The sequence below is a fragment of the Meriones unguiculatus genome, assembly GCF_030254825.1.
Source record: "Meriones unguiculatus strain TT.TT164.6M chromosome 13 unlocalized genomic scaffold, Bangor_MerUng_6.1 Chr13_unordered_Scaffold_51, whole genome shotgun sequence".
In the NCBI taxonomy this organism is placed as follows: Eukaryota; Metazoa; Chordata; class Mammalia; order Rodentia; family Muridae; genus Meriones; species Meriones unguiculatus.
Window position 1 is genome coordinate 358,124 of NW_026843657.1, and position 72,089 is coordinate 430,212.

The 72,089-nt window shown below is 39.2% G+C and overlaps 1 protein-coding gene across 1 annotated transcript; it reads right to left on the reverse strand.

Moving 5' to 3' along the window:
• Positions 1–18,833: 18,833 nt before the first annotated feature.
• On the reverse strand, positions 18,834–42,198 carry LOC132651365 (vomeronasal type-2 receptor 116-like; the record flags this gene model as incomplete). Its single annotated transcript, XM_060376587.1, has 6 exons — positions 42,041–42,198; positions 35,896–36,187; positions 34,316–35,128; positions 32,083–32,310; positions 27,406–27,529; positions 18,834–19,720 (listed from the first exon to the last, which is right to left on the reverse strand). Coding segments are annotated over exons 1-6 (2,502 nt in total), but the record flags the coding sequence as incomplete, so codon positions are not given.
• Between the last annotated feature and the right edge of the window lie 29,891 nt (positions 42,199–72,089).

Sequence of the window (72,089 nt, forward strand, 5' to 3'; positions counted from 1 at the left end):
GAAAAACTGCAGTTACTTATATGATGACAGAATACCTGCACATTTACCTATGTATGTTGGTTCAAATTCAGCAAATCAACAGCAAATAGTACCCAAGTTTCAATTAGCTGCCTGTTTTTCTGCACAACCACACAGAACTTTCTTTCTTCCTTCCTCTCTTCCTTCCTTCCTTGCTCCCTCCCTCCCTCCCTCTCTCTCTCTTTTTCCTTCCTCCTCCATCTCTTTTTCTCTTTGCCCATATGTATATGCCTTTAAACCAGCTGAGGTGGCCAGATCCTTCTGTACTGAGTCCCCAGCACCCTAACATTTAAGCCCAGTGCACCTTACCTACTCAACCCCCAGCCCCCCCTTGCTCGTGCACAGGCGGGCCAGCAGAGGGCGCCAGAAAAACATATATAAGGTCCTGCACAGCCTTTTCCCTGGGTGTGGTGCACCCATCTCCCCCAGAAAGCATGCATGACTGGTGGGAGCAGAGGACTGTGCTCTCTTTCCGCCATCTCTCTGCCTGCGGTTCCACCCCATGCACGAGCCGCTCGGGGACTCCAGGAGGATGGATGGAAAGCGAAGAGTGGACAGAGGTGGGAGGCGGGGAACCCCAAAATCCCTCCTACTCCCCTTCCTCCCCTCCCCCACTCCACGTGTGAGCAGGACTATGAGTCCATAACTGCTTGGGATAAGAAGATTGCTGACCTGGGAAAACCCTTCCGGGTAGCAATGCGTCTCTAGCGGAAGTCCCGCCCCTTCGGGCTTCGCTTCCGGTATCTGCCCCGCATAGAGTGGAGACTTCCAGGCTCGGAGGCTACGAGGCCGCCCCGCCATCTCCCTGGCCCCCGCCATGAGGATGTAAACACAAACCCTCTAGTCACAGATGGACCTTCATCCCTTCGTTTCTCGCTGGTCACGGAAGTCCCAACGGTCCCAAGATGCATTGCGGCAGACACCCACCTGCCTAAGAACTACAAACATGGCTTCTGAGCAAGGACTTCTGGGATTCTGAGAACTACAAAAATGGCATCCAGGCGGCGCGATGCATCCGGGGATTGCTTGTAGTCACGAGTCTGTGTCTCTCCCTGTAGGCTGCCTGAACTGTGGCCCAGGAGTTGCCTACAGATCCCAGAATCCCCTGCGTGCTGTTCCCACCATCATAAGCCTTTGTTCCTAAGCTTCTCACCTGGTGGCTTGGCTAGGAGCCTGGAAATAGCCTCTGGAAGCATCTTCTAGGTGCTGCAGGACGCAGTGGCACATCTTTGTCCTCAGACCTTACACAGCCTTTCCCCTGGTTCTGGTGTCTGTAAATCTCTCTCTCACACCATACTGTTCCTGGCATCACAATTGGGCAGGAGCTTTGTGACGTCTACTCCTCGCCCCCTGTCCCATAAGCTAACACGCTTGGCTGCTGTTTTTATTGCTCCTGTTACTACATTAAAATGCCCAGTCCCTGGTAGCTGAAGAAGGGGTCCTTGGGTCTCCTTTAATTATGTCAGGAGCTAATCTCAGAACAAAGGGCCCCCTTTTTATAACCTTCTGCACTTTTGGCTAGATGCTGCTTTTTCTTTAGTAAGGGAAAAAGAAGTGGTCATTTTTAGTTTTCCTCCTTAGCAGCCGTGTAGCCAGTCTCTAATTATAGAGAAGAAATACTGGGCTTCCTCCCCTATTTCTTTTCCTTTCAATCATCCTTCTTGGTCAGTTTCCTGGAATGGCTTGCAAACCTTAACAATGTATTATAGTGAAAACATTAGAACACAAAATCTTAAAAACTGTTATTAAAAGTTGCATTGACAAAGATCAAGTAACTTACACATGCTGCAAGCCTATTAAATAATACCAAAGTGTTTGACATAAACTTTAACATAAGAAGGAAATCAAAAGATATACTCTAACTCCCAAAACATGATAATTGTTAGTTTTCAAGCAAACGGACCCAAGAAACAAGCAGGAGTAGCAATTCTAATATCTAATTAAGGAGACATTTAACCAAAATTAATTGAAAGGGATGAGGAAGGATACTTCAAACTCATAAAAGGAAAATTCCACCAAGATGGTGTCTCAATTCTGGGCAACTATGCCCTAAATTCAAGGGCACCGACATTTGTAAAAGAAACATTGATAAAGTTTAAAGAACATTTCAATCACCACACATTAATAGTGAGAGACCACACAGCTCACTATCATCAAAAGACAGAGCAGTGAAACAGAACCTAAAATGAGATATAATGATACTAATGGATGTCATGAATTAAATAGACCTACCCAATATCTAGAGAAATGTTCACCCAAACAGAAAAGAATATATCTTCTTTCCAGCACCTCACGGACCCTTCTCTAAAAATGACCATACAGTAGGTCACAAACCAGGCCTCAAAAGATACAAGATTGAAGTAATATCTTGTATCCTATCAGACCATGATGGACTAAAGATGGATCTTGACAATAACAGAGATAGCAAAAAGCCTACACATACATGGAAACTGAACAACTCCCTACTCAATGAAATCTCGGTCAGGGAAGAAACAAAGAACTTTCTACAGTTCAATGAAAATGAAGGCACACCATGCCAAAACTTATGAGATGCAATGAAAGCAGTCTTAAGAAGACATTTAATAGCACTAATTGCCTTCATAAGCTATTGGAGACTTTCCATACAAGGAACTGAATGGCACACCTGAATATTCTAGGAAAAAAGAAGCAGACACACCCAACAGGAGTAGACCACTAGATAACCAAACTCAGGGCTGAAATCAATACATTAGGAACAAAAAGAACAATTCAAACAATCAAGAAAACCAGGAGCTAGTTCTTTGAGAAAATAAAAAAAAAAAACAAATTCTTAGTCAAACTAAGAAAATGGCTGAGAGACACTATTCAAATCAACCAAGTCTGATAAAAAGAGAGATATAACAGACACTGAGAAAATCCAAAGAACCATTAGCTCTTATATCAAAAGCCCATATGCCACAAAATTTGAAAATCAAAATGAAATATACAGTTTTTTAATTGTTTCCACTTACCAAAGTTGAATCAAGATCAGGTAAAGAAATTTAAAAGTCTTACATCCCCTCAGCGAATAGAAGCAAACATCAGAAGACTCCCAACCAAGGGACAAATGATTTCAGAGCTGAATTCTACCAGAGTTTCAAAGAAGAGAGAATACTGATATTCTTCAAACTATTTGATAACATATAAATGGAATCAACATGACCAAACTCCTTTTGTAAGACTGCAGTCACCTTGATAAATCCTCAAAGACCCAAAAAAGAAAGAGAATTTCAGACCAATAACTCTTATGAACAATAATGCAAAAATACTCAATAAAATACTCACAAACCAAATCCAAGAACATATCAAAGATATCATCCACCATAACCAAGTAGACTCCATCCCACGCATGCAGCGGTGGTTAAATACATGGAATCAATCAATGTAATCCATCATATAAATAAATTGAAAAAAAACAACCACATGATCATTTCCTTAGATGCTACAAAAGCATTTGACAATATCCAACACTTATTCTTGTTTAAAGTCTAGAAGAGACCGAGGGTACAAGGCACATACCTAAAAACAGTGAAGGCAATACACAGCAACCCTATAGCTAACAACAAACTAAATGGAAAGAAAGTTAAATCAATTCCACTGAACTAAGGAACAAGGCAAGGCTACCCACTCTCTCCAAATCTCTTCAATACAGTATCTGAAGTCCTATCTAGAGCAATAAGACAACAAAGGAGTTTAAGGGGGTAAAAATTGAAAAGGAAGAAGTCAAAGTATCACTATTCACAAATGAAATGACAGTATACATAAGTGTCCCCAAAAGTTCTTCCAGGGAATGCCTACAATTAAAAAACTCTTCAGCGAAGTGGCTGGATACAAAGTTAACAAAAAATGAGTAGGACTCCTGTATACAAAAGACAAACTGCCTGAGAAAGAATTAGGGAAAGAACACCCCTCACAATAGCCAGAAAAAAAACCCAAAAAGTATCTTGGTGTTACCCTAACCAAGCAAGTTTAAAACCTATATGAAAATTAAAAAAAACTTAAAGCCTCTGAAAAAAGAAATTGAAGAAGATAACAAAAGATAGAAAGATCTCTCATGCTCATGGGTCAGTAGGATCAACATAGTAAAAATTGCCATATTACCAAAAACATTCTACAGATTCAATGATATTCCCATCAAAATATCAACACAACTCCTTACAAACCTTGAAAGAACAATTCTCAGATTCATGAGAAAAAGAAAAAAGAAAAAAAAAACACAATTGTTAAAAAAAAATCCTGTAAAATAACAGATTTTCAGGAAGTTTCTCCATCCCTTATCTCAAAGTATACTATAAATACTATAAAGCAACAGTAATAAAAACAGCATGGTACTATTACAGAATCAGACTGGTAAATCAATGGAATTGAAGCGAAGGCTCATAAATAAACCCACAAACCTATGGACACTTGATATTTCACAAAGAAGCCAAACCAATGCAATGCAAAAATGGCAACATCTTCAACAAATAGTGCTGGTCTAAATGGAAGTCTACATGTGGAAAAATGAAAATAGATCCATATTTATCATCCTGCACTAAACTAAAATCCAAGTTGATCAAAGACTTCCAGCATAAAACCAGACAAACTAAATCACTTAGAAGAAAAAGTGGGAAAAAGCCTTGATCACATTGGCATAGAAGATAACTTACTTAAAAGAACACCAAGAGCACTGGTTCTGAGATCAACAATTAATAAATAGAATCTCATGAAACTAAAACCTTCTATGAATCAAAGAACTCTGTCAATAGAACAAATCAACAGCCTACGACCTGAGAAAAGTTCTTCACCAACCCTACATACAGCAGAGAGGGCTAATAAACAAAATATATAAAGAGCTCAAGAAATTAAACTCCAACAAACCAAATAATCCACTTTAAAACCGGAGTACAGAACTAAACAGAGAATTCTCCACAGAGGTATAGCAAATGGTGGAAAAACATTTAAAGAAATGCTAAATATCAATAGTCATCATGGAAATGCAAGTCAAAATGACTTTGATATTCCATCAGAATGGCTAAGATCAAAACCTGAAGAGACAGCACATGCTAGTGAGGATGTGGAGAATGGAAAACATTCCTCCATTGCTGGTGAGAGATTCAAACTTATACGACCACAATAGAAATCATTCTGATGCTTTCTCAGACAATTGGTAATAGTGCTACTTCAAGTCTCAGATATATTATTCCTGGGCATATTTCCACAAGATGCTCCACCATTCAATAAATACATTTGCTCAATTATGTTCACAGCATCTATATTCATAATAGCCAGGATCTGAAAACAACCTGCATGTCTCTCAATGGAACAACGGTTACAGAAATTGTGGTACATTTACACAGTGGAATGCTACTCACATATTTAAAGCAGGGAAATCCTGAAATTCTCAGGGAAATGGATGGAACTAGAAAAGGTTATTCTGAGTGAGGTATCTCAGAACCAGAAAGATATGCATGGTATATACTCATTTATAAGTGGATAATAGCCATAATACAGGACAAACATACTATAATCCACAGACCTAAAGAAGCTAAATAAAAAGGAGGACCCTATGGAGGATGCTCAATTCTCGTTCAAAAGTGCAAATAGAATCGATATCAGACATGAATGAAAAGAGGGAACAGGATGAGAGCCTAACATACATGTCCTCTGAAAGACTCGACCCAGTAGGGGATTGAAGCAGATGCTAAGACTCAACCAAACTTTGGGCAGAAAACAAGGAGTCATAGGAAAGAGTGGGGGGGGGATAGAAAGACTCAGAGCTGACTGGAGCTCCATAAGAAGACCAACAAGGCCAACAAATCTGGGACTGTGGGGACATGCAGAGACTGATGCATGCACCAAAGACCGTTCATGAAGAGGACCCATACACCTGCTCAGATGTAGCTGATAGGCAGCTCAGTCTCCATGTGGGATCCATAGTAAGGGGAGCAGGGGCTGGCTCTGACATGGACTCTGTTGCCTGCTCTTTGATCACTTCCCCATGGTGGAGGAGGCATTGGTACATCACAAAGGAAGAGGGTGTAGACAGTCCTAGTGAGATTTGATAAGTTTGGGTCAACTGGTAGGAGAGGAGGGCTCCCCCTATCTGATAAAATGGGACAAGGGGGGAAGAGGAATGGAGGATGAGATGAGGAAGAGACAAGGGAGGAGGCTACAATTGAGATGTTAAATTATTTTTAAATTTTATTTATTACAATTTATTCACTTTGTATGCCCACTGTAGCCCCCTCTGTCATCTATTCCCAGTCCCACCCACCCCCTTTCTCTTCTCCTATGCCCTTTCTCTAATCTGATAGGGAACTAACTCCTCCCCTTCTATCTGACTCTAGCTTATCAGGTCTCATCAAGGAAGGCTGCATGATCATTCTCTGTGGCCTTGCAAGGCTTCACCCCCAAGAGGAGTGATTAAAGAGCCAAGTTCATGTCAGAGAATAAATTACAAAAAAACATTTAAATAAAAAATAAATTAAATGGGAATAAAATGAATGAATAAAGTTTAAAAAAAACCACAACAGGTTGGAAGAATGTCACACCCCTGCAATTCAATGACTCAGAAAGCTCAGAGTTAATCTCATGAATACATGCCCCTAAAAATTAAATATACTCTCTGCCAAATTTCAAATGCAAGATGTAGATGAAGATCACCACAAAAAAACTATGCTTACATAGACAAAACAAAACAAAACTAAATAAAAACCCAACACCCTACATTCCAGACTCAGCAGCCAATGATGATGATGTTGATGCCAGGCATGTTGGCCTAAATTTTACCCCAACCCTCAACTGGAGTTAGACCTGTAAGTGCAAAACCTGCCTGGTGTACATACTTACATGACTTTCAGGACAGTCTGGGATACACAGAAACTTTTTCATTCAATGTCAAAACCAGAAACGTCATCTTCTCTGGGAGCTTTTTTATTGAATCAAATAATTTCTGACCAAATTCACTATTGGCTTGTGAATCCCATGATGAAAATGTAGCCTAACTTCAGTGATTCTAAAATTTGGCAGTAACTCATACACTGTTTAAATGTCCAAAGTCTTTTCTGACATATAAGAATATCTCTTGACTGCCACATCAGAAGCAAGTTACATCATTCAAACATAGATGAACAGAATACCCCTTCCCATTCCAGTACAGAGGAATGTATACATAGCGAGGGAAGATTGTACCAAGGAAAGAAGACCAGCAAGGAAAACAGCAAATCCTGTTGCTGTTTCAAAAGGTTTAGAGGGTCCTATCTATGCAACGTCTCATACATCTCTCAGATTGGTCACTTCCACTCCCTATAGGCAGCACTCTATGGCAGGTGTCTCATAACTTAGGTATCTCAACATCTTGTAGTGTCAAGATGCAACTCAGGCTTCACCTTCATGGCTTCATGCAATGAACATTTACAGTATCTTCACTGGTGATCTGACTCTGCCAAACACAGATGGCTGGCACCGTGCTGAACAGAAACCACAAAGAATCTATTATGTTAAATTTTGCATCTTTCTTGTTTTCAGAAAAAGCACAACATGGGTGAGCCTGTCAATTTGGATACAAAATTGGGATGAACTGTGCCACACTTAAACCAATTGGAGCAGGCTTTATATGAAGTTCATTCCTGGCACTAGGAATCACTTTGAGTCCTCCTTCCATTAACAGAAGAATTAGCAGGAAGGCATTTACTCTATGAATATCATTTTAAGCTTCAAATGCAGAGGTAGGACCTTTTCTTTGATGGTGATAATCTCCTTGAAAAATTCTACCTCTCTTTCATCACATGACTGCCATTTGAAACTACCTAGTAATGTTTTTCTCTACAAATCAAAGTACAGTTATTTCTGCTCCACTTGTCTCTTTCTTTCCCTGTGGTCCTGAATGTCTCTGTAATAATAACCATTCAATAGATTCAATATTCCATCTAAGAAATCCTGTCCATCATTTTTTAATTCTGCCTTACTCAATTTCAAGGCACGGGCAGAATAAGTATGATTTGCAGCTAAAATATCACACAAATGACCTCTAGCTTAATTTTCCATAGAGTCTATTGTGCACCGAAATCCTATGACATGGACTTCCTCTGTCTGCAATACTCTCAATACCCGGATCTTCTAGGTCCTACCAGAACAGCCAATGAAGCTCTGTTTACACCTTTGTAATGCTTTTGCCATCTTAAGTCCTGATGTTTTCCACAGTCCTTTAAAAGAAAATATTCCAAGATTCTGTCCAGCAGTAAAATCACTCTTTGCATATAACTTTTTGTTCTAATTTGCTACTTTGATGTTGTGACTAAATCCCCTAACTAAAAGGATCTCAGGTCATGAATGGATTTACATGCTTAATTTGGTACTGTCAGATCACAGTCCATCATTTTGGGAGTTTAGCATAGAAAGTCAATCTTGAAGAAAATTAAGGCAAAAGCCATGGGCAAATGTTTCCTGGGTCATTTTCTTGCTTCATCACGGTCCCACGGAGACAAGCCATTAGAGTCTGGCAGTAGACTTTCAGGTGCTCCCTATCTCTAGGTGTATTGTAATCCCAGTTGAGGCAGGTGAGGGGAAAGCCATTCTTAATCTCATTAGGGAGGATGGAAGACCTCCCGTCCGTTCCCAGCACATTCTTTCTCGCTTCAAGGAGAACCCATCCCGTTCCTCGGTAGTCAGGAGGGCCTGCAAGAGTTGCTGGCAATCATACCAAGTGGGCTGGTGTGAGAATAGAACAGATTCAAAAAAATCAGTTAGAGCTTGAGGATTTTCAGAAAAGGCGGTTGTGGGCCTTCCACTTATTGATTTCCATCATCATCAGGGGGCCCATAGGCCTGCAAAGGAAGGGCCATGGAGTCTGGCTGAGTTGCTCGGCGACTCCACATTCCCACCCATGGATCACTTTCACTTTCAGAATCTGGTGGCGACTACATCAGTGCAGAGTGACTGCTGGCAGCACTCTCGCTTTCAGAATCTGGTGTTGCTGAGGGACCGGTGGCACCCTGCTGCAGATCTGCTGGGGGATTAGTGGGGAAAAGCTGGTGGATCAAGAAGGTCAAAGAAACAACAATGATAGAGACAAAGAGAGCATGACCGGAAATTCAGATAAGGATGCCCTTATGGGTGGTATTACGGAATTCTGATTGAGAACAGATGGGAGGAGGACCATCACGGACCTGGCCTCCCCATATAGAAAGGCTGCCTCCTGGCAGCCGACTCCTACAGGTGGGAGGAGGACCATCACAGACCTAGCCTCCCCAGATGGAATCTGGAGCGTCCTCCAGTTCCCAGATACAGAGTGGTATACCAGAAATCAGACTAGCCTGTTCTGAGCTCGTCTTTCAAACCCAGTCTGATGAGGGATGGGAAGGGGCACGCTGTTTTCCGGCCAATGCACCAAAAATGTAAGACCTGGTGTCTCACTGCTCAGGATCGTGCCCTTCCCAGGACTCTCAAAGATGCAAAAGCAAGAGGTTTTATTGCTATTGCAATAGGGTCACCCCTCCAAAGATAGGAGCCAACCATGAACATTGCAAAGCACAGGGTTTTTATACCTTAAAATCAGGTCACTTTTGCTCTATAGTTTACAGCTGGTTGTAGATAGTTTACAGCTGGTTGTTTCTCAGAACAGTTCACCCCGCCTTCAAGAGCTCTCTGCACCTGGTTTCAATTCAAAGAATCACAGTTGTTTCTCATTCCCAGGTGGTCCCTCAGTTCTTCCAGAGTTCATGAGTTCAATTCCCAGCAAACACATGGTGGCACACAACCATCTATAATGAGATCTGGTGTCCTCTTCTGGTGTGCAGGTGTACGTGAAGACAACATTGTAATAAAATAAATGAATATTAAAAAATTCAGAGACATGCCTGCCACTGCTTGCAGGAATGCTGGGATGACAGGCATGTGCCACCACACCGGCTGTTTTTTAATATTTGAAAAAGATTTATTATCTGTGTCTGACTCCCAATGCTGTAATCAAAGATGCAGAGACCCAAGAATACTTTCTCCAAATGCAAGGGACTGGACATGATTTAATGAAGCAGCACCTGTAGCTCCTGATGTGGTGACTTCTGGAAAAGGTGGCTGGGCAATGACCTCACACAGCTCCTGGCCAATTGTGGGACACTATGGCATGGCAGGGAGACCAGAGGAAATGCTGTGTGGGCTCTGAGGATGGTGATGGTCTACAGCTGCCTGCAGCAGCATGAAGAGGCTTTCTGAGCCTCCTACTTCCAGGCTCCTTGCCAAGCAACCAGTGAGTGAAGCTGAGGAACTCAGGCACTTTATATTGGGAACAGCACGTGGTAGATACTGGGATTTGTAGATGACACTCAGGCCATCCATGTAGGATACTGGGAAGCAATCCCAGTATGCATCACAATGCCAGAATGGCATTTATATAGTTCTCAGCTACAATCCCAGAAGTCCATGCTCCAAAGCCATATTTGTAGTTATCAGGCAGGTGGACCTCTGCTGCAATGAATCTTGGGATGATTGGCACTTCCATGATCAGGGAGCACTCCGAAGGGAGTGCTGAAGGAATATAAGTCTGTCTGTGACTAGAAACTTTGTGTTTACATCCCCGGAGAAGCGGCCAGGCCGGGGAGATGGTGGGTCGGCCTAAGAGCCTTTGAGCCAGGAAGTCTCTGGCTCCCCGCATGGTGGATACGGAAGCAAAGCCTGAAGGGGTGGGACTTCCAATAACCTGTGCCACTGTCAGGACTGGTTTCCCCTTGTCAGCATCCTTCTTATCCCAAGCTGTTTGCTTAAACTTTGAGTCCCACTCACATGGGGAGGCTGTCCACCTTTCTGTCTCCCTGAAGTCCCTGAGCGGCTTGTGCATGAGGTTCCCACCATGTCTGCATGCATCCTGGAGGAGGTGGGTGCATGCTGCCAGGGGTTCAGGGTGTGCATGAGCTTGTATAGGTTGTATAGGTGCCCTCTGCTGGCCTGCAGGTAAGCGAGCAGGCAGGACACTATAAATAATTTTCGGGTACTGGAGACTGATTAGGTAAGGTGCTCTATTCTTAGTGGTTAGGGTGCTTGGTCTCAGTACATAAGGATCTGGCCATATCTGTGGACCTGAAAGCATACACACATGCTGAACAGTGTATAAATAGTGTTTAGGGTGCAGGGGGCTGAGTAGCTATGGGCTTAGCAGTTAGGATTTTTGCTCTGGGCTTAGCAGTTAGGATTTTTGGAACTCAGTACATAAGGATCCTGCCACCTCTGCTGGCCTGAAGGCATACACACATGGGCAAAGACAAAAAGGAGGAGGATAAAGAAGAGAAAAGGAAGGAAGAAAAGTAAGAAAGACATCTGTGTGGTTTTACAGAAAAACTCCCAGCTAATTGAAACATGGATACTATTTGGTGTTGTTTTGATTTATCTGAACCAACATACACAGTTAAATGTGCAGGTATTCTATGATGATATGAATAATTGATGTTTTTCTACATGTTAAATAAAATATTTTCAGCCAGAAGGAAAGTGTGGAACATGGCAAAACAACACATTATATTTAGAGTCTGTATCAAATAAGAATGGTTTGGTAAACTTTTTCAAAGGAAGCATCTCCTCTTCAAAGCCAAGAACTATCACTGGCTTAAGGCATTTTCTCAAGGCACCTACAACCCTCCCAGTACCCAAGGGAGTCTTAATTCCATAAATTCTGGATTGACAATTTTAATTCCTCACTTCCTGTTTTGCTATCTGAAAATAATACACCATACCCAGCAAATATTTCTATAAAGATTAAACAAAAAAAAAATGGTGTAATGACCATTTGTGAGTCCATCTACAACATATGGAATGTAGTGTATGCAGTGGCCTATGCCCTCCATAAAATATTGTTGAACAAAACAGAAATGGGTCTAAAGAAGACTAAAACAAGCAGGGGCTTCTACAATGGCAGGGAAGCCTTACTCACAAGCACGGGAACCATTAGGATCTAAAATCATTGGTAAGTAATTTACTGTGGTCAAGCCAATACAATATTTATTTTCCTTATAATTAAATATATAAGTTTAAATGGAAAAAGGTTCTATCACAGGCTATTTGTCTATATTGGTAATTATCTTACATGGTTTGGGGACTGAAAGCACTGATTTGAAGACATTAAATTTAAATATATTTCAGCAAATATTTTCCTAGGGTGAGATGAACTTCTGTCTCTAACATGAACTCAGTGGCTGGCTCTTTGAATACCTACCCTGAGCAGCCTGGCCAAGCCACAGAGGAAGGCAATATAGCCAGTCTTGATGAGACCTGATAGGCTAGGGGCAGAAGGAAAGGGAGGAGGTCCTCCCTTATCAGTGGACTTAGAGAGGGGCTTGGGAGGAGGCTACAGATAGGATAAAAGTGAATAAAATGTAATAATATAAAAAATAAAAATTTAGGAGCTGGAGAGATGGCTCAGAGGTTAAGAGCACTGGCTGTCCTTCCAAAGGTCCTGAGTTCAATTCCCAGCAGCACACTGTAGTGTCTTTTAGATCAGGATTGATGCAGTTGACATGGAATTAAAAAAGAAAAGACAGGCATTTCCAGGTCGAGGATTTTTCTCTCAAACAGAACACTGATGCACTAGTCTTTTGAGGGGGGGAGTGGAGATTCTGTGCTGTAGTATCATGGGCTGCAGGTTTTAAGTGGCTTGATGGGGAGAACATATGGTGGTTCAGTGTATAAATTTCTGGCCTTAGTCCTGCCTCTGAGGTTTCATTATGAATTATGGGTACTGGCAGTTATTGAGCATGGGGTACTTTTGGGGGAAGCATTTTCCATTCTGAGATTTTTTTTCTTTGTTAATGTTTTTATTGTGTTGTGTGTGTGTGTGTGTAATATCAATGAAAAAAAGACACCACAATTTTACAAAAGAGCCATGAGGAATGTATGGGAGTTTTTGGAAGGAGGAATGAGAAGAGGTAATGGTGAAGTTATATTATGCTTGAAGTTATATCAGAATTGAAAAATAATAGAAATAAAAATAAATCAAATCACTATCATTGATATATTAAACTTTCTTGAAGGCAGCAAAAATTCTAATCAATTTTTTTCTGTTTAACAATCTTTGCCACTTTGTTGTAAAATTGAGTCTGTTACTGCTGAAGTTTTACTGGAACATGTTTATAAATTCCCATTATTTTTTTTATTTTGGTGTTATCCTTAGATTTAAAAAAAATTATTATTATTGGTTGTGTTCATTCTTATATTTAACTATAACTTAACTACAATCACTTAGAACATTCAGTTTCCTTATAAAAAGAAATATGTTGTTTATCCCTGAAAACATATATACAGATAGCTTCATAAAAATCAGCAGTTTATATTTCAAAATACATGTATATATAACACATGAAATAACAATGAAGAAAGAAGCTGTGAATTTGAAGGTGAGCAGATGGGAACATGTGGGAAGGCCTGGAGGGAGAAAAGAGAAGGAAGAAATTTTGTAATCAAAATATATCCTTAAAATTATTTGTAAGTGTTAATATCCAGAAGTCAATACCCAGGGTGGAAAAACTGAGGCAGGTGAATTCAGGGTCAGGGACTGATATTTGTATCTTTCTGTATACCTAAACTTAATTTATTTGGACATCTTGATGAGGAAGTAAATAGTTTTATGTAGGTGCGAACCCCCAAACTCCAGACTTGGAGCCAGCCACTTTACCAGCTGAACCATTTAAGTCTTTCTGCTCTCTCTGGCACCAAAATCACTCTTTCCCTAATGTCTTTATTGTTTAACAACAGGTGGTCTTAGTTAAAATGACAAACAGGTCCAGGCTTGTTGAATCAGAGACTCTCTTCAGGCCTCTATGGGCTCAGTGGCAATCCTCTGTCCTCTTTCTGAGGTAGGCTGAGAGGGATGGTAGAGGTTTAGGGGCCCATTAACCCTCTGCAATTGAAAGATAAATGGAGATAAAAGAGAGAAGTCTCAGCCACATAAACTCACTGAAAAAAAGTGGATGGAACAAGAAATTTAAGAAATTCCCACAAGCTTACATATGATGATGTTGATTTCAGCTAGCATCTCCCCTGCTGAAACTGTAGCATATTAAGGCTGCCCTTGGGGAAAACATCTTCTTTGACCACCTGTTTTGGCTGATTCCCTCATGCTTACACATAGACAAATGATCAGACATATAAACCTGTATGTACTTATGCACATATTGCATGGTTTATAAAAAGGAGCTCCTTGCAGGCAGTGAATTGACATACATTCATGTCACATGTACAAAAAAAAAACAGTTGGACATATTTCATGCAAACATCAATATACATATTTAAAATGCATAGATGAAGCAAATCCCAGTCTGCTTCAATCTTGCTATTGTATGTTCATAGGTTTTATATTTCTGAGACAAAGGAATTACTTCATAGTCAAAAATGATTACAGATAAAGATGAATTTGAAAATGCAACAGATTACATGTATTTTCATTAAAACTAAACATTTCATATTTGGGTATCCATTATAGAAGTTCATAGTGACAAAAGTTGACAAGTGTTAAAGGTTAACAGGGTCCAAGAGGTTACAAAAAGATATATGTCCTCATTATATTTTGGTTTTGGGGACCAGAAAAACTCCCTATATTTATGGTGTGTACAAGAATTAATGAAGCCATCCCTAGAGTGAGAAATTCTCTGAAGCCACAAATCTATCTCAATCCTAGTGAGGCGTTGGGAGGCATCCAGAAAGGTATTTATTGCTGCCATAAAATTATAAACTTGTTTTAGAACAAGTTAACTTCTAAGATTGTTTTAGTCAAATCAGGAATTCCATAATCAGGAATTAATTCACCTGAATAACAATGCATCTTCATAAAGATCCCATAGGAAGTTTATGCAATCAGAGATGGTAAAAATCCAAAAAGTGAGTGTTGGTGCTAAGCCAGAATTTGTTAAGAGACACAGTAGCACAGAATAAAGGAGTGTCAGGGTTTGGAAACAATTCTGTGTGCATTGGGGAACAGACCTTACAAATCACCAGCTCTCTCTTCCAGAAAGCTCACATGCATATTAAGCTTCCCCAAATGAATGGCTCTTAGTATATAGTCTCAAGAAATTTTTATTTACTTTTTAAAAATTTTTTGAAATAAAAATTTCAAAAAAGTAACCATGGTCTAAGAAAGATTACAAATGGAGAACACTCTAAATTATTCTTCTAGTTCCTCATTTTTAGAAAGAGGGACTATATCTTGTCCTTTATTTTCCTTGAATTTTTATTCAATCCCATCAATTAAAAATATGAGCAAAGAAACATTAGTGATTTTATTTATCTTTTTATTTTGACTTCTGTTTACCAGTTGATATAATTTCAGCATTACACCGACTCTTTCTTCCCTCCAGATACTCCCATACACACACATATTTTTTCAGTGTAACTATAGCTATTGTGAGGAAATAAAATCTTATGTCAAAATACCTGATCCTTCGTCTCTTATACATTCGTACTCCCTCCATCTCAATTACATAAAAAAATCCTAAATTTTCAGGATGAAGATCATGCTTATCTGTGATAATAAGGATATATACTAAGGATGAGGTTAAGAATTTTGTAGGTTGGTTTCTGCCAAGGTATGTGTGCCACTACTTCATGCTTAAAGTTATCATGTGATGCTGATCATTGTGGTTGATAGGCATCATAGCAAGGTAGGACTATTATTGCTTCATTTCCTCTTTTGAAACCATGCATTGCAACTTCTGATACATGAATGCTAGTCCTCAGGGAGGGTGTGTTCAAGTCAGTTTCAGCTCAGATGTCTCTGGGCTAGCGTGTGAAGTATTTGGTGTCATCAGCAAAAGGGAAATGGCTTCCAAGTTTGGGACAAAAAGGGAAATAGCAGCAGCATATAATGTCTGAGGAGTCTCTGAGACAACCCCCACCAGTAACACAAAAGTGGACTTCTCATGCCTGGTGTTAGAGTTTTTGTGAGATGGAGGGACAGTTGTTATCAAAGATGGCAAATTTTCATTTAAACTAAATTTTAGTTTTATACAACTTACATGGATTATAAATGTTTTAGGTAGCTAGATACTAGTATGACTCCATACTACTTTTTTCAGACATCTTTATTGTTATTTTACCGTCCTCCCTTTAGTATTTCTCTCAGTCTCACCTCCATAATTATTATAACACCTCTTGTGTTCCCATTTTCACTTTGAAATCACTTGTAACCTTCTATATCATACTGCCCCCAAAATAACTCCATTTTCACCTTGGAAATAATCCTTTTTCTATTCCAGGTTTTTGCAATTACTGCCAGATATGGACTCACATTTCAGTTCATAAATACTCAGTTTTGAGCTAGGAAGCATAGAAGAGAGAAAATTTGAAGTTTGTTTTTCTATGCTTGGATTACCTCAGATAACATGATTTTTTTCTAGTTCCACCCATTTACCTGAAAATTTTATTTTTTAAACTACTGAATAGTAATTCATTTTAAAATCAGGAATGAATGAACCAATATTTAGTTCATTTTTCAAGTTATAATACAATAACATAATTTTCTGTTTTCTCTTTCTTCCCTCTAAATCTTCCCAAACACCTCTCCTGTCTCTCTTTTTCATTAATTCATATTATGTGCATATATATAATGTAGACTTCTATATATAAGTTGCAAAGCCTAATAGTGTGATTTCTATGCATGTTTTCAGGGCTGATTGTTTGGGGTTAGATGACTAACTGATTTTATGTTCTTTCCTGGGAAGAATATTTAACCCACTCTCAGCCTTTATTAATTCCCTGAAAATTTTTGCATAGGATTGAGGCCAATGATTTGTTTCTGGAGGAAATTTGCATGTCTATTAGCATTTTCCAACTTGCAGTTCAAGGTTATGCAAGTATATTGGTAAGCTTTTTTTATTTTTTATCTTGTTAAATGTTAGGGCTGTAGCTTCTGGTATTATTAGGGGACACACTACCAGAACATACTCTGATGCTATTCCTTTATATATTTTCTTTTTCCACCTGTTCTGCATGACCTCTGAGCCTTAGATCTGAGAATTGTTTTGTAGATGTATCAGGTGTGACTGTTCAGAATTTTGCCTTATGACTGGTTGTGGATTTCAGTCACGATTGTTGTTGCCAAGAAAAGCTTCTTTGGTCAGTGGTGAAGTATACTTAATGGTGTGCATTATTAAAAATATTTAGGTTGCATCATGTTTATATCCATGCATAGACTTACATGTATTGTAAAAATTTTATACAGATGATTCACAGTATGATTGCTTAAAACTCTTATAAATATTTACTGTTATTTCATTCCCTTCCTTAATTTATATTTATCCAACTTCATATTTAGAATAACTCCCGCACATTATTCCAATCAGATGACCTTTTCCCTGCCATTGTATTGCTTGCCCACCAAGTTTTCTTGTTTTTACAGTTATTCCATCGTGAATACACACATATGAACATTTGGAGTTAGATGCCCCAGTGTAGAGAATGAGAGATATTTATCTTCTCGATATGGGTTACCTAAATTATAATTTTTCTACTTACATCTATTATGTGTATGATAATTTTATTATCCATTTATTATGTTAAAGATATTTATGAGTTTCCATTTCCTACCTATTTTGAATAGAATAGCAATAAAGGTGACTGAGAGCATATTTCTAGAGTGGGATGTCGAGTCATTTTTACATATGTCTAGGAAAAGAGAGCAGAATCAGGTAGTAAATTTATTTTTTTTACTTTTAGAAAATTCTCTACACTGATTTCTAGAATGTCTCAAACTGTTTAAAAGCCCTCCCCTTTCTAGAGAATGATTCTCTTGCCTGTTCTATAAAAGAATCCCAAATACCACACAAAACCCTGCTATGCTTCCCAAAATAACAGAGAACTAGTTCATGTACTATTTATCTCAATTACTATCATGTAATTACATTTTGAATATGTATATTTCCACAAGTTAATAATTAATTTGCATAACTTACTAAAATGTGTTTTTAGCAGTAGCTTCTTTTCTGAAATAGAATGTCTGTGATTGTGAGACAAAGTGAGGGACTCTTATTTTTGTTTAAATATACATTTCAATAAAAGTTACTTAAAAGTGGGTAATTTAATTTCAGTTTACTAATAGATTTTATTAGAAAACTAATGTATCAATTTTATTCACTATTTTTTTTCAATGCAGTTTATTCAGGAACCTTGAACAATCATTGGACCCTGGGGAAAGCCAGCCCACAGCTTAAATAGCCTCTGGGTAGCCAACCCCAGCGTGCCATGTGGGCAATGCAGATAGGTCCACATACATGGAAGCAAGCCAGATCCTCAGCCTTAGCCAAATGTGGAGTTGTTTGTGACAGAGAGCACTCACCATCGGGAAGGTGGAAGGCGGAAACCAGCTCCATCTTTAAGGCACAGCATTACACAGCTCTCTACAGTTCCCCCTTTTTGTTTTAGACGCATCAGGCAAGAGTAGAGGTCTGATCTCTGATATTAGAAATAAATTGGGACTTTGTACTGACTTTTCAACAGAGACTATGAAAGCCAGAAGGGCCTGGACTGATATCATGCAGACCCTAAGAGAACACAGATGTCAGCCCAGGCTACTATACCCTGCAAAACTCTCAGTCCTCATAGACTGAGAAAACAAGATATTCAATGACAAAAACAAATTTTAACAATACCTACAAACAAATCCAGCATTACAGAAGACACTGGAAGGGAAAATACAATCCAAGAAAGTTAGCTACATTCAAGAAAACACAGAAAATAAATAACCCCACTACAGTAAAACAAAAAGCAACCAAGCACACAACCGTATGACCACAGCCAACATCAAATTCAAAGGATCTAACAGCTTATTCACTATTTTTGTTTTTAATATATCTCAAAGAGTTTTTTTCAGGTCTTAAGAGAATAATGTAGCACTTTGGCAAAAAGATGCACCCCAGCAGCCCTGCACTAGAGGCCAAGATAGAGAAAACCTCCACAGCTACCATGGCTTTGCCCTTGGTGCTCTGGTAGACAGGGATGAAGGTGACCCAGACACTGCAAAACACCAGCATGCTGAATGTCAGGAACTTGGCCTCATTGAATGTGTCAGGCAGGTTTCTCACCAGAAATGCCATAGTGAAGCTCCCTAGAGCTAGGGTTCCCAAGTAAGCCAACACACAGTAGAAAGCAGTAACTGAGCCCTTGTTGCATAAAATGATGACATGATAATGTTCAGAATGTACATCTGTGTCAATATAGGGAGGGGAAGTTCCCAGCCAGACTCCAGAAAGAATAAGTTGGATCAGGACACAAATGGGGAGAACCGCGTTATAGACACCTGATACAAACAACCTTCTCATTGTTCTCCCAGGTTTCATGACTCTAAAGGCCAGAATTACAGTTAGAGTTTTTGCCAAAACAGTGGAAAGAGCCAAAGTGAACACAAGTGCAAATGTCATTTGTTGCAGTATGCAAGAGGCTGTGTTTGGGCGGCCAATGAAGAAAAAGGAGCAGAGGAAGCAGAGGAGGATGGAGATGAGCAGAATGTAGCTGAGAGTTCTGTTATTGGCCTTAACAATGGGTGATTCTCGGTGTTTGAGAAAGATCCCCAAAACTGCAGTTGTGCTAACAGAGCAGAACAGAGCTGTGCAGGCCAGAGCCATGCCCAGAGGATCCTCAAAGGACAGGAAGGTCACTATCTTGGGCAGGCACTGGATTCTCTCAGAATTTGGGTACTGTTGAATTGGGCAAAATAAGCACTCCTGCTGATCTGTTGGGAAGAAGTGAATCAATATTTCAGCTAATGCAATTATTTAGTCATTGCACATTTAATTCATGAGAGTGCTTTCCAATGAAGCCTTGCATATTCTGCTTCCTGATACTGCCAAGGTCATGAACTGTATAATTTCCATTTCTACTTTTTATCTTATTTACTTAATAATAATCTTTCTGCTTAACAATTTATCACTGTTTCTCTAGGGCATTGTTATCTTTATTACTCATATTCAGATGAAGTAAAATTGTTAAGTAATCCTTCAAATGCTTTTTTTAATACATTGAGTTACTAAGTACATATATATATATATATATATATTATTATATTTTGAACAGAAATACACTTCCTTGTTTCCACCATCACCATCATGGGCTCTTCTCATTTTTCTTGTTTCTCACAGTTTCAGTGGATATTTTTTATCCTGCTTCTATATAATTTTTCTCAGGGAACATGGAATAAGTTAGATACCACCTCCATGACCTATGGAACAACTCTGATTTGGTAGTAAATACACAACAGTTGCATCAACAATTGCAGCTATAGGGTCAGATCAACTGCTTTGGAAGTTGCCCATAAATATCTATAGTTTTGACATCCTTTGACTCAGGACAGGTTCCATTGTCTTTCATTATTAAGTTCCAGATTAATACTGGGAATTGTTCTAATTTTCATTCTTGTTCTTCTACCCATGTTTTGAAGACTAAAACAATGCCCTACATGACATACAGTAAGTCTATACGTATCAATCATTAAATCAGAAATGAGGAAATTCAGAACCATATTCACTGGAATGGTGAGACTCATGAAGCCAGCACAGCTAATTGACAAAATTCCAGCAAAGCTGAGCTGAATGTCCAATCCATATTCTTCTGTCTCTAACTCTTTTTTTTGTTTGTTTGTTTTCTGTGTGTTGCATTACTAGGGGCTTTCTGCATGATTCAATTTCTGTTTGTTTGTTTGTTTCTACCAAAAATAGTTTTGAGTCTTTTTATGATAATCCTATACTTGATTTTACTTATCCATTATTTGGAAATCTTCTTTATGCCCTGGAGATCATTAAGCACAGATAAGCAGATAGAAAGATGAGGCCATTATTACAGGAATGTTTTTGGGGTATCTGCCTGTAAACAGTATATTGGTTCAGGGTAAACAGAGAAAATATAAAACCTTGGCAGGACAGGATATTCTGTTACAGATTTAAGACATTCTTTTATTATAGGCTTAGAGCTTCCTGAAAATGTAGTTTAAAGACAGGAGGACATAGAAGATACACTCCTGATGGAATAAAACACAATAAATATGATAGACTGACTAAAATAAAAATTTCCTACTTCATAGCATAGATGATGATATATATAATAAAGGGAGTTATTTATTAGTATTTGCTATTCATAGAAAGACCAGATTAGGTATTATCTGTTTATCAGGACTGTGGTCATACTGCAAAAACTACCAGCCTAAAAGCAGACTGTCATATATTAAATGTGTTTTCTTGAAGGAGACATTATTTAGATTCCTTAAATTAAAGTTATACAGCTAATAATAATAATAATTAAATCTTTTTTGTTTGTACTTTTTAAGTATGTGATGAATAAACTAAACAGCCACTCTGTACCACTTATATAATCATTAGTGTCTGTTTGTACTGTGAAACTTGAATAAACACGTGCCTTGTTGATAGTAAGTTAGAGCCACAGAAAATCCTGAATTTTAGAAGACGGCAGCAAGATTCCCCTAACCACTGTACCTAACTCACTCCCTTCCCTCACAGTCCCCTCATCTGCTCTGTGGAGCAACCTGTATGCAAAGACTCTCCAACTCTCATTTCCCTGCTGAGGATGGCCCCACAGAAAGGCTCCTGATACAATCTCACAGTAATGAACTGCCAACAAGAGAACATGCATGAGACAGATCTGGGCTCTCTGCACATATGTAACAGTCATTCTACTTGGTCTTCATGGGGGCCACCTATTACCAAGATGAAGGCAGTCTCTGTTTCTTTTGCCTACCATTGGATCATTTTCCCACAATCATACTGCCGTGTGTAACCTCAATAGCAGAAATTGTACATAATCTTTTTGCAACTTTATATGAAAAGGCTGGTTGCTATCCATTGGAGGCTTTCTTTTTTTTCTGATAAAGAAATGGAGGAGTGACACATGGCTTGGGAGGTGAGGTTAGGAGAGACTGGGAGGAGAGGTGTGAACAGATGCTGCAATATTACATAGACAAAATAAAGAATATATTTAAAAAGAAATAAAAAGACTGTAATAAAAATCAATGAAATAGAAACAGAAAACAATACATAGAATAAACAAAGGAAGAGCTAGCTCTTTCTGAAGACAAACAAAATTAACAGATACTTGTCTCAAGTAAATCAAAGGAAGAAACAGAGGACTCAAATTAACAAAATCAGAAACAACAGAAAAACATTACTACAGAAACCAAAGAAATTTAGAATATTCAAAGGAAACATAAAAAAATACCCTATTCCAGTAAGCTCTAAAATGCACATATATGTGCACTTTATGTGTATAAGTTTTAGATTTGTGAAGCAATAATGATTTAAACATGAATTCAACAATAATTCAACTAAGTACCCATGAAGAAATTCAATTTTTCACAAAGCCTCCCCTCAAAAAAGAAAGGAAGGATGAAAGATTTTTTAAAAAAGGAGAATTCAAGATGGTGGAGACCACTGTGCACCATATCTGAGAGATAGAGGTTCAGAGACTATGAGTTCAGTAAGTGGACAGGTGGCTAGATACAGAGCATCAACTTTGGTGGTTCCCATTCTGGAAAGGACATCCCAGAATTGGAGTCAATATGATCCAGGCCATCTCATGGCTCCAGGAGTAGCAAAGTTTAGACAACATGCCCTTCCACATACTCCAGTGTGTTTGGACCCCCAGATCCAGGAACTCTGCATTCTAGCAGCCAGACTTCGGATCCCTCTTACTACCCTGAGGGCAGCACCAGGATTCCTGGGACAGCATCCTAGCCACAAAATGACAGTTCTTCTGGTCACCCTGTGGGCACCAAGTGAACAATAGAATCACACAGCTCCTGGATCCAAGATGGCAGAGCTCTGAGGAATCTGAGAACAAGGAACACAGTTTTGGGCAAGCCTGCAAGCTGTAGCCCAGCTTTCTTCAGAGGAACTCCAAGGATGCCAATTGTGCCTAGAGCCCTTTGGGGCACCTTCTCCTGTACCATGCTCATGACCACACTAGCACCTGCACCCAGAACTCCTGGCCTCCAGTGCATGCACACCCAATGATCTTCAATTCTCCAGCCCACACCTCTTTGTGTGCCCACACACTGCCCTTCAAGACACTGGTATCTGAATTGCCAGCACCCATTCTTGAGCCACTACACATTTCTCATCTCCTGAACACTACTCTAGACTCAAAACACAGGAATATTCAGTCTTTGGTGCGAGTCTCAGGAAGAAACAGCTAAGGCTATAGACAATCAGATGGCTAAAGACCAGCATAAGAACATAGTCAACCAAAATCATGACATCATTGCTCCACCATAACCCCTCCTCCCAAAAAAATAATGGATATTCTAATGCAACTCAAACACAGGACCTTTAGTTTCTATTTATGCAGTTTTCAGAGGCATATAAAGAGGAAAAGAACAAATCTCTCAAAGAAGTACAGGTAAATAAAACCTAATAAAGAGAGGTCATCATAGAGAGAAAACCACAACCAAACAGGTGAAGAAAATTAATAAAGTTATTCAAGACTTGAAAATGGAATTATAATCAATAAAGAAATCACAAACCAAAAAAATCTGTGGAGATGGAATACTTAGAGAAGAGATCAAGCACCGCAGAGATAAGCATCACCAACAGAATACAAGAAGTGAAAGAGAGAATTTCATGCTTTGAAGATACAATTAAGGAAACTGATACATCCCTCAAAGCAAACATAACAATGGAAAATTCCTGATGCAAAATGTCCAAGTATTCAAGGACAGCATGAAATGATGAAACCTAAGAATGATAGGAATATACTAAAAAATGATTCCAGGCTCCAAGGTTCAGAATATATTTTCAATAATGTCACAAAAGAAAATTTTCCAAATCTGAAGAGATGCCCATAAACATGCATGTGGTTTACAGAACACCAAATAGACTAGATAAGAAAATTCTTGTACCACATAATAATCAAAACACTAAGTCTACACAATGAAGAAAAAAATATTAAAAGCAGCAAGGAAAAAAGATCAAGTATAATATAAAGGCAGACCAATCAGAATTACAACAGACTTTTCAACAGAGCGTATGAAATCCAAAAGGGTGTGGGAGGTTGTCCTGAAGACATTAAGAGACTACAGGTACCAACCCAGACTCCTATTCCCTGTAAAACTTACAGTCAATGTAGATATTCCATGACAAAATTAAGGTTAAACAGTATCTGTGAAGTACTATGTACATAATGAAGCTCCTAGAAGGAAAACTCCAACCCAATGAGGTCAACTAAACCCAAGAAATATAGGCTATATATAAAGTCACACCAAAAGAAAAAAAAAGAAAGAAAGAAAGAAAGAAAGAAAGAAAGAAAGAAAGAAAGAAAGAAAGAAAGAAAAGGAGCACAGAAACACACTATCCAAACCAACTCCACAAATAAAAGGAATTAACATTCATTGGTCACTAATATGTATCAACGTCAATGGACTCAACAATCCACTAAAAAGACACATGCTAACAGAATAGTTACAAAAACAGGATCCAGCATTCAGCTGCATACAAGAAACAACATTTCAGTCACAAAGATAAGACAATTCCTTGTGGTAAAGTGCTGAAAAAATGTTTGCCAATCAAATGTACCCAAGGAGAAAGTGGCAGTACCATCCTAATATCTATAAAATAGACTTCCAACCAAAATTAATCAAAAGAGATGTGGAAGGATTCTTCATCCTCATCAAAGAAAAATCCATCATGACAACCTCAATATGTTGAACAACTATACCCAAATACAAGGGCACCTGAATTCCTAAAAGAAACATTATTAAAGCCGAAATAACACATCAGTGCCAACATAGTAATAGTGGGAGACTTTAACAACCCACTCTCTCTCAACAAGTGACAGATCATTGAAATAGAAGCTAGTGAAATAATGAAGCTTACAGAGGTTATGAACCAAATGGACATAAGATATGTCTACAGAGTCTACAGAACTTTTTATCCAGACACAAAAGAATATACATTCTTTTCAGCACCCCACGGAACCTTCTCCAAAGTTAACCATGTGTTCCGGCACAAATCAAGAGCCAATGGATTCAAGTAGACTAAAATAATCCATTGAATCCAATTACACCACCATGTTCTAAAACTGGATCTCAGTAATGACGGAAATAGCAAAAGGGCTCATACGCACATGGAACCTGAACAACTCTCTATTCAATGACAGGTGTCTGGGAAGAAATAAAGTAGTTTAATGTTTCCTAGAATTGAATGGAAATTAAGGTACAACATACCCAAACTTATGGGACACATTGCAAGTAGTGCTAAGAGGAAATTTCTTAGCACTCAGTGCCTTTATAAGGAAATTTGAGACATCTCATACAAGCAATCTAACAACACACCTGAAAGACCTAGAAAAAAAATCCCAATAAGATGTAGACAAATTCAAGAGGAGTATACAGCTGAAAATAATAAAACTCATTTCTAAAATCAATATACTAAAAATAAAATAATTCAAAGACTCAACAAAACCAAGAGCTGGTTCTTTGACAAAATCAACAACATAGACAAACCCTTAGCCAAAGTAACTAAAAGGTAGAAAGACACTATCCAAATGAACAAAATAAAGAATGAAAAGGGGGACATAGGTAGACACCAAGGAAATCAAAAGAATCATTAAATCTTACTTCAAAAGCCTATGCATCTTAACATTTAAAAACCTATTTGGATTGGAAAGTTTTCATGATAGATTTCATTTACCAATGTGAAATGAAGATCAGGTAAATAAATAGTCCTATTTTCCCTAAGGAAATAGAAGCAGCCATCAAAATTCCCATCCAAAAAAATAAAATAAAATAAAGCCCAGGGCTAGCTGGTTTCAGTGAAGAATTCTTCCAAACTTTCAAAGAAGAGCTAACACCACTACCCTTCAAACTGTTCCACAAAATATAAACAGAAGGAACATTACCAACCTCATTCTATGAGGCCACATTCACCTTGATACCTAAACCACACAAAGACCGAACAGAGAAAGAGAACTTCAGACCAATTACCCTTATGAAAATTGATGAAAAAATACTCAATATAATACTTGCAAATCAAATCCATGAACACATTAAAGATATAATCCAACATGACCAAGTAGGCTCCATTCCAGGCGTGTAATGGTGTTCAGTCTATGGAAATCCATCAATGTAATCTACCATATAATCAAACTGAAAGAAAAAGAACCACTTGATCATCTCCTTACATGTCAAAAAAAGCATTTGACAATATCCAACACCAGTTCATATTTAAAGGCTTGGACAGATCAGAAATACAGGAGTGTATTTCTACACTCTACAGGGAGTGTAGAATGGAGATTTGAAGTTAGCACACTTCTCAATACTAAATATGTTTAGGCACATACCTAAACATAGTAGAGGCAATTCACAGCAAGCTTATAGATAACATCAAATTAAATGGGGGGAACCTCAAATCAATCACACTGAAATCACAGACAAGACAAGGCTGCCTGCTCTCTCCATATCTCTTCAACAAAGTAATTGAAGTCATATAGCACACTGCCAAGAATTTATTCTATGATAGCCTTAGATCTTAGAAAATAATGAATATTTAATTAATCTTTCAACATTTTATTGTTGTCAATAAAACATAAAAGTACTGTTGGTTATCCATTTTTCTAAAAGTTGTCTTTTTTGAATATAATAAATAGTAATTATCATCATTATAATGTATATTCCTTCTGACTTTTTATTCCTTTTATAAAAATTTTCATTTTAAAAATAACACAATTACCTCACTATATCTCTTCTTGTTCTTCTCTCTAGCCCTTCTGGATCCACCTTATATTTATTCTCTCTCATATTCATGGATTCTTATTTTTATTAAATATTGTATTTTTGCTTATGTGTGTATATTCAAAAATACAACCTGCTTTTCCAATATGATGCTACTTGTATATGCTACCACATAGTTGAGTATAATCCTAAACAGGCAGCCATATTTATATTTACAAAAACTGGCTTTTTCTACTATTGTTGATACTGAAAATGACAACTATAATTGTTGCAAATGCAGTTTCATTTCTTGTGCATTGAAGAAACAATCACATATGTATTTTTCATGGAGTTACTTTAGGCAGGAATCATTAGGTTTTCTTTGTTACAGAAATAAAATTTTATCTTGGACAACTGGAGCTCTCACATTCACTGGGGAGCCTATAGCATGGGTCACTGCAAGAGTTGAGATGGCCATTACATGCACCAAAAGGGAGGGTTTTAAAGTAGGTTGAATATGACACATTAGCATGAGAACTGCCACTCAAACATTCATACATTGTGTGACAACATCAGTAATTACTAATGGATTAAGGGATAAGTGAAAGAGACATAGGGAAAAGCACAGCAATCCAACACCATAGTCACTTCTTAGCTTTCTCCTTCTACATTCCCAAACAGTTTGAGGAAAGGTATTAGTTTTCTACCTGTCTGGTTGGAAATTTGACGCTCTGGACAAAATACACAAGAAAAACAGCAGACGGGTCTTTCTTCTTGTGGAACTTTCCAGAACCCTGGACCACAGCTCTGTGCACATACAGATTGTGGAGTCTGAGGGCAACACAGAAAAACTGGTCATAATATTGTACATTAATTTAAAATACTTTAGGCTAAATAACTTATATGTACATATTCTATGTAAATTCTATGTATGCACGAGGAACTCAGAGATTTTAATAAGGGAGTGTAGAATGGAGATTTGAAGTTAGCACACTTCCCAATACTAAATGCTCAACATCCCTGTATGGTGACTAAACTGTGACTCACTTCTTCCTAGCCTTTTTGAAATGTGTATGACATCCATTTATTATCTCCTGTGATGCAGCAAGCCAGAACTCATTTATCATATGAGTTATGGAAGGTTTGGACTGTGAGAGAGAAACCCAGTCACTCTTGACTCATCTATTTCTACCTTTACATTTCCAGTCCTGTAGTGTTTCAGCTGCAAAAGAAAGTTCAATTTTCTCATGGAAGATGGTTTGTCCATTGGTGAATTTTGATCTATTACTGTGACTTTTACCCTCAAATCCCAATGCTAGGAATAATTCTATGCCTTTCTTCTTAAACATTAATGACTTCATCACATAGGATTTTAATTAGTTGCACCTTAGTTAATCACATTAACTACTAAACTTCTAACACAACCTTAGTTTGTTATATGTTAAAAATTGTGTAGAACATGAACTATTTATATCTTTTCTTAGATCTCGTTTATGCCTTGATTTGGATTTACTGTCTCATAAATATGTATATATTAACAGTAATTTGCTTCTGGATAACTATCTCAGGAGTTAAGGGTGCATACTGCTCTTGCAGAGAAATATGAGTTCAGTTCCTGATACACATATCTGGCAGCACATATACATTGGTTACAGAAATGTCTTGTATCAAAATCCAAAATTTGTTTCCTGTTCATGCTAGTTCACAACCTTGTAAATCTATTGGTATGCTTGAATATGAGTTGTATGAATGGAAGGATGCTTGAGCATGAGCATGCATGCATAATAAAAATATGTGAATTTATACATATGTTTGTATGCATGTGTGTGTACACATATAAACACAAACACACACCAATATAACCATGAAAATTCATATATTCACTGCAGCATGAATGAACACACATTGAAATTTAATTTATTTAATTTTAGCTAGAGGAAGTAGTTTCTTTTTATGTATTTTTATGTGTATATATACATAATTTTGAAATATAGAATTTTATTTCTGAATTAAAGTAATAAAATACTACTGAAGAGATGATTTAGTGTTTAGCATGCTTGTCACATGAGCATGAGAACCTGAATTTGATCATGCTGAAGGGATGGAAAAAAAAGTTGGGTGTAGAAAATATTCCTATAATACAAATTTTGTGATCCTGAAGACAGTGAGAAAGTCAAGGAAATGGTGTCGATTGAATACATCAAAATCATGAAGGTTTCAGAGCTATGTCCATTTTGAAAATAAAAGGCAGAGCAACTGAGTAAGATAACCAGTGTTGATTATTGCCTTAACAGGTACATGTGCTCACATCATGAGCACTCACACACAAGCTCACAATCACAATACAACTAAGAACAGCATATAACAATTATTTTAAAATTTCAAAGAGACATCACACAATCAGGGAAATAAGGCACATACCTAAACAAAATAAGGGCAACATACAGCAAGGCAATAGCTAACATCAAGTTAAATGGACAAAAACTTCAAGCATTTCCACTAAAATCTGGGACAAAACAAGGCTGCCTATTACACCATAACCCATCAATATAGTACTTGATTTTCTACCTAGAGCAATAGAAAGGAGATTAAAAGGCTACAGATTGAAAGAGAAGAAGTCAATGTATCACTGTTTGTAGATTATTTGATATAAGTGACCCCCAAGATTTTATCAGAGAATTCCTACAGGTACTAGACACTGTCATAGAATTGTCTGTATACCAAATTAACTCAAAAAAAAACATCAGTAGCCCTCCCATATGCAAGTGACAATAGGGCTGAGAGAGAAATCAGGGAAGCAACACACTTCACAATAGCTAAAAATACTCCAACCAAGCAACTGAAAGGCCTGTATGACCAGAACTTCAAGTCTTTGAGAAAAGAAACTGCAGATTTTAGAAGACTGACAGTTCTCCCATGATCCTGAATCAGTAAGATTAACATACAAAAAATGACCAACCTGCCAAAAGCCATCACTATATTCAATACAATTCCCATTAATTTCCAACACGATTGTTTGGATACTTGGAAAGAGCAACCATTAAATTCATATGAAAATATAAAACACAAAGGATAGCCAAGACAGTTATGTACAATAAAAGAACTTCAGGTAGTGTCAACATCCATGAGTTCTACCTATACTACAGAGAAATAGTAATAAAAATTGCATGATATTGGCACAGAAACATTTTGGTCAATAGAACCAAATTGAACTTCTAACTGGATGTCTGCATGCAGAAAATGCAAATAGACCCATATGTATCTCCCTACACAAACTCAAGTCCAAGTAGCTCAAAAAACTTGACGTAAAGCCAGACTCAAAAATCTATTAGAAGACAATGTGGGGGAAAGCCTGGAACTCATTAGAATAGCAGACAAAAGAACCACAATATCACAGGCTCTAAGATCAACAATTAATAAATGGGAGCTAATGAAACTGAAAAGCTTCTATAAATCAAAGGGCACGTCAATAGAACAGTCTGACAACCTGCAAACTGGGAAAAGATCTTCATCAACCCTACATCACAGAGAGGGCTAATATCCAAAATACACAAAGAACTTAAGAAATCAAACATCAACAAATCAAATGATCCAATTAAGACATGGGGTACAGAAGTAAACTGAAAATTCACAACAGGAATCTCAAATGTCTGAGAAGCACCCAAAAAATTCCCAATGGCTTTAGCCATCAGAGAAATGCAAATCAAAACGACTTTAAGATTCCATTTTCCTCCAGTAAGGATGACTAAGATAAAAACTCACATGACAACACATGCTGGCAAGGATGTGAAGAAAAGGGAACACTCCTCCATGCTGACGGAAGTAGAAACTTGTACATCATCTCTAGAAATCAAGCTGGCACTTTCTCAAAAAACTGGGAATAGTTCTACCTCAAGACCCTGATATACTATACTACTCTTGGGCATATACCCAAAAGATGCTCTACCATACAACATGGACATTTGCTCAGCTATATTCATAGTGACTATATTTTTAAAAAACAGAAACTGGAAAAAAAATTGGATGTCCCTCAACCAAAAAATGGGTAAAGAAATTGTGTTACATTTACAAAATGGAACAGTACTCAGATGTTAAAAATAAGGAAATCAAGAAATTTACAAGCAAATGGATAGAAAGAAAAAATATCATCCCTAGTGAGGTAAACCAGAAGAGAAATACATACATGGCATACACCCACTTATAAGCAGATATTAGACCTATAGTACAGGATAACCTTACTACAATCCACAGACCCAAAGAAGCTAAGTAAGGAGGACCCAAGTGAGGATGCCAGAATGATACTCAGAAGAGGAAATAGATTAGACATCAGAACTGGATGAAGGGGAAACTGGACAGGAGATGGAATTGGGAGCGAAACAAAGATGGGGATCAGATGTGTGGACAATTGCAGTGGGAGGTTCTAGGGCTGGGAAAAAGAGGGAACTAAAATGGAGTCATCTCTTTCTCAAGATGGAGTCCAGTGGTAGGGTAGGCTCCAAGGAGGATGAGTGGGTCTCTAGCTGGGATCCCTAACAGGGAGGGAAACATGAAGCCTTAAGTGACCACCTCCTACCCAGGCAGGATTAGTGAAGTGAAGGGAAAACACACATCAAAAAAATTGATCCAAAATTACCCTGCCTACAAGAAGTTCGGCAATGGAGAGGGAACAAAGATTGAGGGAAAGTACAACCAGTAATTGGCTCAACCTTTAACGCACCACACAGTAGAGAGCCTTACAGAACAGTTGTCTTGGAGGCTCCACCAAGCAGCTGGGTGGAGATGCTGGGACTTGTGGCCAAGCATGGGGCACAGCTCCAGGAGTTTTGTGGAAGTGTAGGAAGGACCTGAAGGAGACAGGATCTCTTCAAGAACGCTAACAGGGACAGCTAACTCAGACCCATGGGAGCTTGCAGAGACTGAGTCATCAACTAAGCAGCATGCACGGTCTGGACCTAGGCCCTCTTCACATATGTGGACAATGAATAGTTTGCTTTTCATGTGGGTCACCTGGCAAGTTAGTTGGGATTGGGGCCTGTTTCTAACATAGGCTCTACTGCCTAGTATTGGAGCAATTTCCCCTGGCAGGGCTGCCTTGCTGGGCCTCAGTGGATGATGATATGCTCAGTCCAGATGTGACATGATGTGCTGGAGAGAGTTGATATGGTGGGAGGGGAGATCCCCTTTTCTGGGGCAAAGGGAGAAAGAAAGCAGAAGAGAGGGGGAAAAGGGAAGGTGGGAGGTGAGGATGGAGGGACCATCCTTGGGATATAAAGAAAGTAAACTGAAATTAAAAAAATATTTTTAAAATTTCAAAGAAACATCACATAATTTTAATAACTCTTTACAAATATTTTCTACATATTAAATATTGAAAAATTCCAGACCTGATTGAAGTTGCTTGGCCATTTAATCAGAACTTCATTGATGAAAAAGCCTTGATCTTCTGGACTCTTGAAAAGAAACTTTCCCACTTTAACTAATAATGACTTATGCTTAGTATGTTCAACAAAATTTTGTATATCATACATTTCCATAATATTCTTGTTTTCATCAAAGCTTATTTCATCTCCAGCAGCATTTGTCACTTTAATTTTCCTCAGAAACGGATGCAACTGAAGAGAGACATCATTTGATGAGTGGCCCATACAAATTACTGGTTGATGATCTTTAAGAGAAATCCATTCTCTCTCTCTCTCTCTAACATGGCTTTGTTTTTGAAAAGGCTTAGTTTATTTAAATGTCCACTCCACTTGTTTTAGTGAGATGAACAGTTCTTCCCATGAAAGTAAGGCAAAAATTACTGAACACAAGTAGAAATGTCTAAGATATGGAAAATGTGGATCATGTTCTTTGAGGGAACAAGGCCCTGTGTCTTTCCCCAGCACCAGCAAAATATTTATAATTAGAAAATGTAAAATTTTGTAGTGAAAATTTTGGGTAAAATGTAAACAACATTATTTCAGGGGGTTCATATGTATTAAGATATGTCCATTTTTAGTGTCAAACAAAGAATATGAGTGTGTTTCAATTAGGTAAACAGATATACATGTACATACAGATTTCATTAATGAGATTGTATTAGTAGGAGTTTATACAGAGCCCCAGATACATTTAAAATGTATATTAAATAACACAAAATGTATGTCAGTTATAACTCAGGAAATGGAAAAAGGACACGCTGCCTGCCTTCATTCCTCTTTGGGTCAAAACATTTGACTTTCAGCTTTGATATGAACACTATGTGGGGTAATATGCACTACAAATATATCTGGTGCCTCTGAAGGCCAAAAAGAAGGAAGTGGAGTTACAGACAGTTGTAAGCTTTTATCCAGATAACAAGAAGAAAATGGGTATTTTCAAGAGCAAGAAGTACTTCTAAACACTGAGCCACCTCAGGCCCCTAGATATGTGTTATTTTTATTTTTGTTCACTGCCCACAAGTATGTATATGTGTACACAAAGTGCATGCCTGATGCCTGCAGAGAGAAAAAGTGTGTGTCAGAGTTTTTGGAGTTACAGTTAAAGACAGTTGTGAGTCACTGTATCTGTGCTGACAACCAAAATCGGGTACCCCGTATGAGCAGCATGTGATTATAATTGCTAAGTCATCCATCTACCATGATTTAATTATATATCTAGCAAATACAATGGGTTAATACTTCAACTTAAGATATTCATTGTTGTGTTACCTAATAACAACTTGTGTTATAAAGAACTGTGGCTTAGGTATTCTGTTATCTATACAAGGGATATACTAACTTACCTAATATTACAACTCTGGAAAGCCAGGTTCACAAACTGTGTCACTGTCTGTCAAATATTGTTTTCCATGATACTCAAGATTACATAGTACACTATGCATTCATAATTATTTTTTTATTTATCTATCTTTGATAAAATAAAATTCAATTGACATGTTCAATAATCTTCTTGATGATAAGCTATTTGAAGGTGATCATCGAGGCTCCTATGTGTGAATGAGTCTTGGTTTTATCTTGGTTTAAAACCCCAAAACATCCATTTATACTAAAACATGGAGATATGGCCTCAGCTTATTAACACTGTTTGTGCTTGAACATTTAAGAATGGAAGCACAGTTCGGTTTTACCTTCATTTTACACAATTAAGGATAATTTGTAAAAGCAATTTCTTTTCAGTACTTATGACTTTAGTATAGGTGTTTTATTTTACACAAAAAGTTCTTTCTATGGTCTTGTGTTATGAAAATAAATTGCATTTTAAGTGAAATTGCAGCTTTGGATATATGATCACTATGTCTGTATCTTATGGCACTCACATTCCATGAAAGCATATAAATTTTGATTATTGAACATACTTTGTTTTTACACTGATTACATCTATATCTTACAGAATTTCATCTCACACTAGGAAAAGATTTGTTAAATGACATTCAAATTTACTGTCTTTAAATCAGTGCTTTCAGTCCCAAAATCATGTAAGATAATCACAGACATATACACATACAGTGCAATTGGACCGTTTCCATTTTAACTTATACTTTTAATTATAAGATGAAAATGTTTTATTGGCTTGACCACAGTAAATTACTAATAATGTAAGATCCCAGTGCTTCCCCTGTTTATGAGTGAGGGTTACCTGCCATGGTAGAATCCAGTCCGTGTTTCTGTCTTCTTTAGATCTCATTTCAGTTTTGCTCAATAGCATTTTATGGAGGGCTTGGGCAACTGCATACACTGAATTCCATATGGAATAGCTGGGCTCAGAAATGGTCATCATATCAATTTTTTCGTGCTTAATCCTAAGGGAAATATTTGCTGGGCAGGGTTTTGGATATTTACATGGCAAAGCAGGAGGTGAACACAAAAAATTGTCAATCCAGAATTTAGAGTAGTAAAAATCTCCTGGGTACTGGGAAGGTGTAAGATTCTCAAGAAAGCACTTGAAGCCAGGGATAGTTCTTGTCTTTGAAAATGAGATGCTTCCTCTGAAAAATTTTATCACAGAATCTTCCTCTGCTGCAGACTGTAAATATATTAAGTGTTGCTTTGCCATGATCCACACCTTCCCTCTGGCTAAAACAACTTGATTATCATTACAGAATAACAGCAAGTCATCTATATCACCATAGAATATCTGTATATTTACTTGTGTATGTTGGTTCAAGTCCACCAAACCAACAGCATATTTTAACCCTAGCTTCCAGTAGCCAGGGAATGTTTGCGTAAAAGCCACACAGATATCTTCTGATGCCATTTGTGCTTTCAGGTGAGAGAGGAACTCCTTTCCTTTCAGATCATCAACCACAAAAAGCCCCACCCAATTCCAGCCAAAGTACTTCAATAAAGAGATAACCCCCTGGGTTAGACCTCTGTCTTTTGGAGACATCTGATAAAGGGATGGGAATGTTTCTTTGTCACTAAGCTCAGTATCAAAAGGCCCGTATATGACCTGAAGAAGCAAAGAATAAAAAAAGCTATTCTGATTTTCTAGGTATTTGGGATCATCATCCTATGAAAGGAAATGGGTTCACTGTAGACATATGAATAGTTAAACTGAGTGATAACAATCAGAGTTACTCTGTGAATTTTGTAATCTTGATTATTCCTGACACTTACACTCACCCAGTGGTTTCTCTGTTTGTAGGACTGCCTTGTAGTAATGATAGATGCTTTGCTTCAGTATAGACTGGCAAGTCAGTAGTGGGAATATATCTAAGTAGGTATTCTCTACAACTACTCTTCTGAGATCTACTATCCTGAATGAGTTCACGAAAATTCCTTGGAATATTTTCATTGGTGATGGTCTTGAGGATTATTCCAAAGTTAATTACATGTCCTGTAATTTCAATTTTCTTATGTCAGATATTGAGCACTCTATGAATTGTGAAACATTTATATGCTAGATTATGAGGTATCTGTGTTTTACACTTTGACTCATGAGCAAATAAAGCCTGAGTATCCACAGTGCACCTTGCCAGCATTTGGAGATAGAATCATGAATACTAACTACTAAGTGATCCGCTTCAAAAGTCTCAGAATGTGCTGCTCATGCTTTTCACCAAACTCTTTCTAATGTTAATCATTGAAATATCAAGGTAATTCATTCACTGCTATTTGAAATATGCATACAGTAAACATAAACTACTTTTTCTTTTTGTTTTTCTTTTGTTAATATTTTCCTATGTGATTGTGCATTCAAATACTTTTCTGACTTACTTGTGGGACTTTGTAGAGCTCCAAAAGTGTTCCAATAGCAGCAGAAAATCCCGGCCTGGTGCCTGAAATGATTCCTAGAGCTTTATGTTGTGTTTTGCATTTGTAGTTAGGGATATAATCACTCCTTCCAGACAATGACATCAGAGGACCCTCCAAGGTTCTTTTGTTAGAATTAAAGGCATTGTAGACATGGAAACCCAAGGTCATATTGGAAAGCAGTTGTGAGTCCTTATTGATCTCCTCAATGGCAAAGTATAAGGTCAGCAAAATTTGATAGTTTTTCCATCTCCAGCTAAAAACGGAGAGGTAGAACAAAAAGTATAGTCAGTTCATTTATCACAGGGAGTCTTTATCAAATTCAGGAACATAGAGGTCTTAGGCCTCGACTTTGCCTGTGACATGTAAAGCTGTTGTGAATAAGACCCTGACAACTCAGGAACATCATGGAATGGTTCCTAAACTCTCAGAAATTAAACTGTATCTAGTAATTATTTTGTTGCTGTGCATTGTGTGGATAAAGTGTCACTTGTCTGTGTCTTATAAATGCTGATTAAATGGTGCTTATGATGTTTCTGTTCATGGAATCATTGGGATATATCATTGGGATATGGAAGAGTAACTATGGTGTCCACCAGGAGTGTGAATAAGAGCTCAATGTCCTTTTATTTTGTAATGATTCAACTTCAAACTCACGTAAACATTGTAAGAAGTTTGTTTATCTGTACTTGTAGTTTTAAAGTGACTCTTTGGGGTATAGACAGATGTCCAGAAGGTATCGGACGGGTCTGATGCTCTTTGGGTGGATGACACCTAAATGAACATTGGTACAAAGTCCCAATTTATTTCTAATATCAGAGATCAGACCTCTACTCTTGCCTGATGCGTCTAAAACAAAAAGGGGGAACTGTAGAGAGCTGCGGAATGCTATGCCTTAAAGATGGAGCTGGTTTCTGCCTTCCACCTTCCCGATGGTGAGTGCTCTCTGTCACGAACAATTCCACATTTGGCTAAGGCTGAGGATCTGGCTTGCTTCCATGTATGTGGACCTATCTGCATTGCCCACGTGGCACGCCTGGGTTGGCTACCCAGAGGCTATTTAAGCTGTGGGCTGGCTTTCCCCAGGGTCCAATGATTGTTCAAGGTTCCTGAATAAACTGCATTGAAAAAAAAATTCCATTAATAAAACTAATAACATATATTTAAGGGTGTTGTTCAGTATGTTTTAACACACTTCATGGAAAATAATAAAATTAATGTATTTATCACATTTATTACCTCATATATTTATAATTCATTGTGATGTGATCATAAAAATACTTTTAATGGAAAAGATCATGCTGAGTGAGGTATCCCAGAAGCAGAAAGACATACAGGGTATATCCTCACTTATTTTTTTTTCAATGGAATCATTAAATGATGAATAAATTAACTGTAAACCAGTATTAAAAAAAAGAAGTTTGTTTATCTGTACTTGTAGTTTTAAAGTGACTCTTTCGGGCATAGACAGATGTCCAGACATCGAGGCACACTGTCCCTTTGAATAAAAGCTAGCATTAATTCTCAGTGCCCACAGGATGGCCTTGGAACCATGTGTAGCTCCAGATTATAAGATCTCTTCTGGCATCTTTAGGCACCATGCACATATACAAGAAATTAAACACTCAAATACATGAAATAAAAATAATTTAACTTGTGTAAAAAAGTGTTCTTGGGGCATGAGAAATGACTGAGTTATTATGACTACTCAATACTCTTGAAGAGGACACTGATTCATGTCATAGTAGCCACTTTTAGGTTCCAATAATATGTATCACCAGTTCTAGGGCATCCATGTTCTCTACTGGCCTCTAAAGGTAACATGCACACAAGTGGCACGCACACAAACATGTAGGCAAAACACTTGTAAACATAATGTAAAAATTAATAAATATTTATAAAAAATTCAAAAAGTAGTGAAAAATAATAAAGGAAAGGTATTACTCTAAGCTTGCAGATTAAATGAATGAGCAGAGTTTCCTGGGTAAGGTGGGCGGGAGTAAGTTAAAGAAGCATAGAAAAGAAAGGAAAACTCCAAGTACATTAAGACAGTACAAAAAGTGCTCACAATGGGAGAAAAGTGGAACTTTGTTGCAGGTAGGTTGGTTGAACTGTGTCACACACAGCCTTCAGTGCTTGGGGATGGGTCATCAGAGCTTGTTTCAAAACCTTTGATCGATAAGAGTCTGGGTGACCCTAATAGAGGGAGCTTAACAGAAATCATGAGCCTGAAGTCCACTGGGTTCTACTGAATTAACAATTCTGCCTTCTGACCTGCCATCACCAGGAAGATATTCCATTTGGTTGTACTACATTAATCTGAGATTTGTGGCTAGATGTTAGGTTAAGAGACAATCTATTCGGCAAAAGCAGGCAACTAGCAACAACTGAAAGAGAATTACTCTTCCCTAAGAATTTTCCCACACTAAATATTGAACTGTATAATGTATACATGTATCAATGAAAAGTCCTGAAAAGAGCTGTGTTTGCAAAGACTGGCTATAAAAACTTCATTGTTGTGGAGATATTGCACGGGTGTAGTTTGAGAGGCTCATTACCATAGCCCAGGCTACCTGTAGCACCCTGAGTAGACATTTCTTGACATCTCGGCAGTTAAGATGATATCCTATATCTGATGTATAAAATCATTTTAGAATGTAGTAACCCAGCATACTACTGGGTTTTGCCAATCTAAAAGACAAGAATGACATCACATGGCCATCTTGGGCCTGTATGATACCTTGCCCCATTTTGCTGTCAACGTCCTCTCTGAGGTTTCCAGTGATGTATTGGATTTATAGTTTTCATTATTTATTCTGTTACTATGAAAAATGCATGGAGCTGTTTCCACATTGTATCATGAAATCTGGGATAACCTAAATTATATTCACAGACTCTCAAATGTATTCAAGAAATATTCTCTTTTTTACCCTTTGAGCTGAGGGCTTATGTTTTTTCCAATCACATAAAAGCAATAATAAAGACTAAAATCTATTCAATTGGTTATATCTGTATACTTGTTCATTTATATTTGTGGGGCAGGAACTCCAAAAGAAGATTATTAAGGCCAATCAACAAGGGCCCAGAGGGACCTACAGATTCTGAAGCACCCACCAAGGATAATGCATGGCCTCAATCTAGGTCCTGTATATATAAGTAGCTGATGTGCTGATTAGGCTTCATGTGGTCCCACTAGTTAGTGGAGTGGACATGGACTATGTTTTCTGTTTTTGTTCACTTTTCCTGGATGGAACTGCCCTAACAGACCACAGGGGAGGAACAAAAACTCAGTCATCATAAGGCTACAGGGGCTGGGGTGTGTAGGTAGTGGGCAGAATAGTGGAGGAGGATGTGGGAGACAGAGTAGGATTGGGAGGATTTGGTGGGGCCTATGACAAATATGTAAATTGAATTAATTAATGAAAATATTCAAGTGAAAAATATGGTAATAAATTAGATGCTCTACCCCAAAGCCCTCAGAGAGTTTTGCTGAGTATAGATCTAAGGAATTTAATAAAAAAGGAATTTTCTAACAGATATCTGGAGTCAGTTGTCATGCCTATCCAAAAATAGGATAGGCAGAAATGGCCTTTACTTTTATCATATTTCAACTGTGGTAAGGTCAACTGAACCATGAATTGCCACATGCTTCACCCAACAATAAATCCCTGCCCAACCTATAGACATTGTTGAATTAAATGCTCTACTCTGCCTGGCCAAGGATGGTTATTTTTCCCAAGTTCCTGCTCCATAAAAAATCTCTCAGGCTGCACAAGTCTGATATTTGAAGGCTCATGATGCCTTGTGTGGCAGCTGAAGACAATTTTGTTTTGTGTGGCATCCAAAGACTGTTGACCTCTGCTCACTATATAGTCTTGAAAATGCATGGAGGATCCCAGACTGGGTGCCCAGGTATCTATTAAATCTCTGTCTTTTTGACTGGTATAGAGGCCATTTGGATTATACTTCCTGCTCAAATCTACCCATCTCAGATCTCTTCTCATTTTCATAGCAGGTAGTCACTATAAAAGTTTAACAGAAGTTATGAAACTTTAGACAGCTCCTCTGAACAATGCTGCAGCTGCATGGTCAGTCCATATCATACATGAAATTCAGGCCTTGTTCTTTTCTACAGATACAAGATTCCTCTTTGAAGAAGATATTATCTTGCTGGCTTCACACTGAAAAATCTAATCTCACAAAATTAGATTTAAATGAAATTCAAACTGAAGCTACTAATACCTAACAGTTCACATTTTATGGTTCTTTCCTTTAAAAGAACTTGCTTGTCAATCATTTCTCTCAGTCTTCAAACAAATCTGTCTCTGGTTAAATGCCATGCCTGGATGTTGGAAACAAACACTTTAAAGTTGATGTAAATTTTGAATGTCTAAGAAATGGATTTAAGGCATGTAAATGCAAGGTATAAAAATCTGAGTGGTTGAAAGTATGTGAAAATGACACTTAAAGAGTTTAAACTTTGAGTTTTCAAATATGAATCAGTGGAGTTCTGATATGCTATGAAAACCACCAGGTGAAAGCCCTGGCTAGTCTTCTCAAAGTTACAGAATCAGACTTTTTAATGTCCTTTCATTCCTGCTGAAGGTATACTTCAATGCTTCTCATTGTGCTGAAATCTTACCTGCAATTACACATTCAGAGACAGGAAAGGCTGCTCATTTTTTAGTCCAGAATCATCCTTTTTGTTGCCCAAGCTTATCTGTAAAGTTTCAGTCTACTCTAATTGTTTACAGACATTTGTTCACTGCTTTTGGTCAAATAGAATCTAGATCAAGACTTTTGTCAACTAATAATGCAGTCTTTCTATCTATTGTCTATATCTGAAGATGGGCACTTTCCTTCCTCCTATGTTGGCATTCCTTCTCTTTCTAGCTGCAGTGGGCTCCTGAACAATGATTTCTCTATCTTGTGAAAACATTCTTATGAGTTCTTTACTTCCAACATAAATTAGGAATCCTGATTTTTTTTTTCTATTCAAGTACTCCACAACAATACAACTACCAGGATCTTACGCTAGTATGTTTGCTTCCTGCTCAGAGTGGAAATATGTATTGAGGTTTCAAAAAGATACTTTTCATCAAAGGACCATCCTAATCCCAAAACTGATGTTCAAATGAACACATGTACCAATTATAGCATCAACAAAAAACAGGAATATGAAAAAGCCTACTGACTCCTCCACAATATCATAAATAATCAACAACCTAACTCACAGTTTATCAGAGAGATAAAGTGGCAGATAAATACTTCAGAAAGTAAAGAGATAAACAACAGAAAAGAAGACAGAACCAAGAAATGGATTCAACTGGGCATTGAGACAAGAATAAATATTCTCTATGAGAACTTGGATGAGGGATAGAATAAACAGCAATACACAGGAAAGACTGAGTACCCTAAAAGACAAATCATAAGACAAAATTGAGATTGTGGGGAGGAGAAAGACAGATAGAAAAGTTGGAAATGAAAATCATAAAACCTCTAATCATATCACAGAACACTGGGTTTCCAGCACAGCTAACTAAGCAGAGGACAGAATATGGGCATGAATGTCATGAATTTCAGAACACTACATTACAATATCAATGAAAAATAAATAATTTCTAAGTATGACCAGTGTCTAAACCCTGAGATCCTTTAAATATACTAAAACCAGAACACATGAAACTGGAGATTCTAAGTTTTGTACCGAGGACATAGGGATATTCAAGTTCACTTTAGCAGAAACTCTCCAATTTTTGAAATAAACAGATATTAAAACATAACACAGTTAGATGGCCAAATAGACAAGAGAAGAATGGAAACTTATCTTGACATATTAGCATCAATATGTTAAAAAAATGTTTGTCCATGGAATCACACCATGGAGCAGACACAAAAGTTGGTGGTTTCTCTTCCTGATTTCTTTCTTACTGGAAACATAACAAAGAGAAGTGGAAACGTCTGTAGATGCACAATGAAGCTGGAAAATGTCAAACTGTCACATTGTTCTGTAACTAGTTCATAATTCTCAATGGAATTACATGTGTTTAGCAGGTGATGTACTATCTTGTAGACAGAACAAACATAGCACATTCAAAAAAGTACTCACTGAAAGGTGTTCCATAGAGGACTTGGTTCACTGTCAAAAAGGTTCTGGACATTTTGGGTTAGATCAAGTGGGATGTGAATGGGGATAAATGTGCCGAGGATTATGTCTGCCTCCATGTAGTTGCTGGGTTCCCTGTAATGAAAACATGAGATCCCCATAGTTGTATATGCAGGTTGCTGGAGTAGGATGAGACAAAGCAAAAGAAGGAACATTTAGGCTCTTCACTACACAGAGAGAGTCTTCTGCATCTGGATTGATCCAAGGAGATTATTGGCTTAGGTCCTGGAACAGGCTCAGACCTCAACAGTTTCAGAGAAGACTTTGTATGCTCTATCTGCTTCCTACTGTTGCTTCAGTCTCTCAGTCTGTGCATACCCAATGGTTCTCATAAGAGGTCAGTGCAAACACTGTAGCAAAGTCCAGACAACTGAGGGTGACATTACTGAGATATTTCTGTCACTGTAGCCAGACTTGCTCTGAATTTGCTGTCTTTTTATTGTTGTATTTCCCTGTCATCCATGTACTCTTGTAATCCCATAGCCCTGGAGCTCTGCACCTGGTTCCTCTATGTGGGTTAAAAACATGTTTGGTTCTTTCTTTCTTCCTTCAACAACCTGTATGATTTCATTATGGTCCACAGTGACTTTGGAGAGCACCATAGTCTGAGGCAAAACTGTAGGTCATCAGGAAAACAGCTTGCATGTTTTGGATTGCTGTTGTGAAAGGAAATTTGAGCATTTGATTTCTCTTAGTAAGAGATGCAGGGGCAGTCACTCTTTGATCACTTTTCTAGCTCTTTGATCACTTCCACCAGTCAAGGTGGATAAACTAGGCAACAGGGAAAGTGGTTCTGGAATATTTTGATGAGACCTGATAGGGTACATTAAGATAGTAGAGGAGGAAGACATCCCTTATCAGTGGGTTAGAGGAGGGATGTGGGGTGGCTGGAGAGCTAGAGATTCCAATTATACTTTTGACCAAGAAAGTAAATATTGGTGACTCAGCCTTATGCAGGACACCTGGGTCCAAGGTACTCAACTCAGCTTTTGCATTCAGATCTTATCCTGGACATCTGGCACCAAATTCATAATTACACAGGACCAAAAGTGGGGGCAAGCTGCTTATAGTCAATTTAAGTCATAACAGGCAACACATTTATGGCTTGTGGGCTTAGTTTAGATTAACAGCCACTTTCCTATTTACATTCTTTCCTGATTAAAAGTCAAACATGAATCACCTTAAGAATCATGATAGGAGTAAGTTTTGGAGCCTGTGAATATGAACTCAGTTTTGAACCTGGCAGCAGAAGACTTGAGATGGCTAGATTTAGTCAACTGTCTCATAACAACCAAAAAGAAAAATACTACATCTCTATACTTTTTCTAGTTTACTGTAATACTCTTTATCATAATTACTACTGATATAATTTCATGGTATTATTATATGTATTGTTATAATAAGATACATATAATATAATGCAAATCAAAATTTGATATCTAACTTATGTAAAATCCATTCATGAAAATGCAGATATTAAATTTCAAGAGGCTTTGAAAGTAGGAAAGTGAAAAAATGATGTAATGTTAATTCTTATATATAAACAAACAAAATAATTAATTGATGCCTCCTATGTATAATTTTACAAAGTTTTGGTTACTGGAATTTAAAAATATATATACAGATTACATACACAAACAATATCTATCTGTCTATGTATCTATCTCTCTAACTACCCATCTAGATATAGATAAATATACCAATATAATGCAATTTCTATATAGGCACCAGCTTAATTTCTCTATGTTCAGTGAGTTGTGTGAGCGATAGCAACTTGCAGTGAATTTATGGAGAGCAAATTATAATATTGACAAATGTGTGCATTGTTTGGGCATTCCAATAAGACTCCTTTATCCACCTCCTCAAGTACATATAACCCGGTCTTCATTTGATGATGAGTGACATCCTGTTGGGACTCTCGTATTATTTCATTTGGATCACCTCATGATATGTATATATGTTAGGAAGTTTCTGCTGTATTAAGTTACTACAGTAACATTAACAAAACACTTATTTTTAGCTGTCTCTCTTCATATTATTTTCCTTAATGTCTTCTTCCCTTCCCACATCTAACTGATTCTCCTTTCTGAGACCATCTTCCATCTATAAATCACTATTTTATTGCCCTATCTTTGGGAGATCTATTTACTTCTTCTCAAACACTAGTCCCTCATTCTGTGTGTATCCTACATGGTTATACATACTGTAGGTTGCTTATCATTCACTTTACAAGTAATATTAACATGTAAGTAGATACATGCCATATTTGCATTTTTGAACTTGTGTTACTATACTCAGACTGATTTTTTTCTAGTTTACCTGTAGATATGCATTTACTTTGAAATTTCATGATTTATTTTGTAAAAGGACTGAGTAATATTTTGTTGTATAAATGTCCACGTTTTCTTTATCTATTCTTCCCTTGATGGACATCTGGGCTATACCCAATTTCTGGAAGTGTTGATTAGAGCAGTCATAAACATGTTGGCACAAATGTTTACATAGAAGGATGAAACATTCTTTGGATATATGCCCAAGACTGGTATAGCTGGATCTTGAGGCATAACAACTCCTATCTTGCTGAGGAAGAGCCATAAATATGTCCTTAGCGGCTAAAAATGTTTGTACTCCTACTAGCGATGTCTGAATATTCTTAACCATTGTGACTCTCTTTAGACCATATCTCAAACCACTTTTGGTTTCCATTTCCCTGATGACTATGGATCTTACACAGATTTTTAAATGTTTCTCAGCCATTTGAATTATTTCTTTCAAGAATTCTCTTCTGGTATCTTCTTCTATTTCTTTCTTCAGAGACTGAAAGTTTTTTTCATACACATCTTTGACTTGCTTGATGAGAGTTACATCAAGGTACTTTATGTCCTTTGTGGCTATTAAAAAGCCACATTCAGTGCAATTCTCTTAAAAATTCCAGACTATTCTTGACAGATTTTTAAAGGACAATTTTCTGCTTCAATAGAAGCACAAACAAACGATGACAGCTAAAACAATCCTAAATAAGAACTGCTAGAGGTATCAGCCATTCAAATATTAAATTGAACTACAAAACTATAGCAGAAAGTAACAGCATGTTATTGGAAAAGTAACAAACACTTTGGTCAATGATGTTATTGAAGACTCAGGCAGAAATTCGCATACCTGTGGACACTTGATAGTTTTAAAATAAGAAATATTGGAATAAACACTGGAAAAAAGGCAGCATTTTCAACACATTGTTGTTTTCAAACTGGAAGTATGCATATAAAATAATTCAAATAGATCCCTATCTATCATGCTGCACAAAACTCACCAAAAAATAGATTGAAGAACTCAGTAAAATCAAGAAATAGAAAATCTGATGGATGAGAAATTAAGAATAACCTTGAATTCACTCCCTGAAATGAAAAAGACGTGCTAAACACAATAGCACTTGAGAGTGCCTTTTTCATGTTTTGGACTGTGTTGGAAAGCCTTATCACTTGAGTTTTTGCTTGACCTCTTCAGTTTTTTTTAATTTCTAGGTTAATCTCAGTTTTAATTTTATTGAATAATTTTCTAACTGTATCTCAGACTCAAGAAGCAAGATGGAGTTGCCATTTTCATAACTTATAAAATAGGTTTTCAATCAAAATTAATCAAAAGAGATGGGGAAGAAAACTTTATACTCATCAAAGGAAAAATCCACCACAACAGCCACTCAATATAATGAACATCTACAGTGCAAATGCAAGGGCAGGCTCATTCATAAAAGAAATATTACTAAAACTTAAATCACACATTGAATCCTACACATTAATAGTAGGAGACTTTAACACCGACTTTCTCCAAAGGACAGATCATCAAGACAGAAACTAAATGGGGAAATAAAGAAACTAACAGACGTCTTTAATCAAATGGGCCAAACAGATACCTCCAGAATATTTCTCATGGAAACATCTCCAAATTTGACCATATAATCAGTCACAAACCAAGCCTCAGCAGATATAAGAAGATTGAAATAACTCTGTGAATCTCATCAGACAACCATAGGTTAATTTCAACAACAAGAGAAATGCCATTGGGTCAGGGAAGAAACATAGACAGAAGTTAAAGCCTTTCTAGTTTTCAATGAAAATTAAGGTACAACATACTCAAACTTATGAGACACAATGAAAGCAGTGCTAAAAGAAAAGCTCACAGCATTTTAAATAATGGCGTGCCTGTATAAAGAAAATGGAGAGATCCCATGCTAGTAATTTAGCAGCACACTTGAAAGTTCCTAACAGAGGGAGGTAAATACACCAACATAGAGTAGATGACAGGAAATATTCAAACTTGGAGCTGAAATCAATACATTGGAAACAAAGAGATTGATACAAAAAAGTCAATAAAACAAAAAACTGTTTATTTGAAAAAAATCGACAAGATAAATAAACCATTACCCAAACTAACTTAAACGCAGAGGGAGCTTATCCAGATCAACAACAACAGAAACTAAAGGGGGACATAACTAAAGACAATGAGGAATTCCAAAAAAATCATTAGGTTTTACTTCAAAAGCCTGTATTCCACAAAATTCAAAAATCTAAAGTAAACAAATGATTTTCTGGATAGATTTCACCTACCAAAGCTAAGTCAAGATCAGAAAAAAAGTTTAAACATTCCAATAACCACTAAGAAAATAGAAGGAATCATCAAAAATCCCCCCCTCCCGCCCCACAAACACACAAAAACCTGCCCAGGTCCAGATGGTTTTAGCACAAAATTCTGCCAGACATTAAAAAAGAGCTAATACAAATATTCTTCAAACTGTTCCGTAAAATAGAAACAGAAGGAACATTGCCAAATTCATTATATGAAGCCACAGTCACCCTGACACCTAAGCCACACAAAGACCCAACAAAGACCATGAATTTCAGACCAATTTCATTCAAGGACTTCGATGCAAAAAAATTCTCAATAAAATTCAAACTGAATCCAAGAACACATCATAACCATCATTCCAGGGATGAAGGATGGTTAAACATACAAAACATCATCACCGTAATCTACTATATTAACAAACTCAAAGAAAAATATCACATGATCAGATGCAGACATTTTCTGCATCTGAAAATGTCTGCATCTGATCCAACTACCCCATTATGATGAAATTCTTAGAGATATTAATAATACAAGGTCTATATTTAAACATAATAAAGGCTATATACACCAAGCTTATTGCAAGCATCAAACTAAATGTAGAAAACTCAAAGCAATTCCACTAAAATCCGGGACAGAAGAAGGATGCCCACTCTCTCCATACCTCTTCAATATAGTACTTTTAAGTTCTAGCTAGAATAATAAGACAACTAAGGGCATCAAGGGCATAATAAAACCAGCAAGGAAGAAGTAAAAATATTGCTATTTCCAGGTGAGGTGGTAGTGTATGTAAGAGACCCCAAACATTCCACCAGAAAACTCCTATAGATGATAAACAGCTTCAGCCAAGTAGCTGGATACAGGATTTATTTAAAAACAAAAACAGTAACTCTCCTGTATGCAAGGGCATATGTGCAGAGAAAGAAATTAGGGAAACTATACCATTCATAATAGCCACAATTACTATAATGTATTTTGATGTGACTCTAACCAAATAAGGGAAAGACCTGTATGTAAAGAACTTCAAGTGTCTGATGAAATAAACTGAAGATGATGTCAGAAAATGGACAGATCTCTCTATCTCCTGGATCTGTAGGAATAACATAGTGAAAATGGCCATTTAACCAAAGGCAATCTACAGATTCAATGCAATCTCCATCAAAATACCAGCACAGTTCTTTTCAGACCCCGAAAGAACAATTCTAACCTTCATATAGAAGAACAAAATACCCCTAACAGCTTAAACAATCCTAGACAATAAAATAACTTCTGGAATTATCTCAATCCCTGACTTAAAGTTATACTACACAGCAATAGTAATAAAAACTGCATGGTACTGTTAGAGAGATTGACAAGTTAGTTTTTCAATGGAATTGAATCAAAGACCCAGAAATAAACCCTTATACCTTTGGTCAATTGATTTTTGACAAAGAAGCCAAACTGTACAACGGAAAAAAGACAGCATCTTCAGAAATGTCTCTGCATGTAGAAAAAATGCAAATAGATACATATTTATCTCCCTGCAAAAAAAACCCTTTCAAATCCAAGGTGGTCAGAAACCTCAATATAACAACAGATACACTAAATCTGTTAGAAGAGAAAGTTGGGAAGAGCCTTGAACTCATTGGTGCAAGAGACAACTTCCTGAACAGAACACCAACAGATCAGGCACTAAGATCAACAATTAATAAATGGGACCTCATGAAACTGAGAACTTCTATAAGGAAAAAAAAAAAACACTATCAATGGAACTAAATGTCATTCTATATATTAGGAAGAGAAGATCAGTCCTATTTTCAACAAAGTGTTAATATCCAAACTATACAAAGGACCCAAGAAATCAAACACCAATAAAAAATGACCCAATTAAATAATTTGCACAGAATTAAACAGAATTTTCAACAGGGAAATCTTGAATGGCTTAGAAGCACTTAAAGAAATGTTCACCTTCCCTCAGCATCAGAGAAATGCATGTCAAAATGACTCTGAGATTCCATCTCATACCAGTCTGAACAGCTAAGATCAAATTCTCAAGTTACAGCACATCCTGGCTAGGATGAAGACAAAGGGGAACATGCCTTCCTTGCTGGTGTGAGTGTAAACTTTTACAAGCACTGGTGCTTTTTCAGAAAATTGGGAGGAGATTACATCAAGACCCATCTACACCACTACTGCATATATACCCAAAAGATGCTCAACAAGAAGGACAACCTAATCAACTACTTTCATAGAAGATTTATTTGTAGTAGCCAGAATCTGGAAACAACCTAGATATCCCACAACTGAAGAATGGATAAAGAAACCGTGGCACATTTACACAACGGACTACTACTCAGCCATTAAAAACAAAGCAATCACAACATTTCTAGGAAAATGGGTGGAACTGGAAAAGATCATCCTGAGTGAGGTAACACAGATCCAGAATGACACACACGGTGTGTACTCACTTACATGTGGATTTTAGCTACATCATATAGGATAAGTATACTATGAGGCACAGACCCATAGGAGATAAGCAACATGGAGGATCCAAGGAGGATGCATAAATCTCACTTGGTTGTAGAGTCAGCATGGACACAAGTAGTGGTTGAAGAGAGGGAACAAAGCTGGAGAGGGGGTGTAGATAGTTAAGAGAGTGGAGATCAGAAATGGAGAAAAAGGACAGAAGGCTTTTAGGGAAATGTCCTGAGGGTGTTGTATCTCTATGACAAGCTGGAGATCTAACTCAGAATAGACTCCTGGGAGGATATGAGGGAAATTCAAGCAGAGACTCCTAATAGCAGAGGCCATAGAGACTGAACAGTGCACCCTCTAACTAGAGCAGTCTCCTAGTACAGGGAGGGGAACACCAACACACCCTCAATAAATTCAATCCCAAATTTACCCTGCCTTCAGGATGTGTAGGAAAAATGATAGAGCAGTTAGAGCCGAGAGTGAAGGAATACCCAACCAATGCCTGTCCCAAATAAATACCCATATTATGGGAGAGTGGCCACCTCTGTTACTGTAAATGATACTCTGCTAAGGTTTCTGACAGGAGCCTGTGACATATCCTCTGAGAGACTCTATGTAGTAGTGCCTCAAAACATATCTTGAATCTCATAGGCCAACATATGACAATGAGTAGGAAGTCTTGTGGAAAAGTGGGAGGAAAGAGATAAGGACCTGGAGGTGACAGGAGCTCCACATGAAGACCAACAGAGCCAACCAACCATGCCCCAGGGATGCTAGCTGAGACTGATGCATCAACCAAGATCCATGCAGCAACTGCACCTAGGCCCCTACTAAGATGTAGCAGATGAGAAGTTTAGGAATCTTGTGACTCATCTAGTAAGGGAAGTGAGGTCTTCACTGAAGGCTGACTAACTTGCCAGCTTTTTGATCACTTCCCTCTGGTGGGACTTTCTTGCCAGACTACAAGTGAAGAAGACATGCTATTTCCTAACGCAACTTGATGGTCTGGGTTGTATGGAAAAGGGGATTTCCCTTTACTTAGGAACAAGCAAGGGTAGAAGGATCAGGGAGAAAGGTAGGGAAGGTGATACTGAGAGGGGAGGAGGGATGGGGCTACAACCATAATTTAAAGTCAATAAAAAATAAATTTAAAAACAGAAGGAATATAGGAACAATAGGAAAATAGTAGATTATTGAATCTATTCTTATAGATGTTTGGACATTGATACCAAAATTAAGCTCATAATTGGTTACATTGGTATAGATCATTTGTATAATGATACAAAATTAAGGTTATGTTTTGAGCTTTCTGTGAAGGGGATTTGGCAAATTAACCATAGGTCAAGAGGTGGACCTAAAAACAAGCTGACAGAGATTAAAGAGCAGGAGGGACTTTGAGTTGAGGTGTATTGAAGACAGTGTGGAGAAGAAGAAAGGGGTTATCTTAAACTCTGGCTTTAGCTTATGCTTCAGCCCATAGCTCCCTAGTTTTGGGGACTTTGACCTAGCAAGCCTTCAGCCTCTAGTTTTTTGGCCTTTTCCTCCTGGGTGTTAGTTGACCTAGTGAACCTATTGGGATTTATTTCCCATCTGGACCTGAGCTGAAAAGTAATTCCAGCTGGGTGCTTTCTCTTCTTCTCTGAGTTAGAAGGCTTTCACTGCAGCATATGGCCCCTGACTCTTTATTGGTAAAATTGAATGTTTGGGATTTTCATTTTTGTTTATAACAATGTTTGCCATTCAAAACATTCACCCAACATTCTGCCTGAATTGTTACAGCATAAAAAAAATTCATCTGATCATGGTAATCCTGGGAGAAAAAAAAGGTTTATATTTAAAAGATAATGTCATGTTGCTATGCCTAGATCCTGAGATGCCCCCCCCCCCTCCAAGAGACCAGCAGGAATACGAGTATGATGCAAACACATAAGGGTTTTTATTCAAGCTTGAGCTTAAGCCATCAATCATCCCTGACACAGTAATTCAGAAAGAGAGTCCCTGAGCCTAGAGAGGGTAGAGTTTTTAAGGAAAACAACAAGTGGGAAATTCCAAGCCTTGGCATTACACAGTTGGGTAAGAAGTGAGTAGGCAGATTGAGGTAGATTGACCTTTAAGCTGATTGTTTTGGACCAGTTGGCCAATCCATAAGGAGGAAACAGGCTATTGAAAAAGGAACTTTGACTTGGGCAATGCCCTGAACTATGTATGTACTTTTATTTCACTGGTTGGCTCCAGGAGCGGAGCCTAATTATTCTTGCCAAGTTCATCCTGTGGGCCTATTTGCTGTTGCCAAGTTTCCCCTGGCATTTTTCACTTGCCAGTTTCCTTCTGTATATATTTTTATTTGCCAAGATCTTCGTGGGAGAACTTGAGTCACCTAAAGGACAGGGACATTCAAAATGGTGTCTGAAAAACAAGATGGTGTCAGTTCTGCCCTTGCTCTCTCACCTGTTGTATTTCAGTTGGTGTCGACATTTAACGATTTGTGTGTTTGGTTGTGTTAAAGGAGGGTCTCTTGTAGCCAGGTTGAAGTCAGAGTATAAAATTGAGGCTAACCTTGAATCTCTGATCTTCTGGCCTCTGCTTCTCAGATAATGAGATCACAGGAAGGGACCAACATACATAGTATATGTGGTGCTAGAGATGAAAACCAGGGCTTTCTACATGCCAGACAAATACTATACTAAAATGCATCCACAGGCCTACAACATGTTGTTTAAAGAACACAGTTAAGTCCATAAGAGAGCTTTCAAGCTGTTTCCTGGGGACTGGGTTTCCAGCTTGAGTCAGTTTAGTGGGAGTCACATTCCCCACAGGGAAAATGCAAAGTTTTTTCTCCCTTGAGTGAGTGACCAGAAGTGCTGTGAGAACAAAAACAGAAATATAAAAGAAAGGAACCTGATAGGTACCAGGTATGGGGGAGAAGAAAGCTATTGTAGATGTGGGGAAGAATGTAGATAGAGCAGAGCAGGAAAACCTGGATGAATCCAAAGTGAACGTGAACCTGGGCTATGTGAATAAAATGAAAAAATAAAAATAAAAAATAAAGGAATGACTGGGATAGTTTTCCAGCTCAGCAGACCTCTGTCCTCAGCTCCAACCACAGCCCTCAGAAATGATTAAAGCAGTGGCCTTCCGTTATTAGAAGTTATTTGTTTACATACCAGGATGTTATTTTTTGAGACAGATTCTCGGAATGGACTTGACTTACCTGACATACTTTCTAGACAAGGCAGGCCTTGACCTCACATAGATCAACCTCCTACTTCTAGACAGAGTACTCGTATTACAGGCATGTTTCAGCCTGCTAGGCTCTGATTTTTTGTTTTAATTTAATTTAACTTAATTTAATTTAATTTAATGTGTGGTGGGAGTTGTTTTGTTTTGTTTTTTGAGACATGGTGTCTTTGTGCATCATTGCCAATCCAGGAATCTCACTGTAAATCACGCTAACCTTGAATTTATAGAGATTCACCTTCATCAGCCTCTCAAGTGCTGAGACTAAGGATCTGTGCTACCATGCCTGACATGACTTTCTAATAGCCTAGTTGAAGTCACAGTATGTGATTTCAGACATATCTAGACATGTGGGTATGAAAGCCCTCGTTTTATTCGGCAAGGTTTCTCTCTGTAGTCTTGCATATCCTGGACTTGCTTTATAGACCAGGGTGATGTTTAACTCACACAAAACAGCATAGCTGTGCCTCCTGGAGATCTGGGATTATAGACATGTACAACCATGCCTGGCTCAGATTTTATATATATGATTAAAACACTATTTATTAAATATATATTAATTACATTATGTATTTATTAAATATTTTATATAAATATATTAAAATATAGATTGAATAAATATATATTTACATACAGGTTAAAATATATTTATATACATTAATGATTTGGTATTTTTGAGACAGTGTTTCTCCTTTTACCCATGGCTGTCTTGGACTAGATCTGTAGAATAACCTGACCTTGTACTGACAGAGACTGGCCTGCTGCTGCCCGCCAGAGTGCTGGTCCTAAAGGCCTGTGCCACCAAACCTGGCTCAGATTTTTGTTTGAATCTTATTTTTTGTTTTGCTTTGTTTTGAATAGCGGGTTTCTCTGTGTAGGCCTGTCTGTCCTAGACTCTCTGTCAACCAGGCTGACATTGAACTCACAGAGATTGGCCTGTGTCTGATTCTTGTGTACCTGGATTAAAGGCTTATGTAATCACATCTGGCAAGACCTTAGACTGTTAAGAATTTTTTTAGGAGGGTTTCTTATATACTAAATTTTTTATAAGATTTATGAGTGGGTGGATGAAAGGACCTCTGATTATATTATCTGTGTATGTGTGTGTGTGTGTGTGTGTGTGTGTGCATAGACATTAAATCCGACATCCCTGACGTCCTCACAATCCTTTTTTGATCAGAGCTTTTGTTCTCCTTAATAAATTTTATTTTATTTTTTTTAGAAAAGTATCTCTTAGCCTTCCTGTGTATAAGAGGGAGTCAGATGCACTGGAACTGGATTCACAGACAGTAGTAGATGTTGGGAATTGAACCTAGGTCCATCTGGAGCAGCAGGCACCGCCTTACCGACTGAGTCATCATGCCAGCAGTTCGTCATGTAATTTAAAAAATGGAGTATTAATCACTGTCACACAAAATAGCTACAATTCATCTAATAATGGGATTTTGGGGTGAAAAAAAGCTCAGAGACCGCCTGCCACTGCCTGCACTGGGACGACGGGGTGTGCCGCCACACCCAGCTCTTTAAAAATATATATATTTAAAAGAGATTTATTACCTGTGTCTGACTCCCAATGACGTAATAAAAGTTGCAGAGACCCAAAGAGCCTTCACAAGCTATTGGCACTGAAATTAGAAACAAACTCTTCTCCAGCTCCAAGGGACTGGACATGTTTTATTGCAATAGCAGCAGGAGCAGCAACAAAGTGTGTTGACTTCTGGGACAGGGGGCGGGGCGATGACGTCACAATGTACCTGGACAATCGTATCCCAGGGAGACTATGGCGTGCCAGGGAGATGCACAGACGCCTAGTATAGGGGAAAGGCCTTGTGTGCTCTGAGGACGACGAAATGTCACAGAGCAGCAGCAGAGTGAAGAGCGGCTACAGGCCTCCTCGTCAGCCAACGGCGAGGGAAGCTGCGGAACGCCGGCACGTTGGCAACCGCACGCGGTGGATTCTGGGATTTGTAGGCGGCACCCTGTGGCCCAGGCCCTTGACGCAGAGGCGTGACTGCAAGCAATCCCAGCAGGCGTCGCGCCGCCTGGACGCCATTTTTATAGTTCTCAAGTACAATCCCAGAAGTCTCTGCTCCGAGCCATGTTTGTAGTTCTCATGTAGGAGGCCCTTGCTGCAATGCATCTTTTGGGATTGTTGTTACTTCCCTGAGCCTCCAGCGCTCCGAAGTGGGAAACGAAGGTCTTTTGTGACTAGAAGCTTTGTATCCCCCGGGGTCAGGGAGATGGCGGGAAGTGGGGAGGTGGGGAAGGAGGGTGACCCCCGAGCCTCCAAGCCCAGAAGTCTCTGCTCTCCAAGGGCAGATAAGGAATCGAAGCCGGAAGTGGCGGGACTTCCGTGACAGGTGAGCCAATATCCGGACCGTTTTCCCAGATCAGCATCCTTCCTATCCCAAGCTATTTGACAGAGTTCCACATCACGATCACAGGCGGGGTGGCTCCGAGGTTCCCCTACTCCCTCCTACCCACTGCCCAGTGTCCATTCATCTGACTGCCAGGAGTCCTGGAGCAACTCCTGCCAGGGGCAGAACCACAGGCAGGGGGATGGCGGGAGAGAGGAACTTCTGCCATGTCAGCATGCATCCTGGGGGAGACTGGTGAACTCCGCCCTCACCCCTAACCCTCGGGGATCGGGTTGTGCACTACCTTGTATAGGGTGTTCTGGCGCCCTCTGCTGGACTGTGGATGCACGAGCAGGCAGAACACTATAAATAGTGCTTAGGGTGCTGGATGCTGAGTAGGTAAGGTGCTCTGTCATTAATGGTTAGGTTGTTGGGGAATTATTAAATACGGATCCTGCCACTTCTTCTGGCCTGAAGGCATACTCATGCAGAACAATGTACAAATAGTGCTTAGAGTACTGGGCCTGAGTAAATAAGGTGCTCTGTACTTAGTGGTTATGGTGCTGGGGACTTAGTTCATAAGGATCTAGGCACATCTGCTGTCCTGGATGCATACACACATGGGCAAAGAGAAAAAGTAAGAGGTGGAGGAAGGAAGGAAAGAAAGATGTATATGTTTGTGTTTTGTTTGGTTTTGTTACAGAAAATCACCCAGCTAATTGAAACATGGTACTATTTGGTGTTTATTTGCTGAACTTGAACCAACGTACACAGGTAAATGTTCAGGTATCCTGTAGTGATATAAGTAATTGATGTTTTTCTGCATGATGAATAAAATATTTTGAGCCAGAAGGAAGCTGTGGAACATGGCAAAGCAATACATTATATTTATTGTATCAAATAAAATGTATCAAATAAAAATGATTTGATGAACTTTTTCAGAGGAAGCTTCTCATATTCAAAAACAAGAACCATCCCTCTCTTAAATCATTTTCTCGAGGCACCAACACCCTCCCAGTACCTAGGAGATTCTTACTTCCATAAATTCTGGATTGACAATTTTGATTGCTCACCTTCTGCTTTCCTATGTAGAAATCATACACCATACCTAACAAATGGGAATAAGAAGGGAAAGGGAAGGGATGGAATGGGATAGAGAAGAAAAGGGAAGGGAATGGAAGGGAAAGGGAAGGAAAGGAAAAAGAAAGGGGAAGGGAAAAGAAGGGAAAGGTAAGAAAGGGGAAAGGGAAGGGAAAGGAGGAGAGGAAGGGAAAAGAAGGAGAAAAGGGAAAGGGAATGAAAGGGAAGAGAAGGGAAATGGAATGGAAGGGAAAAGAAGGAAAAAAAGGGAAAGGAAAAGAAAGGGGAAGGGAAGGGCAGGGAAGGAAAGCGAAGGAAAGAGAAAGGGAAGAGAAATGGGAAGGGAAGGGAAAAGAAAAAGAAAAAAGGGAAAGTAAGGCAAGGGAGAGGAGAATGAATGGGATGGAAAAGTGAAGGGAAAGGAAAGGGGTGGGGAAGGGAAGGGAGGGGAGTGGTAGGAAGGGAAAGAAAAGGAAATTAAGAGAAAGGAAAGGGAGGAACAGAATGGGAAGGAAAGGAAGAGCAAAGATTATAGCTTTGTGGTAGTGTACATGTTTAGCATGGGTGAGGCACTGAATTCAATCAACACTGAAGGGAAAAGGGAGCAGTGCAAGGGTAAACTTATACAACATGGGTTAATCTCAGTGTATGAATCAAAGTGGAAAATAAGCCAAACATTTTTTTTTAATATCTGATTTTATATATATGCCACTCTACAAAGAAGAAAATCATACAGACAGAAAGCAGATCTGTAACCAGGAGAAAACAAGGACAAAACAGGCTGAAAAAGAGCATAAGAGGACTTTTGTTTTGTTTTTCAAGACAGAACTTCTCTGTTTAGCCTTGGCTATCCTGGGATCTCTTTGTAGACCAGCCTGGCCTCAAACTTACAAAGATTTGGCTGCAGATGCCTCCCTCAGTGCTGGGATTACAGGCATGCCCTGCTTTATAAGACTACTTTTTATAGGGAAGAAAATGTACAATATCTTGGTTGTGATAGTGATTATACTAGTGTATATAATTGCTTAAAACCACTGAACTGTTTGTCTAATTTTTTGCACAAAGATTATGCTTGAATAAGCCACATAAATCATACAAAAATATAACAGTAAAAAGTATACATTTCACACTTCAGATTATAATGTATGCAACAGTGTGAGTTTCATTTAAAGAAACAAAAGGAAAGAAAGAAATTTTCCCTTTGTTCATGTGGTCAGAGAATGGCCAAAGCCAAACACATTGTATCAGAAACCGTGGGTCAAAGTTCAAGGAACAAACTGGCCTTGAGCATTAAGATGGAAAGGGAGTGAAGGTGAAGATGCCTAAATGTGAAGTCAGAGCATGAGCTGAATGAGAAGTGCATCCACAAAAACCATCATAAACACAAGCACCATCAGAGTACAAGCAAGTTGGTTAGACCCTGTGTGGTCACCTCCTAACGTGGGTTCTTAGATCCAACAGGGCTGGAAGTGAGGGTAGGTCTGAGTCTGGAGCTCTGTGTCCCAGTACCCAAGTGGTAATCAATGGCAGGTAATCATGTGTGCAGCAGGAGGCTAGAGCCTGGAGCCTCCTGCTCTAGGAAACCCAGAAACTTTTCTGGAGCTGAGTGTCCTGAGGTCATACCTGATATCTTACCCACAGTGGGGTTTCTTCCTGAAGGGGAGACAGAGTCTGGTGTTTTGGGGTTCACAGTTCTGTCTAGGATGGTGAGGAGAGCAGGTAGTCACAGGCAAGTTGCTCTGTGCTGGTGACTAGGTGCCTGCAGGAACCCAAGAACTTTTCCAGAGAACTGTTTTTTAAGGTGTGGGTCAGCTGAGTGCCCTGATGTTGGACCTGATGTTTCCCTCACTTAGGGTTTCCTCCAGACAAGAAAACCCAGTCTCTAGTGCCCTGGGGAACATAATTCTGTTTAAGATGGTGAGTCAGGCCTGGAGGCAGTTCTCTGGGCTGCTGGCTGAGTGCCTGCTGGACCCTGGGACCTTCTCCAGTGATTGTTTGGGTAACCTGAGGTTGGTCCTTTCACTGTGGGGTTTTTACTACATTGTAAATACCTGTCTCTGGTGTTGTGGTGCTCACAATTCAGTTTGGGATGGTGATCAGAGCACTCAGGCATGTTGCTCTGGGATGGCAACCAGGTGCCTGCAGGGACCCTAGAACTCTTCCAGGGTTTAGCTGGGTGATCTGAGAATGGACCAGGTTGCTTCCCACACCATGAGGTTTCTTCTCTCCTGGGAAACAAAATCGCTGGTGTTTTAGGTCCCTGTGGTCCCTGTTGCAGCCTTCTTGGAGCCTATGTTATTTTTGTTTGTTTATTTTGTTTGTTTTTTTAACAAGTGTAAGAACTTGGTTTTTATCTCCACATTCACAAAAAGGCAGACATAGCTCTCAGCAACTATAACCTCAGTATCCAGAAAGACAGAACTATCATTGAAGCTTGTTTGCTAGGTGACCAAACTATCTGAAATGGAAAGCTTCCAATGAGAACTGAGAGACCTAGTTTGAAGAAAATAAGAGTGATAGAACAAAAATTGGTATGCCTGAGGGGCATATACACTCTCATGTATATGTGCCATATTCGCTTATACAACACATACATCACATATATATATAATAAATTCTTAGTATAACAAAGATATACAAAGTTCATATATAAAAATTATATATATAATTTATATATATATATATACTTGATACCCTGTAGGCTTACAAAAACTGGATTATTCTATATATATTAGTTAACTACTTTTAAATGTTGCTTATATTTCATTTTTATGTTTTGATTTATTATTTATTACAATTTATTTAGGTTGAATCCCAGCTGTATCCCCATCCCTCATCTTTTCCTGTCTCACCCTCCCTCCCTCTACTTTCAAAATGCCCCCAACTTCCCTCCCTCTATTTGCATAATGCTCCTCCCATGCTGCACTGATAGGGGAGGTCCTCCTCAGATTCTATCTGACCTAGGCTATCAGGTCTCATCAGGACTGGAGGCATCTTCTCTGTGGCCTGGCAAGGCTGTAACCCTCAGGGGGAGGTGATCAAAGAGCTGAACACTGAGTTTATGTAGGAGACAGGCCCTGCTCCCCTTAAGAAAGTACCAGCTTGGACACTAAGCTCCCTATGGCCTATGTCAGAGCAAGGGGTCTTGGTCCTCTTCATGTATAGTCCTTGGTTGGAGTATCTGTCTCTACAGGTCCCCCTGGACCCAAGTATTTGGTTGCTGTGGTGTCTTTGTGGAGATCCTTTCCCCTCTAGGTCTTTCTATCTCCCCATTCTTCCATAGGATTCAGTGAACTCTACCCCAAATTTGCTATGAGTATCCACATCTTCTTCAATGTCCTGATGCATAGAGTCTTTAAGAGTTCCTCTGTGGTAGGCTAATGTCCTGATCCCTGCTTTCTCTCACTTCTGCTTCCAATGTATATCCCATATGCCCTTCTGAGCATTTTCCCTAGAGTATTCCTTGTTGTTCAGGGTATTAACTCTATAGTAGAAATACCTGGCAGACACTGATTATATGTAATCAAATGAAAGTTTGTACAACCTGAGAAAACACAGTGTGTGCCACTGTTGTGATACCCTTGCCCAAGCATATGCATTGATCCATGAAAGCACAGATTGCTTAGAGGTGGCAGCTCAGCATACAACTGGGTTTTTCTAGTAAGGGGAACAGGGACTGTCTCTGACATGAACTCAGTGGCAGGCTCTTTGACCTCAAGGGAGGAACAGCCTTGCTAGGTCACAGAGCAGGACACTGCAGACATTCCTAATGTGACCTGATAAACTGGGGTCAGATGGAAGGGGAGGAGGTCCTCCCTATCAGTGGACTTAGAGAGGATCAGGGAGGAGATGAGGGAGAAAGAGTGGTATTGGCAGGGATTGAGGGAGGGGCTATAGGGGAGATACAAAGTAAATCACCTGTAATTTAAATATATATATATATATATATATATATATATATATATATATATAAAACAACTAACCCAGGATACTAGCCATATAGTACATGGTAATCTAGTACAACCCACAGACAGAGGGATCAAGAGAAGATATTTGATTCCCACTAAGAAGGGGAAATAAAATAGACACCACAGACATAGGAAGTGGAGGGAGAGAGGAAGTGAGTGGAAGAGGGGGTGAAAAGAGGAACAGGAGGGGGAAATCAGGTGTGGGTATAGTGGGGATAGTGATGAGAGGGCTTGGGGCGAAGGGAAATTGGCATATCTGAGACAAGATGAATATCTGGAATATTGGAGGTGCCTGGGAAGATATGGGGGTGATCCTGGCTGAGTCTCCTGGCACCAGGGATATTGAGACTGAAGTGGACACATCCTGTAGCTAGTGGAGGGAGGGGGACACCAACGAACTCAGAAAACCCTCAACCAAAAATTTCTGCCTACAAGATATGCAGGGATAAACGATGGAACAGAGGTTGAGGAAATGGCCAAACAATGACTGGCATAACTTGAGACACAACCCATGCGAGAGACCCAACTTCTGACACTATTAATACTCAGCTATGCTTATAGATAGGAGACTAGCATAATTATCATCTGAGAGGCTTCAACCAAGAGATAATGGAAACAGTTGCAGAGACCCACAGCCAAACAAATATTAGGCAGAACTCGGGAGATTTGTGGAAGAATTAGAGGAAGGATTGAGGGAGCTGGAGAGGTAGGACACCACAAGAAGATATATATATAGCTAGCTAACCTGGGGTCATGGCGCCTCATAGAGACTGAACCACCAACAAAAGAACATGCCTGGACTAGTCCCAGACCCCCTACACATATGAAAATGATGGGCTGCTTGTCCTCAAGTGGGTCCCCTAACATCTAGAGCAGGGGCTGTCTCTGATTTGTACTCTGTTGCCTCCTTCTGGATCCCATTTCTCTAGCAGGGCTGCCCTGTCTTGCCTCAGCAAAAGAGGAGATACTTAATCCTGATGTAACTTTATGTGCAAGGTTGGTGGTGGCGTGTTATAAGGAAAATGGGTGGGGAAGTGGGACTTGGAAGAGAGGAAGGAGTGGGGTTGTAAGTGGGACATAAAATGAACAAATAGATAAATTAAAGAAGAAAAAATATAACTGACCCGTAGTCATCAAAAGTGACAAGATCATGAAAAAGATTAGGGAAATGTTCCATATTGAAAGAGACTAAAGAAATAAAGAAATAATGCAACACTTAAATGTACCAACTTCTTTCAACATTTATGTGAGTAATAACATAGTCAACAAAACCCAAATAACATGGAATACTGTGTCAGTGTGAATTTCCTGTTTTGATAACTGCACTGTTATTATGTAGGACAACATTCTTGTTTGTATAAAATTGACAATAAACTATTCTGAGTAACAGGGCATAAGGTCAGCAGCTTCCTTTCAAAATGTCCAAAGTAAAATAACCATTAACTGTGTACCATACTTGGAACATTTTTCAAGTTTGTTATTGTTTCAAAATTGTTGTAGGGGAAGCTGGGCGTGGTCTTTAACCCCAGCACTTGGGAGGCAGAGGAAGGCAGATCTCTGTAGGTTCAATGCCAGCCTCATCTACATAGGGAACCCAGGACAGCCAGGGCTCTATAGAAAGAATTTGTCTCAAAAAAAAAAAAAAAAAAAGAAACAAAACAAAACTAAATAAAATTGTTGTAGGGGGAAGAACAATGCAACTAAAAACAAGATTGAAAACAAAACTGATTCTCCACACTGGCAGTCCCGGTAAGGCTATGTCTGTAAGAGACTGAAAAGTGAAATGACATGACATTTTGAAGCAGCAAGAAGATTCTCTAAATACACCCCGAAGTCTTCGTTTTTTAGTGTGTGTGTGTGTGTGTGTGTGCATGATGCAGGTGAAGCATGCATACTAGGGAACACATAGGAAGCTCAGAAGACAATTCTTTGTGATCACTTCTTGCCTTCCACCTTTTCATGAAATCAGATATTGAAGTCAGGTCTCCAAGCTTGCCCAGCAAGAGCCTTTATTTCCTGAGCCATCCCACTGACCTGAAAGCAATTCTCTTAAGTGACCTTAATTAGGTAGTAGTGAGAAAAAAATTGTGAAGGATTCCTTATCTTAAACAAATTCTTAGGGATGGATAAATAATAAAGAGATGAGTAGAACAGTGGTACTCTAGGGCTACCAACGACTAACAATCAGCAAAACACAACCTAAGCACCTCCTGAGACAAGAGGCTACAGGGCTGGTAGCTAAAATTCCTTGTAAGGGTAAAAGTGGAATTAACCTGAAATAAAAGAGGTTTCCCCAGCTCTACAGTAACCTTGTTATTATGTCCTGGTTATCTATACATAGCAACACAAAGAGATACAAATAGAAAAATAAGCCCACATGAACCCTGTATTCTCCTGGTTGTGCAAGTCCATCAAAGTATAAACAGCAATGTATCTGCCAAACTGTTCCTTATGAAGAATTCTCTGATGAATAAGGGGAACAATCAAATCATGTGAAAGCTAAGTGAGAGAGAGCACCTGCAGTGGTTGGCTGGCTGTCTTTTATTTAAGAAGCATCATTTCATTCTGGAACGCCGGCACATACATTCTGAAACAATGTTCCTAGAAATGTGCAAGGCTCCTGTCGCCTTTTCCAGTACATTCATTAGACTGGGATGTCCAAGCTCCCCCACCCCACCCCACGCAGCACTGGACTCTCTGCATGTCCTTTCCTTGCGAACTGGCCCCAGCGTCACTCTTCAGTGTGCTCCTTCCCTCCCAACCCCAGCGGCCCTAGGGCGCGGTCCCGGGTACCAGCAGCCTCCACAGAAGCTCTTGGCAGAACACCCACAGGCTCTCCCGACCCGCCCAGCCCGCCAGCCCCGGGATGCAATGCTGAAGCCTCGCCCCGTGACCGCCATCCTGCGGGTCCCTCACACACCACAGTCAGCTAGGCTCGGCTGCTCCATGGTGGCCGACACCCGTGAACCCGCAGCTTCTCCACCACGGGACCCAACCCTCTCTCCTCCCCACCTCCCAGACGGGATGCCAGGCCCAGCGCCACCTACCCTACTGGATGGCTGCTGGGGGGGGAGGAGGAGCGCAGAGGCAGAGGCAGGGGAGGAGCCCAGCCGGGGGGCGGAGCCTGGGGAGCGGAGGCGGAGCCCGGGGGAGGAGGTGGAGCTCAGGGCGTGGACAGGGGAAGAGCCAGGGTGTGGAGGCGGAGCCCAGGAGCGGGGGAGGAGCTCGGGGATGGAGGCAGAGCCTGGGGGTCGGAGGCAGAGCCCCGGTGCGGAGGTGGACCCTGGGGGCGGAGCCTGAGGCGAAGGCGGAGCCCAGGCGGCGCCCGCCCCACACCCTTACCTGGCTTCTTCAGGTCTCAGCCTACCACGAGGAAGTAGTCAGCTAGCCAAGCCACGACCGCTGCCACCGTCCCCGGGAAGAGGGTTCTCATAGCTGCCCTCACTGCCGCCGCCCACCAGGCCCGGGATGTGCTCAGCGTTTTCCTTTCAGCGTCTGTAGCCATAGCAACGGCGCTTCCATCACGCTTTACAATGGAGGCATGCACTGCGCCTGAGCTACGCCTCACGCCAGCCCCTCCCCCGCCCCTCCTGAGTAGGTTCTGCCTTCTGGGTCAGGGCGCTCTGAGGCCTGAAATTTCTGAAATCTTGTTATTAATTTTACAGGACAAAAGGATCTTTGAGATGAGTGTACATCAAAGCATTTCTCTCCTGTTCTCAAAACTCTTGTCTTAGCTACTTTTCTATCACTGTGCTAAGATATCATGACCAACGCTGCTTATAGAAGAAACGGTTGGGTACCTAGAGTTTCAGAGGGTAAGTCCATGAACATCATGGCAGGGACCATGGTGGCAGACAGGAATGGTAGGCAGAGAACCAGAGATAACAGTGGCTGAGAGCTTACACCCTGATCTACAAGTATGAGGCAGAGAGCTAACTGAGAATGCTGTGGGATTTTAAAATCTCAAAGCCCACCCATAGTGACACACCTCTTCAACAAGATCACACTTCCCAATTTTTCTAAAACAGTTCCACCAACGGGGAACCATATTTTCAAACATATGAGATTATAGGGGTGATTTTCATTCAAACAAATACACTCCTCAATAGCTTCCTATGTAGCCAAGAATTAAGATAAAGAACTTGAATGTCCCAAAGCATCCTAGACACTCAGATTCTTGTGCTGTTTTGTTGTTGCTGCTGCTGTTTTATTTCTGAGACAGAGTTTCTTATAGTCCAGGTTGACCTTCATTCCTGACCTTCCTGATGCTCCATTTACAGGCATGTGTCACAACACTTGATTTATGAACTTTTTTGTTTGTTTTGTTTTGTTGTTGTTTTGCTTTGCTTTTCAAGAGAGCATTTCCTGAAGCTTTGTCTGGACTGGACTAGGTCTGTAGACCAGGATGGACTTGAACTCACAGAGATCCAGTGTGTGCCACTAAGCCAGCTGACCTCTTTTTTTTTTGATGGGAGTATTTTTATCTTTTACGTAGATGAGTGATAAGAGTATTTTACTTGTATGAATATAAGTGTACCACATGTGTACCTTATATGGTAGGAACTTGGCAAAAAAAAATAAAAATAACAGAATGTTTTGTTTTAAGATTTATTACGTATATAATGTTGTGTTTGCAAGTACACCTGCATGACAGAAGAGGGCATCAGATTTCATTATATATAGAAGGTTGTGAGCCACCATGTGGTTCCTGGGAATTGAACTCATGACCTCTGGAAGAGCAGCTAGTGCTCTTAACCTCTAAGCCATCTCTCCAGCCCCACAGAAATTATTTTTCATCACTAAGTCATACCTTCAGCCCCTCTGACTTCCTTTTTAATCATCATTATTATTATTATTATTATTATTATTTATTTCTTCTTCCCTATTATATTCCAAACAAATTCACCTTCTTTCATTTCCCCTACTGAACTAAAATGTTCTCACCTCTGGGCCCTTGAATACATATATTCTTTATCCCTTCTGGGGTGTTAGGTCCCCCTTGGTTTTCTTTAGGTTTCATAGTGGATTTTATAGTGATGTATACATTTCTATGCGTGGTCTATAAGTTTGTTTATGGTGGATAACCCCACAAGACTGTAAGCTTCTAGAGAAAGAATGATGTGTCATTCTTTTGCATCAATCATTTTTGTGTGTTCAGGACTTAGCACGGTATTGGGTACCTAATTCACAAACAGTAACTATCTGTGGAAGGACAAATAACCTTTTAAACAGTAAATACCTTTAACAAAGTCTTCATAATCTGATAGTAATAAAAAATTCTCACCTAGAAGATGGGAGCATGTAGCATTTTATTTAATGTCAGCCATTGTGCTTTCTGTAATAAACTTCTCTTGAAGTCTTTTTATCTTGTTCTGTTACTGCTGTTAATTGGACAGCCTCCTCTATGCCTGATGCCTTCTCTGTGTTCTCTTTCATTTATCCCATAACAAGTTACTTCCTTTAAGCTTTAGTGAGCTTTAGCATCTGTCTTTATTATACTCAAAGACTATCTGTATCTGCCTGTTTTGTACAGAAGCTAGGAATACAGCTCAGAGGTAGAACATTTGCTTCACATATAGGAGATAAGGAAGGAGAAGGAAGGGGAGGAGAAAAAAAGAACAGGAGAAGCAAAGCATTGCTTTTCTTTATACAGATGCCCTGCCTTAAATACAGGGGTTAACAGTCTTCCTATTTCTGACTTCCAAACAAGATAGAAATTTAAGATACAGCAACAGTGCTACTTATTTGGTGTTAGTTTTTAACCCAGTCACTGTCCTGACATTCACTCTGCAAGTGCTTTATATGTAGTTGGTTTTACGTACATGTTCATTTTCTGGGAAGAATCTATATTTTCATTAGGTTTTATGAGATATCATGTCCTCAGAAAATGTCCTAGGCTTTGCATCCTACCATACTTATCCCTAGGAGACCATATCTGGAAAGCTGATTATGTCCTCTTTGTACATCATTTGATGTTATGATTTCAGGATGCATCTTGAACCTTGTTTTCATCAAAACATTGTAAACATGCCTTAAGCTTAAGAGGCATTTTGTGCCTCATGAAAAAAAAATCATCATAAAATGCCCTGTCTGAAAAGAGCATCTGAGTTCATTGTACAATGCACTCAGTAACTTTAATTTATTCACTAACATTATTAGTACTGTTTGTTGTTTTTCATTACTTTTCTAGAGATCCAAGCATGATGACCCTGGTGTAAGGGACTGTGCACACACTGTTAACTAAGACAATAAAACCACACATTCAAAACAAGCAAAACCTCTAAATATTGATAAGAATTAGGTTTAGATATATGGCCCAAAAATAATTCAGTTGAAATGTGAGGAAGACATTGAAACACCATTATTCAGCAAGCTTTTAGAGTATATGCACATGTGTGTGTGTGTGAGTGTGTAAAAAAGATGAAAGGATGCATGCATAAACACAACTTAAAGAATTCTTGGGCACACAAACAAAAGGTGGAACATCATTAAGCAGGATTTTTTCCTTTCTGTTTTCTTGTCAGGGAGATTTTGAATATGTTCCTTCCTTCCCCTCCCCTTTATTTCCTAGTTCCTTCCTTGCTCAGTGTGAATTTACAAACATTGCACTTGAATGGATGCAGTTCCATGAAAGCATTGCCCAAAGGCCCCCTGCTGCCTCACTTCTAGACCTTGAACACAAAATGCATTCTAGCTATTTTTTTTTCTTGCACTGGTGATATTTCTGGAGGGGTGAAGGGTAGACACTCAGACATGGTGAATTTCTCATCTGTCCCTCCCTCCTACCCAGGCTTATTTCCTTTAGCACTTTGGGGAGCACACTGACAGAGGTTCCCCACCCATGCAAACCACAATCATACATGTGCTTTCTAAGATTTTCTAACAAAATTCTTCCAGTTGTCAGACTGAGACTTCATCTAAAAAATTGGCTTGGTTCTCAAGCAACAATCTCATAAGTGCAACCAGGCTATTAAGTCATGTGCCAAGGTCCTCAGATGGGTATTCTTGGCACAGTGCCAGTATACTGGCCCAGGCCCAGGAGATCAGCGGAGCCAAGACTTCTCCTTTTGGATTCAGTCCACTTCTTAGTTGAAGTCACCTATAGCTCAAAAAGAAGTTTGAGGGATTAGGGATGTAGCTCAGTTGATAAGAGGTAGAGCAGAAGGATCAGAAATTCATGGTCATCTTATAGCGGTTTAGTTTCAGGCCAGGCTGGGCTACAGGGGACCCTAACCAAATAATAATAGTAATAACCACAATATATTTCAGCTAAGAGCATATTTGGCAATCATTGTTCCAAGCCAGAGCTAAGCTCAGGTCACCAACTTTCCTCAGAGAGGAAACAGGAGGCAATGAGTTCCAGCCCAGCAGGATTTTCTGCACACAGACCCCTCTGCATCTGAGCTTTCGGAGCCAACCATATGGAAATGTGTGCTCCTACTGCCGACCAGAGGTGCCCCAGCTTGTAGCACTGGGAGCATGGGGCAGGCAAAGTCACCATGGAACACAACTGTTTGGTCACTGGCCCACTGAGACCGTCAAAAGCAAAAAAAAAAAAAAAAAAGAACAACAACAAAAGAAAAAAATGTACTGGGCACAATGTGCTCAAAGAGAATGGAAGAAGAAGAAAATACCAAAACTCAGAACAGTGGCCTGTCTCTCTATGGGCCCTCTATCCTGCTCCATTAGTGGTGGCCTAACAGGAAACCAGGATTCACCCAACTACACCAGAGTTTGGAACAGTGACCTGCATTCAGCCAGACCAGAGAATGGAGCAGCAACATATCTGTTGATTTCTAGGAGACCAGAGGACAAAGAACCAGCCAAACTCTGCCAGACCAGAGACCACAGCAGCAGAAAATCTCAGCCAGATCAGAGTCCAGAGCAGTGGCCAAGCTCTGCCAGACATGAGGCCAGAGTAGTGGATAAACTCTGCCACACCAGAGATCAGAGATCATTGGCAGAGGTGCCAAAACTGGGGCTCCACATATTGTATCAATCCCTTGGCACCTCCTTGCCACTCTCACTGGAGCCTGTGGAGCATGGCTCAAGCCTCCCTGAAATGGGAAAGTCTAGAAGGATAGAAGGATTCTATCCCATGTCTTCAGTCAGTTCCAGAGACAAAAAAAATGGCACTGAGAGACAAAACAGTTAAACAAGAAGCAAACAGCTAGATCCCATTGACTGTGCAGCAGAAAAATACACAGAGCCAGACAGCAGATTCCACCATTCCTGCAGTAGAAAAAATGAAAGTAGGATATCAGAGAAACTCTGCTGCAGGAGATACCTGTGTTGTCATTGTCCAACCATCCAGAGATCACAGAAAACTGGGTACTCTACCACCCTTTACAGATAGGAGCACAGTCATCCTCTCTGAGGTCCAGAGAACACAGAAAACTCGGTGCTCAATTACCTTTACAAATGTGCCCATTTGAAGGGGGGTCTGGAAAGTCTTCCAGGGCCCCCTCTGCCCCATAGCTGTCCAAAGCATCAGCTCTAACCTTTCTGACCACATAGATTACATATTTTGCCTCGAGTCCTGAAAAAAGAAACTACAGAAACATAGAGACAGACACAGACAGAGTGCTCACTTACTGGCTGTTGTTCAGCTCCATTTGCCCGGGGTGTTTGGGAGACTTGGGGATCCAATATGAGAACCCATATGTAATGGCCAGATCTTGAGGTCACCAAAGATCATCAGCAGCCAAACGACATATGCGAGAGCAAAGAGTTTTATTTGGGCTTAAGCTGGGTCTCTCCATCATTACCAACAGAGAGGAGATCAGAGAGGAGAGCCCTGAGCAGCTGCATGGCAGAGTTTTGATTGTGGTTTTAGGAAGGACCAGGAAGTTCCAGTTTAACAGGATTGGGTGACATTCAGCAAGGGCAAGCTTTTTACAAAGTGATTGGCTAGCTAACATAACTAACATTGAGCGAGCTATCTCTAGGCCTCAGGAATGTTAAGTATTTTCTGTGTCATTCAGTGTTCTACTACAAGGATGGTGGGCTACTCAACACAAATACCCCACTTTGAGATGAAATACCTTCCCATCCTTGTGGTTAAACTCAGGTTGCTCCTTAGGTTGGAAATCTTACTACCTTGTTTTTGGAATTGGTGACCCATGGCTCAATTCCTGGTGACATTTAGGTGACCTTTTTAGGCCTAGTTCCTGGTGACCTTTGGGGGTGTCAGGTAGGTTCTCTCAGTTTTAAACAATCCATTTAAATTTTGTGGGGGTTGTAAATGGTGTCTTGTGTCAAAGAGCACTCTAATATTAAGCTGTGATATAAAAGAGTAGAACTGATAATGTAAAAGATTTCCTATTGCTGAGAAAACTAGTGGTCCCAGTTAGAAATTAGCTGAGGGAAGAATGTCTGTAAAATACTCCACAGATAAGTAATATGCTAACCAGGCCTGTTAGAGATTAGGATCCCGGGATACACATGTTTGCTCACCAGGATTATCTAGAAATGTAGCAGGGTGAGGTTTTTTAAATTTGTAACTTCCCAACATATATTTATTAATTCATGAATGCGAGTTAAAACAGACCAGATTGATGGGTGCACAGTTTAGGTCAGGTAACTTGATTCAGTGAATATTGAATTTCGAATTAAGGGACTGTCCTATGCCCATATGACACAGTTCTGGCAGTTCAAATTTGAGATATAGGCTATTGACTAATGCTTTGTCAGGTTACAGGTCTCAGCAGCTAATATTGTACACAGGGACAACATCAAACAGTATCTTATTAATGGATTTCCCTCTACAAGAGAATAGCCTGTGTTTTTCAAAGTCAGTATGCCTATGTGTTTTCTTTTTCAACTCTGAGGTTAAGAGCACTGGATGCTCTTCCAGAGGTCAGGAGTTCAATTCCCACCAACTACATGGTGGCTCAAAACATCTATAATGAGATCTGGTGCTCTCGTCTAGAGTGCAAGTGTAAATGCGTGCAGAACACTGTGTATATAATAAATAAGTAGATAGATAGATAGATAGATAGATAGATAGATAGATAGATAAGTCAGTTGTTGGCATTATTAAATTTTATTTTGTTGATGCATCACTGCTCTAGTCTCTTATTAGTTAATATTCTTTGCTAATCCCTTCATTACGAATTTCATTCCTTTTTCTCTAGTGCTTTGATTTTGTTTTTGTTTAAAGCAATGTCTCCCATAGATCAGTCTTTCACATATGTAGTTTACACTTTTTTAAAAAACACTGAGTGCTACCTCTACTGCCCAGTGCCTAGAACATAATCCTGCAACTCTTTTCAAGCGGGCCCTGACTGGTCAGTGTGAAGTAAAAGAAATCAGTGAATGAGTGTCCACTGACCTCCCTGGGTTTTGTTTGTTTGTTTGTTTGTTTGGAGGTTGTTATTACAAATAAAGAGGGACCTGGGTAAGAACTGAGTTCACTGACCTACTTTGAAGCTGGTGTTGTCACAACACAGAAAGGGAGGGGGAGGATGGAAGATGGCAATGAGTCAGGTAATCAATTTTAGATGGTCAGTAAAAATGGAAAGTGTACACTTAGGGATGGGATTCATACACAAAGAGAATCAAGAATATGGATTAGTTGCTAAACTTGTTTCTGGAAAGCAAATTTCTACAGTTACACTAGTTCAAACACACAGATGATCTGGACAAAGTGGTGTGGTAGTGCCTGACAGGAATGATTTCCCCTCCCCCATTTGAAAATGCACAACCTCAGAGAAAAGGTGTGAGCAATACTGTGTGTGCTCTAATATATTCTTGAATTCCCTGAAGAATATTGGACCATAAAGCCATTTTCAACTTTTAAAAATAATTTTTGAGTGGCTGCATTGTCATTGACAATACAGCCGCTCCTGATGTGATCTGATTGACAAACATCAGAAGAAGAGGACCTCCTCTATAAGTGGACTTGGGGAAGGGCATGCATGAAGAAGGGGGTGGGAGGGTGGGGTCAGGAGGGGAGGAGGGAGGGGCTTATGGGGGGTACAAAGTGAATAAAGTATAATTAAAAAAACAAGAAAAAATATTTTTTGAGATTATAATGAAATCATTTCAACCTACTCATTCCTCTCTATCAAATACTGGGATGAATCGTTATGGAGGCTACTTATCAATCAAAGCAGACCTGGCTGTCAGGTTCTCCCAGCATCCCTCAGTCCTTATCTGTTAAAAGGTATGGGTGTCAAAGACAGATCTTTAGCCCAAGAGTTGAGCTGGCCTCCTCCCAGCTGTCCTTCCTTATGTATTCTAACCGTTTTGGTTGCCTGGTCTGGTCTTTTTCATTTATCATTTATCCTCCTGGCCCTTTGTTCTGGCTCTCCACTTCCCTCTCTCCTCTCATCTCACATAGCTCAGGGTCATGTCAACTCTAGACTGTCCCAGATTTCCCTGTGTCTGACTATGTTCTCTCTTCTATCTATAATAAACTTTCTACTCCAACATACCTAGGAACAGCCACATCCTTTTTGGTTTATTTCTCATTTTCATTGAGCTCCTAATAACTACTCCTTTCTTTCAAGTTAATGGCTATTTGTTTCTTTAATAGTTGTTACTGTTTGGGTTTGACTGAAGTTTGGCTGAAGGACTTCCCAACTATGAGGTAGAAATGACTGCACTGGACACTGATTCTGTAATGGAATGTGCAACATAAGTGACCTGTATCTTTGAAGATGAGTAGGTATCCTGGGAAAGTGGAAGATTGTATTTTAAAACATTTCCAAGATGAGGATGTTGCAGGATATTTGATCCCAGTGTGATCCCTCAGACTGTGAACTATAAAAACCTGTGCTTTGTTTGGTGTGGTTGAGCCCTAACACAAACCCTTAATTCCAAGAACTTTCTGTTTATTGAAAACAGGCGATTATGGTATGGTTCCATCAGCCATAGAACATACCTTTAATTCAAAAGCTCTCTGCACACAGGATTTAATAATGTTAACCCTAGATCAAGAGGCAAAGCAAGAAACCAGCTGACAGGGATTAAAGAATAAGTGAACTTTCAGCTGAAATGTATTTAAGACAGAGTGTAAAAGTGGAAGGAGTTTTAGCTTGATTGATTTTGGGCTTTTTGAGATTTGAGCTAGAAAGCCTTTGGCCTTGGGTTCCTTTGGCCTATCCCCTCTGAGTTGGCATCTGAACTGGTGAGCTTTTGGGGCTTTTTCCTCTTGGAGGTGAGGTGAGTAGCAGGGTCAGATGGGTGCTTTCTCTGCCACTCTGGGCTAGAAGGTTTTAAAATCGAATAATTGGGATTTTCATTCTTTTATAACAACACTAGGGTTCTGTG